This window comes from Thunnus albacares, chromosome 18, assembly GCF_914725855.1.
Source record: "Thunnus albacares chromosome 18, fThuAlb1.1, whole genome shotgun sequence".
Lineage (NCBI taxonomy): Eukaryota > Metazoa > Chordata > Actinopteri > Scombriformes > Scombridae > Thunnus > Thunnus albacares.
In genome coordinates this window covers 16478637-16534879 of record NC_058123.1, presented here as the reverse complement: position 1 = coordinate 16534879, position 56243 = coordinate 16478637, and the positions used below count along the sequence as shown (strand labels likewise).

The following is a 56243-nucleotide window of genomic DNA, read 5'->3' as shown; positions in this document are numbered from 1 at the left end:
CTCAAAATTCCTTTCCAAAGTCTTGATTTGAACAGTTGCTCACAATTTGTTCACACACACACACACACACACACACACACACACACACACACACACAGAAGTTGTGTGTGGCAGCTTTTTGTTGTTACAGGCACTTTCAATAAACAGAGGACAGTTGGCACCATGTTTGCATCACTAACACAAGTCTATGAAATCTGCTTAATCTTATCACTGCAGTGTACCACACGGCCCGGCTGAACGTTGCTGTTATGTAATTTCTTGCTCACATGTGTGCTCGTCTGTGCATCCATCTTTACCTGCCATGCTTAAATCAGCGCAGCTGAGCCTCTGAACCGGCTCGGTCCTGCTGCACATCACAGGGCTCCCATTTAGGCCTGAGGGAGGGAAGGATGCACAATGGAGAGGATAGAGGAGGGAATGAAAGGGCACTCTGTGCCCTGGTGAAGAGGATGATCTACTCTGAGACTCGCATAACCCAAGATCCGGAGTCTCCCAAAGCTTGGGCACTTCCGCTCCTTTTTGCTGTCGGAAACGACGTGTCCCCACTAACGATGGACGCCTTGTGTGAACGCCTTTGAAATGTCTGCCATCTCAGCAGAGACAGAGAAACAGTGAGGACAGAGGGTAAGGGAGACATCTGATTTGACACCTCAGGTGTTTCTGTCACATGTCTGCCACTATGCTTGAAGCTTTGTTGTCTTATTTCCGATAACTTTTATTTGCCACTCAATCTCAAGCATAATCTTTCACATAACATGGGTGTTTCCTTACATAAGCAATGCAGAAGAGTATCTCAAGTAAGCGCTCTTGCCCTCAAAGACCTCAAGAGGAGCACGCATCACCTTCAGATTGCCCTAAGAGCAGCAGGGAGATGCATCTGAAAGACAGGATATCCCTCATCAGGAACCCCTACTTGCCCACCTACTTTTTGTCTTTCCTGTCTGGCCTGCTGACTCCTATCCTGTCCTTGAGGTCTGTTATCCTCCTGGGACGGTGCAGGGAGGAGCGCTGCAAGACTTGAGTGGCAGGAAGCTTAGGGTCCTCCAAGACGCTCCAGGGGTCAGCTTCTCATCCTACCACTCTATGGCCATACCAGGCTCAAGGTCCGGTTTGCTGGCTGTGCTCCATTGTTAGGATGGAGGAGAAACGTGCGCTCACTTCCTCTGTCTATTTTCTGCATGACCTGGTTTATTGGGTTCTGATTTATGACAGTTAGACATGTGCTACTGAGATACAGTAGGCCTGGCTGCAAGCCTGATTTAAAACAAAACAATGGCACAGGCTGTTTGTCAGCTATTGATATGACAATGAATGAGTTAAGGTGGACACCCCTATAGAAACCCCTTTCTTTCAATCCTTCTTACCTTTGGTTTCTATGGATATACATCACCTAGTATCCAGTCTAGTGTGGGGTTTGGGTTTGACCTTTTCACAGTATGCATTGCACTGTGTTTATTGCATATTTGGGGGAGGATTTCCTCTAAAGACAGAGGTTTGTAGGTTTCATACCTTCCAGACTTAAAGGATAGGTGCACCATTTTTCAAGTCTGTCTTAAAACAGGTCAGGTGCCCATATGAACACTGACACACGCTTATCTTGTTGTAATCATCCCCCCTGTTCATACTGACTATTAGAAGATCCTCTACAAATGTGCTTACAATGTAAGTAATGGGGGATGAAATCCAAAAGCTTCGTTTTGAGCAAAAATTGTATTTAAAAGTTTATCTGAAGATAATATGAGACTTCAGCAGTCTGAGTTAGTCAAATAAAGTGGATATCTGCCAAAGTTAAAGTCTTTTTAGTATCAAATTCCCTCTTTGTGTCTCAACGGACAGTGTTTCCCTGTTCAGTTGCAGCGGAAGGAACATAACAACAAGAAAGAATTTGTTAAAAAAGACAGTAACTTTCAAAGATATGGACTTGATTTGACTAATTTGGATGGCTGATGCCTCATATTAGTATCAAATAAACATTAAAATACATTTTTGCACAGAAGGAGGCTTGTGGATTTTGTCCCCCATCACTTACATTGTAAGTGCATTATGAAGAGATCTTCTAATGGTCAGTATGGTCAGGAAGAATGATTACTGTAAGATTACTATAAGAAAAACATGTGTCAGTGTTCATTTGGGCACCTGGCTATTGTTTTAACCCTCCTAATGTGTTAGAAAAGGGTTTACACCTTTAGTGTTCATGAGTAGTGTTTGAATTCATTAACAAGCACTGAAAAAAAACCCAATAATTATCATCTAGTAAAATGTTTTACCCGCTAAGTGACTTATTATTCAACAGAGAGGAAATTTGGGGACAACAGCTATGTCCCCAAATGGGGAAAAAGCTGATTTTTGGGTCAGTGGTTAAGGTTATGGTTAGGTTTAGGGTAAGTCACCAGGAAATTAATGTAGGTCTACGTAATGTCCCCAAAAGTGACCTAGGTCAATATATGTGTCTGTGTGTGTGTGTCTGCATGTGCAAGTGTGTGTGTGTGTGTTGTGCCAGGTGTGTGGTGAGATGTGAGAAATAAAGTTCAAGAAAGCCGCAGCCTACATATTGCTATACAGATATATCCATATATAGCTGGGGGACAGGAGATGTGTGTGTGTGTGTGTGTGTGTGTGTGTGTGTGTGTGTGTGTGTGTGTGTGTGTGTGTGTGTGTATGTTTGTGTGTGTGTGTGTATGTTTGTGTGTGTGTGTGTCTATGAGGTGTGAGTGCAAGAGAGAGTGGGGGTGTGTACAGTGTGCAATTTACAGAACTCATAGTTTCATTGGGACTACTTTTAATGCAAACTGTTGACTGACCCTTTAACAGGTTTCCAAATTCCCACGAGAGAGATAAGAAAGGTTTTCCAGAAACTGACGTCAACAACAAAGTGTTTTAACGCCTCTGTGTTACACTTCATTCAAAGTGAAGCATATTTATGCTGTTTGATGTCATAAAAAAACATATTAGGTGTTAACTCAGGTGTTAATTTATGAGTATAATTAGTGGTATATGAGTTTGTTATCAGTTATTTTATGGAGCTTTTTATGTCTTTTCAGCAGTGTTTTCAGAAAACACCAGTGTGTCTTTGCACAGACAGAACTACTGTTGCCTCTTTGCAAGAGGCTGAAATGACCACAAAATAATCTTTAAATCTCATTATCAACACAGAGATTTTTATTATTTGACTGAAGCAAAGATTAAATTATAAATTATGCTTGTGAGTGACATTTCTGGAAAGCTGGGGTGAGCCTGTTTCCAGTGTAGACCCACTTAGTATTCACACTCTGTTATTATAGAGGAATGAAAACATGTGTGTAATAATTCCTGAACAGTTATCTCAGACAAACACCCAACACTAGTGGATCAAGGGGCGTAAATCTAGTTCTCTCGTAGCACTTTGTTTCTACGCAAAGTTCATGCCATGAAATCCTTGTAACATGATCATATTGGCTTCATAGAAGTTAAAAACCCATGAAAATAATCTATCCATATTATCTTTCACAGCCGACTTTTGGCTTTGATGCTGACAGGTGGAGGATAATATGACAAGTTGTCTTGTAAAAAATAGCTGCTGCGTGGAATCTTAAAATGTACTGTATGTTGTGTCGACAGTAAAACACACCGTTGTGTATTGATTGTGCCACAACGCTTATTTAATTTGCTGGATGTTTAAAATGAGCACGTTAGAGAATGCATCTGGATTTTAAGGTGTCTTCTATGTGCACATTTTCTAGACTAAATTCGAAGATCTATTTAACTCAAGATGTTGTTTGCGTGGATGAGATTAAGGAGCTGAGACGGTGATGAAGGAGGCAGAGTGAATGTCGTTGCAGCTGTTGGATTTCTTTTTCTTCACATGACAAAGAAGTTTTTGCAGATTTTCACCTGTCTAACATTGAAGTCACAGATGAGGTTTTCCCTCTATATGAGGAGTCACATTTATACAAATGGCAGACTGTAGTATGTGCTGTAATTGTAACTGATTTACACTAAGCCATCCTCCATCACAGGTATTACACAGAGACAGACTCCCACTAGAAATCAGTAACCCAGGATTAGTCCGATCCTTCTGTCTCCCTGCTGTTGCTGATTATATCCTGTAAAAAGCTCATTACAGTCAAATTTGATTAATCATTGAATTCTAATTTAAAGCTGAACAACCTGCTGTGGTGTTTGGTTGCTGAAAACAACACTTTTAACTATCACACAGCAGATTATAGACTAATTTGTGATGATATGCAAACTGAAAGATGGTTTAGATGCATTGGTATGAACTGATATAGAATAAGAATCTTAAATTTAAATAAAAAGTTGTGATGGTTAACACTTGGAAGACTTAAATATCTCTGGAACAAAGCCTAATGTCACGTGGTCAATCCAATTTAGAAACTTTTGTGCTCACTGATTGTTTATGCGAGAGAATTGTAAGAGGAGAAGAAACAAACATGCTGGAAGGGGGGAAACAGAAGTCCAACATGCATTTCCTGCAGACATATGCTTTGATTTCGGCCCTGTGAAACACAATGGGAGGGAAACTGCCTCCCCGAAGCAAGTCACCAACAGGAAGAAGCAGCACATTCACTGGATAGGAGAAAATACATTCCAGCGACACTTAACAAGCTATCACAAGTATCAGACCAGACAGAGAATCTTTGTTTTTTTGCTTTTTTCAAAGCACTTTTTTTTTATTACAAATCATAGACATGAATTCAAAATAATGTGTATTCACAAAATGCTTTCATGTTTTTGTCAGGAACAAATTTTGTCATTCTGACACTCAACTAACACACACACACACACACACACACACACACACAATCACAGACTGTCGAAGCAGTCACCTTTTAATTGGGCCTTCCGCCAGCCTGAAAACATTTGTCAGCTGCCATCTGTCTGTCTGTCTGGGACTCCCACCCCTCCCTCCACTATCCCCGTCTCTCCTTACAACCCTCTTATCGGACTCCAACACCTCTTGACGACTGGCACACCCTTCCTACACACACTCACGCAGACGGACACACACACACACACACACACACAGACGTAACACTGCTGGCTGTGGTGCAGACATTGCAGTTTGAGCACGGAGAGTGGGGCAGTCTGCTAGATATCACACCTCAAGTGCTTACGAATGAAAATAAAAAACAGCATGAGTAATACACACTTCACTGTGACTTGAGGAGAGCTTTTCAGAGTTCATAGCTCAGCGCATTGTCCGCCGGAGAACCAAGGGAAATACATTCCACAGTCTGCTTGGTCCCCTTGTATTAAGCTGTTCAGTTTCGCTCCGAACGTCACCTTCTTCTTAAAGTGAGGCCGGAGTTTGAGCATGGTTTGACGTAGAAACCACAAACCTGTGTTCTTCAGTCAAATGCCTACAGTGGTCCACAGAGTCAGATGGGGAGCAAAGGTGACACCCTGAAACTGACCGCAGACGATCTATGAGCGAGCGCCCAACGCTGCAATGTTTTGATTTACCTGCATTGTTCTGCATTGTTCACCTCTTCCCCAGGACGTCTCTGGGCCCTCAGCTTTCGTCACACCTTCGTGGCGAGAGACTGAGCCTCCGTCTTCTGGGAGGACAGGGAGCTGGCAGGGCTGGCGTGCAAGGACTTCTTCAGGTTGAGCAGGCACAGACACTGGGATCTGAAGCGCAGGTCAAAGAAGGCGTAGAGAAAAGGGTTGAGGCAGCTGTTGACGTAGGCCAGGCAGGTGGCGTAGGGGTGAGCCAGCAGCAGGAAGCGCAGGAAGTCACAGGTGGCGGGAAATAGGTCCAGGTAGGAGAGGGCGTCAGCGCTCTTCACCACATGGAAGGGTATCCAGCAGGCGGCAAACACCACTACCAGCGTGGTGATGATCTTCAGCAGCCTCCTCTTACGCTGGTCCTCTTTGCGCAGAGTGTTGAAGTGGCGGGTGACGGTGCAGCCGATGAAGCCGTAGCACACCATCATCGCCAGGAAAGGTAGAAGAAAACCCAGAGCTGAAGAGGAGATGCTGAGACCGGCGATCCACAGGCTCTCCTCCTCTTTACTTGACACCACCAGGCTGAAGTCCATTGCACAGGAGGTTTTGTTGCTGGTTGAATCATGTTTGGTGGTACGGAAGAGCAGAGTTGGGGCAGCCAGGAGACCTGACAGCAACCAGATGGCTGTCAGGGAGACTCGCATGTAGCCACGGGTGCGCAGCTGGGTGCTGGACAAGGAGTGGACGATGGCCAGGTAGCGGTCGAAGCTCATGCAGGTGAGGCAGAAGACGCTGGCGTACATGTTGAGCAGCACCACATAGCTGCTGATCTTACACAGGGCCACCCCGAATGGCCAGTGGTAACCCATGGCTGTGTAAACGGCCCACAGAGGCAGAGTGACCACGAAGGTGAGGTCAGCGAGGGCCAGGTTTCCAATGTAGACGTCAGCAGCTCGCCACTTGCCCTGGGCTCTCCATACGGTGAAGATGACCACCCCATTTCCAGAGAGGCCGAGGATGAAAATGAGCATGTAGAGCACCGGGATGACAGAGTAGGAGGGCGTCCACTCAGAATAGTCGCACATGGTGGAGTTTTCTGTCTCCTCATAGTCGTAGTACTCATACGGCTCAGTTGTTTCCATTCTCGCTGCTTCTCCTTTTCACAAGGAAGGAAAAAGTCTGTTTGTTGTAGATCCACAGTAGCTGACAGCACTCTTAAGTCTCTTGCTACATGAGATCTGCCCACCCTTATATACCCCCCCCCCACTTGTCCCTCCCACGACGCCTCCTCCTCCTCCTCCTCCCCTCCCACTGCCCTCCTCCTCCTCTCTGCTCTGAGGATCATACTCTTTCACTGCATACACACTCATCAATCTCTCCATTCATTTGATCTGTGGTTTATTATCTACTGCATGGTGGAGTCACATTAAAACATGTATAAGGGTTAAAATGCTTATACTTAATTTAACATTTAGAACTTTGTCCTCACTTTTCCTCCAGGGTCAAAATAAATATTTTCAAAGTATTAAGCATAATTTACCACACTTACCACACCCACAAATATAACTACAACTCTTTTTGTTTTAACCTAAGTGAATGAAAGTTCATTAGACATGTTTGGACAGCAGCCCAGGAATCAAGCCTGGGCATGACAAGTTTCACAAAGTAGTCAATTTTAATATCAATTGAGAGTCGTTCTGGCACCAGAGCACTCTCCTTGAAACCTGAATAGACAACACTTATTTCCATTTCTATGTCTGTTTCTTTCATGCCTGCACATGTTCAAACATGTAGAAACCACAAACTTAAGACAAAATAAACATGTTTAACTTGAATTAATTGTACGTTAGATAAACAAAACATTGACCACAGACTTTTAATTTAAGCAATATTGCCAACAATGACGGTAAAGCTCAACCCCGAGTGTAATATTGCGATTATACAAGAGTTACCTACAACAAAAAAAGATATAATTGAAATTTATTCATATTGTGAGGCAATTCACTCTAAAAAAATAAAAAAATTGCTAGTGTTATCTCCGTTTCCAAGGAAATACATGGGGCATGACTAATACCTGGAAAACAATCAGTCACGGTAGTAGACTCCTATGAAATGAAACCTAGTTTACTACTCCAGCAAGTAGACCGACCCTTAGTTACGACATAACAACACAAAATGATTTCTAGTCCCTGTTGAGGCAGCCAGGCAACTTCAGCTTCACTTTTTAGAGATCTTGGGATTTCCCAAACAGAACAAATACCACACATATGAACACGGAACTGCTTTGCTAGCTCAATCTTGTTGAAACTAAAATATCTGCTGATTTTTTTTATATGGACAGATTTAGCTACTACGTCCGCGAACTTCACAGGCTTTTTTGTAAGCTAGCTGCACCTGTCACCGACTCACCGGCATAGCTGATGGAGGATGCCAGAATGAAAGCTGAGATATACTCTCAAATAAAGGGAAAATGGTTAAGTCTGGTTGTATATGGGGGTGCCGGGTAACGATTAAGAGTGGAGAAGGGTTCGGGTTTTTTCATTGTGTGCGTGTGTAACTCGTCCCACAGTCTCAGAGTTCAATCCAGGAATCAATAAAGGATTCGTTTTGTTTTCCCCATGACCTCAAACCTGGGGCCTGTTTCAGAGAGCGGGTTTAATAAAAACTCTTCACCTTGAAATAAAGACTTTCAGTTACAGAAAGAGAGCTACATTAAACTTGCGGTCAATTATTGCATTTCCTCTTTCTGTGGAGCTAACCTGCTCGCTAGCAGATTCTTATCAACAAACCCCGAGGTTCTCACTGTCGCCTCTCTCTTACAGAGCCTGACATGCTGTTTCATTTCCTCATTCATTCAGATGGTATCAAAGCTTTAGTTTAAATTTAAACAATTGTGAAGTTTTAGACACGTGGGATCAATCCTGAGTGAGCAAGATTGTGGTGCAGCTGCAGAATATAGTTTGAGATTTTTAAATTGGGAGCATAATCTTAAGGTGTTTTAACAGCATTTCAGTGACAATAAATTTACTACATTTGTTGAAGTAGCTGAAATGAAGTCACTGAATGCTGTTGAGCTGAGATACAAATAAATGTCTAAAAATTTAAAATATTCTGTATTTTAACCTCGATACCTCTTCAAGTGCAAATCAGCAAACACATTATTACTGGATCAGACTGTGAGCTTACAGTCATGTCTCTATGTCTTTGATCTATTTATGTTTTAAATCTTTAATTATATTTTTAATCTTCAGTTGCTGCCTCCTGTGTTTTGTCCCTGTCAGATTAAAGCTGAACAAACATATTTAAAATGTAATGTAGCTGCAGCCTGATACACAGTCAGATTCCACTTTATCATGATTAAGGAAATATAAGTCTGATAAATGATGAATTAATAGACAACACTGAATAAAACTTCATTGTGTTAACTTATTGACACTTTTCTCGCTCTGACTCATGCTCTTTTTTTAAAAAGATAAATGTGCAGCGTCCTCATCACATACACATGTATTAATATCTCTACGTCCACTGGATTAAAATGGAGGCTCTGCCTTTTATTTACCTGTTGCTATGGTGACTCGTAGGCCCCAGTTCAGTTCAATCGAGTTTCATAAACATAAAAGAAACACAACTCAAAAGTCACACATAAAATTACCTATAAAACATGTCTTACAGCCCTGAGTTTAAGTAGGGGAGAACGGGTGACATGAGCCACTTTTACTTTTGATGATCTCACTGCAAAATAAAAGTGTATTTGTTTCAAATAATAGTTGCTATATATACCGCAGGTTGTTGTGTACCCATAGAAATTAAAATAATGTTATCAAATTATTATAGTTTTAGAATAGCGACCCATCAAAAAAAGTTTAGTCCTATTGCACAACTTGTTCCAGGGTAGAGGTAAAATGAGCACTTTAGGTATAAATACTGTATGTAGCCTATTTAAACATTTGGAGGTAAATTGAGCAAGTGACTCAACTTGCCCCAACTTCACTGACACGTTTTACCCCACAACCTCCATTTTGACAAAACTATTTCACACAGTGGCTCAGATATACAATTATGCTAAGTTTATGACCCTGTTGTAATTAAGACACAAGAGTGATAAATTTAGTAACATGATGAATTTGCTTGTCATGGTATGCTCTGTTTTGCTTACCACTTTTTCCATGCGCTTGAATCCAAGATGGATTGAGTAATGTGAATTACACTTCCTTAATTTCTGATCACATTATTACTTTTGTTTATGGTTACCTAGATACAGAGGTGGCTCATTTTATCCACTGGCTCGACTTACCCCGTTTTCCCCTACTAAATGTATATCACAACATTTACAGGACAAACTGATAAGATTTAATGTGAGTTGAGACAGATTTTATCATACTTTGTATGAATAATGTATTAATAATGTGTTTATATTAGCTGAAAAAGAAGATTAACATAATTCTCATTGTAAAGTTAGGCATCACTTTTCAAAGCGTGGAAAATTACTTGATAAACAACAAAACTGATCAATGAAAGCCTGTTTCACACACAATAAAATGTCAGATGGCATAAAAAAATACAAATATTACAAAATTAAAGGTCTGATATGTTTTTATTTAAGGATTCTGGCTAAGCCTTATTGGAAAATATCAAATCAATTTTAATACTTGTGTGAGGAGAAGCAAATTCAGGGAAATAATTGTCTTAATTACTTTAACTACTTTGGCATTTGTGCATGTTTTTGAGTCATGCTTCAACTTGTCGAGTAACAGGAGAACAAATATCACAAAGGCATTTATTGTAACAGAGAACAAAACAGATGTAAGAAAAAACAAAACAAAATCATAAATGCAGGATGAAACCAGAGTATAAATTAGTTTTCCAGGTCAAATATGATATAACTGACTTGATTGTAACTGACAGAAATACAAACCTAACCTACTCACAGGTTTGCAAGTCAATACAAATTCATCCTGTGCAGATAAACATAGTTAAAACTCACAAAGTTTTACTTTAAATTCTAGTAGTTTCCAAAGATACCAAATACATCATGTATTTTGGTAAAAAATATAAGTAAAATGATGCACAATACATGTATAATGTTTCTATGTGATTGAGTAGTGCAAAGATAGGTTTGAATATTTCACTCAGTGTTGACATCATAGCGTCAATGGAGAACTGTAACACGCTGATACAGATTATGATGATTATTTTTCTAACTTTACAGCTACTTAGGAAACAAGAGATAACCTCTATGTTAAAGGGTTAATCAAATAACATTCTTCCTCTGTCTTTCTCATCTTTGTTGTTTCATGGGTGTATTAGTTACTTAGCCCAGGTGGGACTGCTCATTCTGCAGCCTGCTCTGTCTCTCAGCAGAGTGGCAGCAGTGGCGCCGGGGCACCGACCTTTAGACACAACTACTGTATCACTCAACAATGTCTTCCTCCACTGATCCCTTCCTCCACCCCTCCATCTTCTTCCTTTCCCCTCCCCACTCATCTCTGCCTTCCTCTGATTATGAAGACGAGCATTGATTCCCGTCCACTCTGCTTTTACCAACGTCATTTTCTCCTAGAGAAGTCTTTGTTTTTGCCAATTAATTGTGATGCAAGCATGTGGTATTCAGTAATCAAACCGATGTGATTGTGTTTGTGTGTCTCCACCCGGGCCCCCTGTCCCTCTCTTGCTTTCTTAATTGTCCGTCCAGCTCTTTGTCTGTCCGGCTTTCTGCCGCAGGACGTTGGGCAGAACAGGAAAAAAGCAGAGTGAAGTAAATCAAAGCAAGCTTCCTATCTGAGCTCTGTTTTTAGCCGTGTTCACTGACAGGGATGTGAATATACAGCTAAATAAAAACATTAGGCCTTGATGAGCACATTAATCCACCCACTCACTTTTCCCAAAATCCCCTCATCAGCCGTCATGGAGCAGACTGAATTTTACAAAGATGTGAGTTGGGATAAGAAACTCAGAGTTTCCTTTTAAATACAAGAAACAGTGAACAAGAAAAACAGATTTTTGTGAATCTGATTGATGTTCGCATTTCTTGAGACTTTGAAGCATGACCATGGGTTACATTTCTTCATATTTTTAGCCTTTAGGAGTGACAAGTTCCAATTGGACTGAGTTTGAAGTCGTTAACTCCTTAAAGAGCATCTATCATTTCACTTAGCATACCACCAGCTTGTGTTTTTCCTTTTAATTGCCCACCTGTGTCCTAAATCGATTGTTGTTGTTGTTGTTGGTGCTGTCCTCTCATGTGTGGCCTTGTGTGTGCTGTAAACCACACACCATGTAGATGTTTCTCGTGTTTTGGACTCTCATTTAACCACACTGAGGAATTTCATCCTTCATCCTTCCCCTTTATTCGACCATCATCCGTCAGCATTGAGTCAATAACAGACAGCACATCCGGGGGACGTAGAAAAGGATGAGTAGTGGCTTCTCAGAAAATACACAAAGACGGTAAGACACACGCAAACACACTACAGTGACAGCCTGTCTGCAGGGCTGCAGATCATCCCTTTGATCTTTTATCGTGACCTTGTGAGTTTATGAGCCTGTTTTCAGTGATACTCGTAGTGCCAAGTGAGCATGAGGTGTGTGTTCTTGTTGTTTAGGTGTGTATGTGTGTGTTGGTGGGGGTCTGACAGTTGTTTGATGTGTGTGTTAAGCTGTCACAGACCACATGCACGGGGCCCCCCTGCGCTGAGACAGCTGGCTCCTCGAGGCTTTGTTTGCAATCTGATCAAACTCGGTTTGTTCATGATATCACACGTCTGACACAAACACCATATCGCAGTGTTGACAGCCCTGATGACAAACGGACCCTCGGGCAAATACTGAGCCATCAGCAGCACTTACATTACCAATCACACAAACAGTCTGATCTGTAGTTTTAATTAATCTGACTGGCTGTCAAAGCCAACACTTCCAGCACTGTTGGGGAGCTTGAACATTTGGGCGTCGTTACCACTCTGTCTGCCCTTTACTCTTTTCAGCAAAGACGATCAAGTGATTGACACCAGCTTGTTAGAAACAAAGGCCACCAAGATGGGAGAGGTTCACACCTTTTCTCACTTTTACGGTAAAGACTAATGTGGCCTCAGATAGTATTTTAGAGACGTTTGCATGGCTGAAACTTTTTCTGAACCAGTTGGTGAAGTGTGTTTAACTGACATACAGCAGAGTTGTTATTAATATCACGACTGCTGGTGCCTTGTTGGCCTGTCAGACTGTGAGAAAATGTTTTCTCCTTAAGCTGGTGCATGAAATAGGATTGGGACAAGACAGGGACAGGATAGAATAGAGTTGGGCAGAGCAGGACAGAGTATGATGAATTTCATTGTGTTTGTAGGAAAAACTGGTCTTGGACCCATGCCGGATAGTCCTTGGTCTGAAAACGGTGCTCCATTAAAGGGGTTTTTCAACTCTGGAAAGATCGCAGTGGCTATTATTTGATCCTGCGTTTGATGATTACCAGGTAAACAGTAGGAATGAGCTGTTCACGTCACAAAGTAATCTACCAGGAATGTGTGCTTGCACTTGGTTGATTTGCCATCGCAGTGCCTTGTCAGATGACGACATGTTGCAACAGTTGAGCCAGGTTCTTTTTTTTTTTTTTGCCGGACAACCCTGCGTTATTTTTTTGCCAGACGCTTCTGTGTTTGCACCCACTTTGCGTTGACAGTCTCATGCCAGATTGGAGAAATGGTGCAATATAATCATACCAAGTACACAAATTTGATTTCCAGATACTGAAACTGGCCTAAATCCTTGCCCCAGAAACATGGATAATTTTGCCACAACACAGCCAAGTGAGCTGAACTTTGCTGATGATTGATTACAGTTAGTGCAAAAGCATGAAAGCATAAATTGTTATCTACATTTCCCTCTCTTAAATCATTCATGAAATATAATATGTAGAGGGTTGGGAGGAAAAGAATGTCCTACAGTTTAATCCATCACACTTCAGATAGACCTTTCTTGACCTTTCATGTGCAGGAGGTTGCAAGATGTTTTCATGACCTTACACAGTTAAAGTGGGCCAGAATGACCCGGAACGGCATCATTCAGTTCAGTGGGTTCATGTGTACATCCATCCATCCATCCATTTATTTTCTGCAGCTTATCCGGGACCGGGTCGCGGTGGCATTAGCCTGAGTAAGGAAACCAGACATCCTTCTCCCCTACAACGCCCTCCAGCTCCTCCTGGAGGGTGTTGCATGCGGATGTCGATAAACCCGTGGTCACGGTACTTCATTGTCTAGCTATCAACAGAAGGGGAGCGAGCCTAAATGGAGTTGCTTTTTTCTGAAGTGGTTGATAATTTCAAATGCAACGTTTCAAACAGAGCTCAACAAATATCACCAAACACACAAGCTGTTTTATGTGCAGCTTGGCTATCTGTCTTGCTAGCTACCAGTACAGTAGCTGACAGCTCCTGCTAAGGGGGTTCCTATCTGACATCTCAAGCAGTGCTGGCCAGGGAGATAACCAGGGCACACTTATCGCCCTGACCAGCGTTGCTGGCGATGACTGTCCCCTACAAGGGCCCTCCTCCCCTGGTCTGTCTGTGCTTGCTGTGGGGGGTTTGATTTTAGCCCCACCACACTGGTCCTGCTGCTAGTATGAGAAGCATAAAGTGCCCTTAAATTGGGATGAGTATTTCCCAAATTAGAAAGTACATTATTTAAGTTAATGTGTGATAACAATAAAATTTAAGCTTGCATAAGTAATATCATTCATTTTAGATTTTTTTTATCAGAAAGTGGATAAGTACATGATATGTTGTTATTATCTGGTTAATTCAAATGCAATACAGCACAGAGCCACAGCAGGAAATGGGTGCTTAAAGGAAGGTCAGCTGATCACACAAAGACAGTCCACCAGAACTCACAGTACAATTTGGGATTTGGAGTTGAGGCTACACTGGATCTTACGGTTCCCCCTCCTGCCAAATCCCACTTTTACCCCTGACCTTATGACCCTGATGACCCCACTGCACCGCAGTCCTGCAGACATCCAGACATCCAGAGCAGCAGCAGCTATTCTGGATGAGAAGCTAACTTTCTGCAGATGCATGAATGTCCAATTTCTGTTTGCTATCTGTAGGTCAGTTGGCCGGGAGACTCTGTTGATAGAAATCTTCCTGCTTTCATGTTGTTGTCTTCTGAGCTGAACAAAAATATTTATAAGATATGGGAAATCCCAAACAGTTTTCTCGCAAAGTATTAATAGGTCAGACTTGCACTCAAGGTTGCCAGTGAAAATATAACTATTAGAGAAAGGAGGGGCACTGCATTGTCTTTTACGCAGGCCCGAGAAGAGTTTAAATCTGAGGGAACAAAAGGGAGAGGTTCATTTATCATTTATAGAAACAGTAAGGTAATGCTGCTGCAACTCTTGGCATCTGGGGTTTATTTACACTGACAAGTTGCCTCAGTGTTTGCAGTCAGTGTTCACTTCCTGTTTGACACAGGAAGAACCATAAGGAGGTGTTCGTGTATGTGTGTGTTAGGGTGGGGAGTGCAGTATATGGTAGCAAATTAGGAAAACAACATGCTTGACAACATGCTTGATGTAATCTTAAAGATAAAGAGAGAGAGAGATGTATTGTAAGTAGCATCACCTCGCTTTCTTTTTAAGGAGACCAAACTATGAACTGTGACTGTGTCATCTTCACCTCATTGTGGCCTAAATGACCAAATTTACTCTGTTATTTAAAAACTGGTCGTGTGTTTTTTCAAACTTTGCACCCCAACCCACTATAATTTCAGAAACTAAAGAGGCTGGACAATAAAATCAACACCTGTACAACAACACCAATACAAAAGCACTGCCACATATATAATTACATGCTTTAAAGGCCACTGTGGTTACAAGTCACATTTACAGGATATTTGATATAATACAGACTTTTCATTGTTTTTCCAAGATTCTCTTGCGGGTCAGTTGTACAGGTCCTTACAGGTACACTTGTGTTCTTTGTAACCTAGACATGACCAGGGATGCAAGAAGGACCAGGCCCAAATTATAGTCAGTCTAACTGGATTGCATAGAGTCCCTCAGGTCTGTGTGTCAAAATACCCAAGTACATATATTGTAAGTGGACTTTTTATCACAGTTTCTCTGAAGACATTGTGCACCATAATCATCATAGGAGAAAAAAATGTTTTTTGATGCAAGATTGAGAGTCTGAAGTGCAGTTGTTGTTGTCAGTCTTGGTATTCTCTCTCCATTTCAGTTGGTTTTGGATTCACATTTTAGATCAGGGCTATTTATCCTCACCCTTTTGGATCGAGTCTCTTTATATTTTAGAATTTGCATATGGGTTTTGGGTACATTTCGAATCAGGTCCGATTTTGGACTGGATCAAGACCTGTAGCTCATTTTTTTAAAGACATCATCCTAAGCCGACCTGACAGAGACGAGTGGAATGGGACCACTAGCTGGAAACAACACATCTACTGGTGAGGTTTACCTCTTGTTTTACTTTTGTGATATTAAAAGTAAATATTTGATATGTTTACGCGACTTGGCTAAAATAAGTATCGTGACAGTTGCACAAGTACAAAGAACACAAAAAGTCTCCAAACTCAGTTAAGTCAGATACAAAGAAATATAGATTGTGCTATTTATTCTTTCAAAAGCTACGTTGTCTGGCTGTAATGTGAAGCTGTCAGAGGAATTGATTCAACTTTATGGTAATTTTGAGGCCATTGTAAATGGCTGTGTTGTTTACATTGCATTACATTATAAAGTGTACATAATATTTTGTCCTACTTATCCCTCTCCCCTATATATGAACATGACAAAATACCACGTATTACCAATTAACCAATAACACAACCCCACAATGCTCAGAACATATTTTATATTTAAAAACTCAAATTTTCAAACTCTTGTTTAAATGCATGCCATACTCTTTGAAGCTGCTATATGATGGATATTTAATTTTCCTTCTGCTGCACATGTAAGACTGACATTATTCACAAAACCATGTGAAAAAGTGCAGAATCAGAGAAGAGGAGGTAGTCTAAAAACTGTGTGAATTATTGTAAAATGCACCGCAGGATTTAGAAAGCTTTTGAGTCCTTTATCCTTCACGTGTAACATGAACTGTTTTATAGATTTTTATGGCTGTCCGAACTTCACAGAGTTTTTGAAACACAAGTCGACAGTTCAGATATGCACATAAATACATACATACACACACGTGCACAAAACACACTCCACGATCCTGCATGTTCACACACTATGTAACACCCATGACTACTCAGGCTGCAATACAATAAGCTATTGTAACTTCAAACCAAAGGTCTTGACGCCCATATGCTTTTGTCATTAGTTTCAATTATAACAGGCTATGAGGTCACTATGTGGTGACACGTACATCCCTTACTCTCTCTCTCTCACACACACACACACACAAACACACACACACACACACACACACACACACACACACACACATACATAAAGCAGATGTGAGTATTAATGCAAAAATAAGGTTCTATGTGACTTTTTTGATCTATTCTGTGAGTTCTAATGTTTTTAAGATTTATTTTTGGTTATGCATTTTCAAAAACAAAAAGGCAGCATCTCCGTTTAAAGGTATATTTGGTTTATTACAATTTGAGTCTCATTTTCATAGTTTTGGCCATCATTTCTTTTAGCAATGATAACATGTTACTCAGCAAAGTCAATACTGATCTGGCAACATGGCGACATCACAACTAAACCCATTTATTTGAAGGTAAATTCAAAATGTCACTGATAACCTGTCATTTCACAGCAGAATTGTGTGCATGCACAAACATGCATAAATGCAGCAAATATGGTGGATCAAAGCTGAACCAGGATGTTGTCTGTAAACTTTGATGGATGTTTACAACCATAAGTTGGGGTGTTAATGTTAATGTTTGTCTTTATAAGTCTGGTTAACCTGCAGGTTTGTTAACTGATCATCTATCTGCTTGTGTGTCTTGCCACATCAGACTTTTGTTTGGCGATGTTGCAGTTTAACTCGGTGACTTCGCCACTAAACTCTTGCAATTCATTTGGTGATGAAAAATGTAATTATTACTGATAGAAGTGATGGCCAAACTACGAAATTAAGACCAAGAATTAATTAGAAAAAATTAATGAACCAGAATTAATGCAAAAAACTCTGAAGCTTGGAGGCAGAAGGCAGAAACAAGATCACAGCATGATTCCAAACTAAATATTTTCCAAAATGTGCAACTTATTTTCTCTCTTGCAAGAAAAAACTTCATTAATTTACTTTGTTAATGTTTGGATCTGGCTGATGTTTCTGTTAATGTTATCTACTCGTGCGTCTCCTGCTCACCATCAGCTGCCCTATCAGCCTGCCCTAGTTAAGTCTGGCTCAGGTTTATCAGGGCCAGAGCAGGACTCTCTCTCTTTTACACATATATGCTCACAGACCCACTCATAGCATTGCCCCCCCCTCTCCTTCTCCCTCCCTTTGTGTATCCTCTCTGAGCCCCCGGTTTCCTTGCCCGGGGAAAGAGGGGACTAGATGGACGGGAAGAGAGGAGACAGTAGGGATGTGACACAACAATGGCAGGAAGTGACTTCAGATCAATACAGATAAGTGCAAAACACACCGACAGAAGCCGCCAGCTAACAAACATCCCCGGTGAAGAGATAAACAGGGAAAACAAACACGTTGCCAAATAAATATTGCACGGCCCAAAACCCGCTAAGACCAAACCTAAAACAACTGTCCTTAAACAACTTCACTCAGTGCATTTAAGGACAACAAAATATAACATTTGCATGTTAAGACATGTACAAATTACTTTAAAAAAATATATATAAGCAGGTAAGAACTTCTACACGACCAACACATGAGCTGATGACAATGTTTTCTTAATTGTGTGAGCATATTCTTTATGCATCTAATTTACAAGATAATTACTGTACAGTATGTTGCACATTAAACTTCCACCACTGGATGACAACTCAGCTTTACCCAATAATCTTCTCAATCATGGTAATCATATGTTAAAACCAAAATGGTTACACACAAGTGCACAGGGAATAGTTATTTTAAAAAGTTATGAAGCTTGCCCAGTATTTAAAGTGCGCTGATTGATTATACTTCATGATTTGACGACTTAAATTGTTAAAAAACATACCAAACAATCCAATGCTTTGTCTACACTTATTACGCCTATTAGTCCACCTTCCTGTTTGTAACTGTAGAGTTGATGATTCATTCCTGGAAAGGGTGAGTAAGATGCTACACATAGCAAATAAATAACAACAAAAAAACACCCAAAACATGAAATATCAACATAATAAAATACCAACTGCCAGAAAACACACAAACGTTCAAATCAAGCAATTTGCAAGCAGGAAGTTGAAAGAGTCAACAGCGGGTGATTGCGAGAGGGGAAGGCTGTTCAACAGTTCAGAGGTCACAACAAGGTCTTCGAAACAGAAAACCTGATAGGTCTGGAGGTTGTATAATGTGTAAACAGGAGCCTGCCTGACTTCAAACACACTGAAATCAGTGGAAAGAGGCCAAAATAATTGGATGATGTGATTTTTACAGCCAGAAGCATATCTGCGGTAGACCGGCTGGCCCACACTAGATACAGAGACATGCGGTAATCAAAGATGGAGAAAATAACAAAATGTATGACTTTCATCTGGTGTCTGAATGAAAGGAAGGACTTGATTTTCGAAAATTTATTTAAGTGGAAAAAAACAAGATTTTACCAACAAGTCGGTCCAGAATAGGTTTGAGTACGTATAGTTTTAATTGAAAGATAAATATCACATTTAATAATATAATATACATAAGCAGCACAAGATTAACCATAAACCATTTAGATCTTGTAAAATTTTATTTGTAACTTTATACAAGGAGAATCCCTGACCTTGTTGTCTGATTCAAATGTTGTGTTTATGTGCTTTTTTTTTTTGGCAGAGGATGACCATTTCAAGGACCTGATATGAGAACAATAGGTTGGACAGTGACCTGAAGTTATTATGTGCCAAACAGTCTTATGATTCATTCACATTCAGCTGCTATAAAGGAGATCAGGGGGATCCCCGGGCACGATCAAACAGGTGTGCATTATTATCTCCTGTTACAAATGGTAACCCAGCGTCAAAAAAGCTGATGATCTGAGATCATTACGGCTAAACACGTCCAGCTACTGTTATCCTGAGAAGAACCATAAAAGGACATGCACACTTCCTGTCCACCGTCCATTGAAAGAGCATCTGTCTGACCCCTGACACCTTCCACTCCAACTCCGCTTCCTGTCCCACACGTGCAGCTCTGCTACTTGAAACTTTTTATCAAAGCCTTTTCCATTAAAACATGGAAAAATCCCCAAAAAAGGTCATCTCAGTTCACATGCACATACAGTATACTGTAAAGAGGAACCCCTTGCAGTACAACAAATAAACAAATTTTGTTAAATTAACCCAAAAACTAATGATTATAAGCTTCAGGGGAATAGCATTTATAGCAGGACAATACAATTAGATAGCTTTCCTCTTATCTTACATAAAATTATTGTCCAGCAACAATCTTATTTGACAAAAAAACAAACAAAAACAGTCTGCAGAAAAAGCATAAAAGCTAATTGAACTATTCAAACTATTATCAAACAGGTCACAGTTGTGTTTTTTGTCTTGTGCCCTTGACCTCTACCCCCTTCTAATCCACCCTTTGGGCAGAGGGCATGATGGGTGGGGAGGGGGGTTGGCAGTCAGGGGATAAAGGTACAGACCCCTCAACCAAAAAGCTTTAGAGAAGCTTTATAGCTCCTGAAGCCAGACAATAATCTCCCAGACACTTCACACATATGGCCCCATGAGATCATCCACCTCGCTATTCTCACCCACCCCCCATAAACAGCTCCAGTGTATAAACAGACATCATGTGTAAGAGATCTGTTTACACATACAGATATGCTGTACAATCAAAAATAGAGGTAACACTTTCTTGTACTAAAAAAGTAAAACTTCATTCTCGACCCGGGGAACACCTGTTTATGATAAAAAAAAGTCTGAAAAACACTGTCGAAAGCTCTTGAAAAACCTAGCAAGTGAACTGTGACTTAAAAATATTTTATAATAGAGCAGAAGTACAAGTAAATTTTTCACAGATTAAAAATAACAGGAATACACAGTAGCATCAGACATATTTGCACTAATTATACCTCAACTGTTGCTCCCTGGGAGCGACAGTTCGGCTTTGCACCATTGAATTCAGTTGGTACTGGTTCACCGGTGGGAAGTCGGTGAGGGATACTGTCATTATAGCAGCTCTAATTAGTGCTATATGTAAAAGTATAAATTGAGCTTTACTCCTACTGGCTGGTCTGTCTCCTTGTGTCCACTAAGAGACAAAAAGTGGACTAATAACATTTCTTCAGAAAACAATGCATCAGCAGGGGTTTGCAAAAAAAGAAAAACTGAGTCAACTTTTGCCACAATACACCACAAGGTCATCCGGCAACAGACTGCATTTGTCGGTCAAATATGTGCCCTTTCCTGTTAAAACAATTTGTAATGTGAACCTTGCCATCGTTGAGACTGAGGATAAAATGATTGTAGCCATGATGATTTTCCAGAGTAGTAAAATCCTGTCTGACGGTATTATAAACTGCTGTGTAATGTTTCCGAGCATGATGACTCTTAAAGCTCATGGGTGAACTTAAACTGGACCTCCTAGATCATATTTCATCTTCTCACCAGCACTCGTAGCAACACGTCCACACCAACATAGCCCCTAATGTTTTTTTTTTTTTTAAACACTGTCCTATTTTCAGTCTGAACGCGGCCTCGGCAGCAACATGGACTGGGAGAAAGGCCACTTCAAATTGGGCGGAAAAGGTTAAGTGCACAAAAAATACTCAATATGATAATACCATTTTTATACATTCTTTTTGGTCACTTGAGCATTATACTTTTGGCTGGAGTACAAAAACTGATTTGTGAGAGTGGGTACTATGATGTTCTTGTACACAACACTCCTCTCTGCAACAAGCTATTGTACAATTCTGCTCTGCTCTTTTCTGAGAGTGTGGTTATGGGGGCACGTCTGGGTCACATCTCCTCCTCCTCAGCAGATTAGCCATAAAGCCAGTCTCCTGTTACACCCTCTCTAGGCTCGGGTCTAGCGAATGTCACCGAGCACCAGCACAGAGAGAGACAGGCAGGTGGGGGGTCGGGTGGGGTGTGGGTTTAGATTGAGGTGAAGGGTGGAGTTAGGGTGAGAAGGGGCGGACAAGCTAGAATTGTTTACAGAGATTGAAAGACACAAAAGAGATGATGAGAGGCACCAAACAAATTTTATGACAGGCATCCTCAGACAAATAAGACAAAATGTGTCAGAAATAGAAAAAGCCGCTGTGACGACTGGGAGACATAGGAATGTGACAGGAGGAAGCTGGAAAATCTATCATCTCATGCACTTTGTGGAATAAAAGATGATTTTCTGTTGGGTGTCATAAATCAAAACGCTTTCTTTCATCTTTACCACCAAGTGTATTCTCAAAAGACAGAAAATGTCTCTCTTAAAAAGGAGCGGATGTGTGCCGATTTCTCAGTTTTAACCGTGAAACATGACAGCAGGAAGACCATAAGAATTCAAATGACAATAGCAACGCAATTATATCCAAGGGACCCATCTTGCGCTTAAGCAAATTGAAAGTGCGGTCGGGTAAATTAAAATGTAGCGGAGCGCATTCTTGGCTGTCATGTTCTTGGACTGCAGCTGAACCTTGTCGAGGAAGAAGAAGAAGAAGAAGAAGGCCTGTATACACGCAGAAGACTCCATTCAGACGCCAAAGGCTAATGGCTTGGTTAGGCACTCTGGACGGTGCTGTGGGAATTCGCCCCATTTGAGATGCAAATTCCTCAAAGAGCTGAAAGAGCCGGAGTAACAGGTGTCCGAGGAAGTGTGCTGCTACTGCGTGGGTGAGCGAGGGCGGGTGTGAGGGTGCTGAGTGATAACACAGGGTGTATTATTGAAATCCTACTTGTTCAGTCCGGTCTGTGTAGCATTTCTTCTCTTGTCTCATCTTCTTTGTTTAATATTTAAAGCAGGCAAAACGACAGGAGAGAGGTTTGTTGTCAGTATAGAACAGGAAAATATGACAGATCTGCAAAATTTAAGAGTTTAAAATTTTATTGATTTAAATATAATTTGGTAGAAAACCAGCCTGTAGACATGGGGAGTTGATTTTCATATGAACAAACAGATCAGAAATAAATCTTTATATACTGATGAAAACAGCAGGAGAAGTTTTCACATTTACAAGCTCCAAGCTTCATCAGTGTTCTCTCTAAATGTAACAGTTGCATGAGTACTAACGAGCGTCTCAACAACCTAATGGACTGTTTTGGTCCCTTGGTGGATATTGAAACATAATCCCTTAAAAAAAAAAAAAAGAAAAAAAAATCAACATCAAGTTTTTAAGTGACAAACCACATCCTGTATTTCTTTTATCCATCAGAATGACAGGGTGAGTTAGTCTCATCTAATCCCATGAATGAAGCTCAGTGGCGCCATCTACTGTACACAACACTATAGGACGCTTTCTGTAGAAACTCGACTGATGCACTGCATGTTGGTTGGATGTGTTTTTTTAAAGAAAATATTAGCTTCAATGTGCCTTTTTAAAAATATTCAGAGGATATGGAAGGTAAACAGTGCTGATTGAGAGAAAATAAACATGTAGCATGCATTTTTAAAAAAATCTCCATTGTGTTTACAATCAGCAAATACCTACAACCAATTTCCATTATAATAACATTGACAGAAAATACTCTGATGAGCAGCAACACATCACTGTTAATGAAGGAATTTCTTGGACAGTTAAATGACGATTGCATACAAATTCATTAAGACATTTAACATTTTGAAACAATTTCTTCATTTACAACATTTCAGATAAAATTAGTATCCACACACGTTTGGTCATTGTCAAAGGTTTATGGTTCCCGTGACTTTTAATATCTTTTATGGTTTTTTAATGGTTTAGTCTGACATCTACAAAAAGTCTCTTTGTTATCATGTTGGGGCATGAATTTCAAATAACAGAGCAACCTAATGTTTCATTTAATTTGAGCTAAATAATGCTATTAGAAAAAAAACTGCTGAAAATTATATTTATACATTACTTGGACCTCATATTTAACTTGTAGTTGTTGGATTTTTTTTTATTAAAACATATGCAAAGCTGTTTTGTCAACAACTTGGTACTTAGCACATTTCAGTGAGTGTTTTCCCACTGGAGTAAAATCAGATATATTTCAGTCTAAGGATCCACAAACCTCTGAGCATGATTGTACAAAAACAGCTTTGTATTAGCGTTCTTCAAAATGGCATTCTACCATATTTCACTCACAACATAAATATAAACCCTATACTCTCCCAAACTGATAACTAACAAATACTCCAAGACAATATGATTGAATAAACTGCTTTAACAACATACATCGTAAAAAATATGCCTTAAAAATCTTTGGCTTAGTGGCACAAATATCCCTGAACACTTTTTCCTTCATTGAGGAGTCACACAGCTGCTGTCACTTTCTCTTATAAACTCTTATAAACCTTCTGCTGGTCACTGCTGAAGCTGAAGGAGAATCTCTGGACTCCCTCAAGTGTTCAACAACAGCAAAGAAACTCACGGATGCAGCATAACAGTCAAAGGACTGTGCTTAACAGACACACTGATAAACTGTGTATCTGCAAATTAGTGCGAACGACTGAGGCTAGCAAAGCAGGATAAATATAAATCTCTGTGTTGGCAACGTAGTGACTAATACAAGCAAAGAGGAAGACTATAAAGGCAGAAGTGCTCCACAAAAGACTTCATCAATTAAGACAAAATCAGACTTCATTTATATAACAAAGGATATATCAGAGCACTGCCTTTAAGAGGTAAGTAGCAGCAGTAGCTTTTAACAGTGTGTTAGTGAGTGTGTCTCCCTGCATGTTCAGTCATATAAAGCTGATAGCTTCACACTCTCAGGGGTTAAAACCTCATAGACGTGTGTGTGTGTAATGTGCCCACAGTCGCCATCTGCTGTGGCTTCTTGGGAATTACATATTTCTTAATTTCCAAGAATTTTGCAAAAAATACTTTAATTTCCTGACTGTACTACTGTGTTTAAGTAAATAGCAACTTGTATAAAAGAAATCACATTGAAACTTTAAGTATTATAGCAACTTTGCTTGCTTTGCAATCTGAGCAACGTAGCTTTGTCTTCAAGACATTTAACTGATTGATCTTTTTTTTTAAATGGTCTACTAATTTCTTCTAAGTATGACAAACTATCATAACTGAAACTGATTTCTTCAACAAAACTTTAAAAACATTTTTATATTCTATAACTTTACCTGAAGTGTCATTTTACTAAAAGCTCTCAGTCACGACTGCGACAGACTCTTAAGGTTCGTCATGTCACTGACGACTGTAACTGACCGTTGTGATTAGTGTCACTGATAAGTTAGAAAAAGGCTTTATGGAATGATGTATGTGTGTAAACTGGTGACACTCACCCTGCTACAGGTAGGTGTCGTGCTCTGCACTGCTCAGACTCTCTTTGGACCCTTGTACGGTCATGTGTTTGAGGAGAGGTGAAGGGTCACCGGGAGGAGGGTAAGGATTAACAATCTCATGTGGTGGTAGGATTGTTTTCTTCTGCTTTTCCTCTTTAGTCTTTTTACTGTCCTTGGCATCCTCCGCTGTCTCCCCATCTGTCTTGACCGCCAGGGGAGACTCCACGATGATGGTGGGCCTCTGTCTCAGGTCCTGGCGGCTGGGTGGCTCGGCGGTCATGATGGCCTTGGCGCCGTGCATCCTGGGAGGGGACTTACAGTGCAGATCTCCATGAGACTCCTTCCAGCGCCGCAGCTGAGCGTTGTGTTCCTTCTCGATGTCTTTCTCAGACACGGGCAACTCTATGATCTGAAACACAGAGAGAGAACAAGCAAGAATGCCTCGGTTTATCACTGTCGACGTGAAGAATCAGAAAACATAAATATATATGGTCTGGGATGATGTTTTTGACAAAAACTTACCTGTTTTTATGGGCTGACTCAAGTTAAGCCAAGTTATGTATTTTTTATAATACTTTAATACACTTGAGTCTGATGAAGAGCAGTGGTGCTCGAAATGTCACGTTGGTGCAATAAATTATAAGTGGACATTGGAGCCCTGCAGTGTGCAAGCTGTTCTTCTGTTTATTTGGACATTCGCTCACTTTCAGCCCTAGCATATATTTTTTTATGGCCGTTACAGTAGCCACAGGAGGGCAAAGTCAAAGAGAAAACTCACATCCAGAGGGGCAGTTGAGCAGTAGGTGCAGGGTCAGAACAATAAAAAGGGTAACAGAGATTACAACAGTGACAGTATAACCGTACCTCGTGCACCAGGAAGCTTTCTTGCATGTACTGTGGCTGTATAGCTCGGAGAAGCTCCATCGTTTCATAGAGACCCTGACAGGCCTTCAGTTTCTCTTGGGATCCCAGCATGCATTTCAGGAGAACCAGACCCACTCGGAAGAGGATCTTCACTCCTGAGAAGAGGGTCACAACAAGAAACATGCAGTTGTATATTATAGTCTTATAATGGAATAAAGGGACAATCTGACAGCTGTTGAGGACCAGTTAATGTCTAAATCATGACAGTGAAAAGTGGATATTTACATGGATAACTAAGGTGTTGCCACCATGGATGCCAAAATCTTGCAGTGTGATGAACTACTTCAAGTCACATATTCCTTATTCCGACAAAAAAAACAACAACAGAAGTTTCATGTAGAGCTGCAATTAACAACTATTTTATTATCAATTAATCTGGAGATTATTTTCTCAATTAATCATTTTGTCTAAATAGTGTCTGTTATAATTTCTTAGAGCCCATCGTGACATCTTCAAACATCTTCTTTTGTCTGATCAAGTAAAAAAAACCCAAAAGATATTAAGTTTAGTATCATATATAACACAAAAAGCTTCAAATCATCACACTTGAAAACTGCTACCAGCAAATATTTGGCTTTTTATCTTGACAAAATGACCAAAAATGATTATTCGATTATAAAAATAGTTGCTGACTCATTTTCTGTCAATCAACTAATCGACTGCAGATCTAGCTTCACGTTTTCTACATTTGCCTTGTTACTTTAAAAGGTGTCTGTTCATGCTCTGGTGTTTTACAGGTAAAATTAAAGGTGAGGATGATAAACACATGACGAGGCCTGGTGGAATATTAAATACTTCTTTTGTGTATTTAACTACCTGTAAAAACACAAGAGTTAAGTACACAACCGCAGGTATTGATCATTTTAACAACAGAGATATCTACTGAAAATAATACTGGCCTTACTGGGGCTCTATCCATGTCCAATAATAAATGTCTGTTGTTCTGTCTTATATGATCACTTCTCACTTCATTCTGATCACTAAAAGGATTTGATACAGGTAGAGGACGTGTTTGCTTGGTGTGTGCCCAAATTCAATTTCAATCTAAGAAACCTGCTGTCTGGGAGCACAAGGCAACATTTTCACCTCTGTTTCTAGCCAAAACAAAATCAATAAATAAAATAAAATAAATAAAAATCAATTCATGACATAATGTCTTTAAGACTGACTTCTCAGGTTATCAGAGAAAAACAGTTTTTTACATCCGCCATATAACAATATGTCAGTGAATACTTTGCGAGTGCGGCGTCTCACCCTCACAAAGGAACATGTCCCAGACTCGTAGCACTGAGGCCCACGGCAGCGTCCGAGAGAAGGCGCACATGAACCACTCGGTCATGTACAGGATGGGCTCCAGCTTGTGCTTCTTCAGGTGACGGTGGGCCACAGGAGAGACCCGCCGCAGCAGAGCGTACAGGATCTCCCCATCCAGCTGGATCGCCTCCTGTGGACACAACGCGGAACAACAGTCAGTGGTGGGAGGGAGAGAGAGAGAGAACAGACTTGTTTCTCTTCGCTTAATCTGATTGTCTGATTATCTCACCCTCATTGTGTTATCGGGACAGTCACCACCTCGTGTTATTAGGTCGTTAGCATATCAGAGTCAAGCCAGAGACACACTAGCCTGAGAAATCCAACACCACCACCACCACCACTGCTCTGTGCTAGCTAACATTGAGCTAGATGTTGTCAGTAAACACTTTCAAAACATAGATGTCTGCTTATCAAACCATAATGCCTCGTTGTCTATTTCTACATGTGTTAAAGAAGAAGAAGATGTGATGTGTGGAGGCTCTGGAGTTTTGATAGAGCTGGGATGTAATGTTAGGACTAATGTAATCAATCACTTCTTCTGTTGAGTAGTCAGTTGTATGCAAATACTTTTTCAATAGTAATATGAAATGATTAATTGATTATATTTGCCTGAAACTGGTAAGGACTAAACAGAATCTAAATATACATAAGTACAAAGATTCAGACCTATAATATGGCAGAAAATCTAAAAAAGTGTTCTCACACATTGCTTGGACAATACTGTGGAGGTATTTTTGCTTACAGCAGACCTCGGATTTATTTCAGCAAGATATACAGGGCTCAGGTAGATAATAATTGACATGCTGAACACTGTGAATATGTAATCCTGTTACAGTCATGTTATACTCTGATGTTCTCGTGCTCCTCTTATATCCTTAATTTGCAAAACGACTGACTGTGTGTCTGTCAGGACCCTTACCAGCCCCGTACTGTAGTATCCAGGAAGATATTTCTCACAAATTTGGACAAGAACCCAGAATGCATCCTAGGACAAAGAAAGAAAGTGGTGGTAAGCTGATATGGTGCATTTCTATTATCACATTTAATTCTTTCACTCTCTTTCCCCTTTTATTCCCATCATTAGAGCATGAAGTATCTAGTATCAGCTTCATGTTATTGTATATTAGGAAAAAAGGGTTGCATCACTGCTGTGTGTGATCACCTCAGCTGGCATGTGCATCAGGAGTACAGCCGCGATGGGAGCCTGAGCCTGACAATATCCCTCCTCAGGACGATGCAGAGTGTAAGCCTTCAGCACGCGGAACAAGTCCTGCTGCCTACATGTATGACCATATGTAAAAGTATATTCACAAATGATATTCAGCTGAACAATAGGCTTCACAATAGGCCTTCAGAAGACAGCTCTTACCCATGACCTCCCCTCGCCGCAAACATTTCGTGGAAGGGGAACTGTCGATGGAGGTCCCTCTCAATAACATCTACCCATTTGGGATCCCCCGGCTGGCTGTCCAGTTCCTAAACACACACACACACACACACACACACACACACACACACACACACACACACACACACACACACACACACACACATACACACACACACACACACAATTTAGTAAGTTTTTTAACATTATACATGACATTTTTGAGTCATTTCCTTTCTGCCTTTTTATAATACAGGCAATTCTGAATCTTAAAGCCTCAGCGATGTTAGAAGCCTCATAGAAGCCAGACACACCACCAGCCTATCCATCCATCCATCGCCTGAATAATATACATATATCATGAATATATGTTTTTCAATTTGTATTTTTTTTTGCAAAATACTCCTCATTACTTTGAATGATTTATGTTTTGTCCCAAGCATGAAAAAGGCACATTTCTGAAGTTAATAACATAGACAAGATGTTAGCAGAGACCCAAAATATATGCGACAGACCTTGAACTTGCCCTGGTTTTGCTCCCTTTTCACTTTGCCCCCAGTAAGGTAGAGCCAGGTGCGACCACGCAGGGATGGAGGGATCCCCTTCTGACAGCGCTCCTTCACCTGTTCATCAACATGTGCATATTTATTTAAGAGCCAGCGGGAAGCAAGAGAAGGCAAGACAGAGCGAAAGGAAAACGGATCTCGGAAGACATTTGTCTATACGATAGTGCACATTCCACTGTTGCACAACTGATCATCAAAGATTAAAAAAAAATGTGGTGTGATGATGGAGTTATTACAGGTTCTCCAGGTCAGTTTTTGAAAGGAATTTGTGCTGTTTAGTCTGTCTCAAAACTGCTGCTATAATGACCATGTTCATCCACAACAGCAGCAAAGATTGAATAAACTCCTAGAAGTGCAAATTTCAATGACTAGAAATCTAAATTTGGGTGCACAGAGAGAAGTGACATCAGATATACTTTCAGATTTTATGCGCAGACCTTCTTGTGTTTTTTGGCCATCCACTTGTCCCAGCTGTTGAGCATCTCCAGCCATTTTGCCTCCCGCTGCCGCAGCACGTCAATGGGGATTAATTCAGCACTATGGAGACAGAGTAAATAATAAAAGCAAACACAGTATTGTTTGTTTTAGACAGTAAGGACTTCTACGGCAAGTTTCCTTCTTAATGACAAGCTACCCTTCATCAGCTATTTTCTTCAGCTAAGTTCATACAAACAATGGCTGTACTGTCCTCTGTCACGTCCCTGTACTAATGATAGAGGAATCCTGTCATCGAGGGGGCGGGACAGTGGTTCATCTCTTCCTTCTCCACACAGGAAACAACCCTCAGACAAAACAGTGGAACACTTGCCATCGGCAGCGAAGTACATGAAAACAGGAAGCTGTGGGAGAACTTTCCCCTAGTTCAGTTCCCTACAACCTCCTACACAAAACATACTCCAACATCTCACTCTTCGCCGCAGTCCCATTGAAAATCAGAGCTGTCAGTCTGACACGCACACATTTCCTGCACTGATCTACCAAACAGAGGCCTGGTCGTCTTGGTGAACAACTTTTAACAAACAAATTTAAAGACACAACTGACGTGCTTTTGCATAAGATAGTTTTAGAAAAATCACAAGCTGTCAGTCACTTATCTCTACATAAAGACATCACAGTGACTTGGCTAAACCAATAACCCTCAACACAAAACGCTCTTCGAAACAGAAGACAACCATGAAATATTTTATGGCACATGACCAGCTCAGGAAGTATTTCAGATTGGGAACCACTGGCCTTGACTGTGGAGCAGCCGACAGCTTTAAGTCAGCAGATCTCAGAGTCTTCGAGGAGAGTTGAGGGTTGAGAAGGTCAGATTTGTGAGAATAGGTCAGCTCATTGAGTGCCTTAACAACAAACATTAAGATTTTAAAGTCAGTTCTATACTGGATGAACAGAGGCCAACACAAGAGTAACAACGTGGTCTCTCTTTTTGTGTCAGAGGGAAGCTGAGCAAGGATGGTAGGAAGAATACCTACCTATACAAGCTGCAATCAGTCGACAGAAAATTAACCTGCAACTATTGTGATGATCAAATAATTGTTTTTTAAGCAAAAATACCAAATATTTGCTGGTTGCAGCCCCTGAAAGGTGAAGATTTTGGGGTTTTATTTGTCTTCTGTTATGATAAACTGAATATCTTTAGGCTTTAGACTGTTAGTTGGCTATAGGAAATTATAAAGGGCCCTGCAGCTCTACAACCTATAAGGTATTACAAAGGTCTAGGTCAGTGGTTCCCAACCTGGGAGCTTGTGAGTTAATTGACAAAAATAAGAACATTTTGTTTACTTTTTGCACTTTTCATCAGTTCTGTTCTTATTATGACATACTGCACAGTTCCCGTCTTCTTGCTACTAAAAAACATACAAATGAAACAATCTGAGAGGGAAACATCACTCTCAAACTGCTCACAACTCATAAGACACATGCGACCTGTGACGAAGCCAAGGGGTCATGGTCCAGCTAAAAAAAATAGGGAACTTCTGGTCCAGGTGACAAGAAGAAAAAAATAAAATAAAATAAAGTCAACAATTTGAAGTGTGGAGCTATCTGTAATTTCCTTTCCTCCTTTAACATACAAGGACTACTTACTGGGGTCCCTGGTGACACCAAGAATAAACTACTGTAAGAAACAATCATCATAGCAAAATGTTAACTTATTTCTCCAGAAAACATTATTAGCTATGTAATTGATGTCATCTTAAAAAGAAAAGATTATTATTATTTTAGGAAAGTTACAGTTTGCATATTGTGTAAAATTAAAATATATACTTTTCTTAAATACAAATTGCAGCTTTTATCCCAAGTACAATCTTTAAAATGACTGACCTCCACTGACAGTGTGTGATACTTTAAATAGTTCCATCTATTAAAACTGCATAATCATTCCTCCTGTTCATACTGACCATCAGAAGATCCCTTCATAATGCAATTACAATGTAAGTGATGGAGGACAAAATCACAGACCTCCCTCTGTGCAAAAATGTATTTAAAAGTTTATCTGAAGCTAATATGAAGCTTCAAATCAAATTAGTCTAATGAAGTAGATATCTTTCAATGTCACAGTCTTTTTAGTGCCAAAGCCTCTATTTTTACTTCCACCACAACTCAACAGGGAAACACTGTCCGAGGAAACAACAAGAAGGAATTTAATGCTAAAAAGACTGTAAATGTGGCAAATATCCACTTGATATGACTAACTCAGACTGCTGAGGCCTCATAAAAGCTTCAGATAAACTTTTAAATGCATATTATTTCAGTGGACACACTGTGGATTTTGCGTGGACACACTGTGGATTGTGGACACGCTGTGGATTTTGTCCCTCATCACTTGAAAGTGGATTATGAAGAGGATCTTTTAATAGCCAGTATGAACAGGAGGAATGATTACAGCGAGAAAAACCTCTTTTAGTGTTCATAAGGACTGTTGTTTTTAAGAAAGACTAGAGAAATTGTGAACCTACCCTTTAACATATAGAATTCATTCAATTAACAGCAGGTATCACTGTCTTTGCTCATGAATGAAATGGCAGCTTCTCCCTACAATTATCTGATGACTACAGTTGTCACACAAGTGTTTCTTGAAGGTGTTTATGTGTGCTCACCTTTACCTGTCTTCAGCTAAGTGCAAGAAAAAGACTACCAGTCAGTGGAAACATAAACAAACAAACAAACCAAATATTTTAGCAGAACTGAATATTATTAAACTCCACTTACGATTCTCCCGAGATCTGCTGAGCTCCACCGGTGAATCCGTACCTGTCCACCGGTGTGTTCCCGGGGCTAACATCGCCGTTTACTCCCGGGTCTGTCCCATTATCTGTCAGCTTCTCCGCGCTGCCCCGCAAATCGAGTCCATTGCCCTCCTCAGTTTTTGCCATTTAATCACAATCTGTTGACATAACTTACCCTGACGACCAGTCTTGAAAGCTCAGCTAAGCTCTCCATGAAGACGCCCGTCGGTGTTTCGGTTTATCTGGTGACCGTGTTAACTGGTGACTGCGTCCCTTGTTGCTCGTAGCGACCATGAAAACACGAACAGAACTTGTAGGTATCCTTTTAAAAGCCTTCAATTCTCTTAAACTGTATGTTCAACACAGTATATATATTCGTTTGGTCCTTTTTTAAATCATACCTTATAAAAATGGTGTTGCCAACAAGAAACGGTCACATTTCTACGTATTTTTCTGAAATCAATCTTTTTTAAATAGCCTAGGTATCTCGCTGCAGTATATCACACTGATGGGTCACAAGTCAAACCGGGTGCTTCTCGCTGAGCGCAGTTTATATAAATTGATAGCGTAGTTAAAAACACAGATGAGTGTTGCTTAAAGTAAAATTGATAAGGCTTTTTAGGAGGACACCTATGTGTGCTGTTTGTGTTTTTAAAGGTTATCGTCACTACTAGGACCCAAAACGCTGAAAGTCACTAGTTTACACGGTCGCTCGTTAAACCGAAACACCGGTTAGCTACAGTTGCTAAGATTTGTTTCCTTTGTTTCGTGGTTAAGAACTGAAACATCCTCGCTTTGTTCACATAATTAACATTCGGCTCACACTAAAAGACTTCCACCAAAAAACTATTAAAAGAGTCAAACGTAGCTCGTTAAATAAGTATAGTTTCAGCTTGGTAGCTCTGAAGCTAACATGCTAACTAGCATCACACAGCTGTCAGCTGACACAGAATCTCTGTTGTCAGCAGGAATGAAATTTAGCTGGTGGCTACAAGGAAGCAGATTAGTAAACAAGACACCCCTGGCATCCTGTGTGTCTCCACTGCCATCTACTGCTGAAAATCACACATGCAAGTGCATTATTTACCCTTCATCATACAGCTTGTGTACCCATATAGTTACAGCTAATCATTTCCAGTGTAAAATGTATTTTTCTACAAGCACTGTGTAATTTGGCTTTACTTTACATGTTACGAGTCTAAAATTTAAGGTAGTAAAGATCACATGCAGCAGGAATTCCTCACTAGAAAATAACTGCATGTTTTACTTAGTACATTTAAAAAAAGAAGCTATGTTCAGGCTACTTTCACTCACAAGTAGATTTTTTTCAAACTTACAAACAATTATAAGTAAGACGTGACATACAGGAGAGGTGAATACCTTTCAGATGTACTTACAAACCACAATACTTCTACTTTAGTGGGATATTATAGTAGTCTGTGGCCCCCAGTAGTGGAAGAGGTACTCAGATCTTTGACTTAAGTTTAGTAAAAGTGGTACAATGTAAAAAAAATTGCTATTGTTATTGAATTGTGGATTCTATTTTTTTTTTACACTTAATAACACAATTTGATAATAAATGTTATAAAATACTATTTCTTTGGACCAATTCAATATTTGCACTAGAGAATCATAGCAAACAAAATATTATAAAATATGCTAGAGTATATAAAATATATGATATAAAAAATGTCTTACAATTTATGGGGAAAGAGATGTCATCCATGTCCAACATCAAGTATTCAGTGATCAGACTGGAGTTACAGTATCTCTTATCTCTGAAAAAGAAACAATCTGTTCAAGCTTCGCAAAAATGGAAATGGATGTCTTTTGTGGAAAGCACTAGTGCTGCAACTGACAATTATTTTCATAATTGATAAATCTGTTGATTATTTTCTAATTTTATTGGTTATTTGGTCTATAAAATGTCAGAAAACTGTGAAAAATGTCCTTTCAGTTTTCCAAAGTCCAAAATGCAACCTTAAATGTCTTGTTTTGTCCCGTCCAACAGTCCACAACCCAAAGATATTTAGTGTACAATCATAAAAGACAAAATAAACCAGAAAATATTTGCATTTTAGAAGCTGAAACAAGAGAATTTGGGCATTTTTTTCTTAAAATAAAAAAAAAAAAAAAAAAAAAAAAAAAAAAAAAAAAGACTCAAAATGCTTAATCGGTTATCAAAATAGTTAATCGCCGCAGCTCTAGACATTACATCTGTTTCTGAGGATGAAACTCTTCACACATAAAAATGGCATCATGAAACCACTCAAACTGATTTTGTATAAATACTAGATTCTTTATTTAAATATTGTACATATTTTAAAACATATTTACATAAATTAGACCTGCATTGTTACACTGTAGACATAGGTGTATCTTTCACACGCACAAACATCGCTTGCTGGAAATAGGACAATCATACCATACAGACTGCAGAAGCACCTTTGAGAAATGCTTTACAGGAGAGAAAGATGGGGGCAGACTTGGTTTACATCAAACACTGGGCAACATGGACGAGACAAGCTTGCAATGACAGGAAAGGCCTCTTGATTACAGGTCTATCTATTTGTTAAGGCTGAAACTGTGCTCCACCCCCACACTGTAAGTTCACAGCACCATTACCTATCTCACCACCCCCCTCCTCCTGCATATGAGTTACATCTTTCTGTCAAATATAGGGCTATCTTTGAAGTAAATACAAGCTCAGAGCCTTTATACACAAACCATTCATAAACAGAAACAGACTACAACTGTGTGAAGTTAACTTTGTAAGATCGCCAATAGATAAGACAGAAATCATGCAAAAAAAGACAGTACAGACAGGACAGGTAATACCCAAATAATGGTCTCATCCATGTCGTAAAATTTGAATTAATGCAAAACGTGGTCGTTGCAGGAGACAAACTTTTTCAAGCGTTGTTCTCCTGCCATCACATATGAATTGTTTGTAGCATCCTGCTTTCTAATAAAAGAAACATGCAGGACTAGTGGATTCAATTATGGCAACAGTCGTACAATTTCTACCATGATTGTTAGATGAACAACAAAGTGACAATATTGGTCTCCACCAACACAATGTTATGTTTACATCAGGGCTTACAAAGCAGTGCCCTAATCATGTATTTATATATGGCTTTCCTTCTTTGGTTTCATAAACCTGTCTTATACTTTTGTTACAGATCAGTCACATACATCACAACTTTTGTTCTGATCAAACAACTATAGGCAAAACCCCCCCCAACATTTTAATGTTCTTCTGAACATTTCCACACACACTTCCTGCTATCACACAAAGATTCAGAGCACGAGGAATTTACAGTATTGCTGCATGATGTTTGTGACAAAAAAAAGTATAATGACATACACAAAGAAAATGTGTCTTTGGTGCACCTGCTTTTAAACTGTAAAGACACTTTCTGAACCACTGGAGCGAGATGTTAGACACTATCTTGAGCAGAACAGTATTATCAATGTCTTTGATTAATGTCGTTTGATTAAATCCAGCACACACATTTACATGCACCCTTTTACAATCATGGTGACCATGTTCATATAAATCATGTCAAGTCACACACACACACACACACACACACACACACACATTACAAAAGAGAAGCAGCAAACAAATGTAAAGGGGAAATAAGGAACTGAGAGACAGATAAAAATAAATCTGACACACACACGCACACACACCTGATTCTTGTTAAGATAGCTGGATCTTTTTGTCATCCATCACACACATTTCATGTCAGCAGACACTTCAAACTTCACCTTTAAAACCAAGTAACGTTAAAAAAATACATCTCTTCCTTTAAATTCACACCTGACCTATCATTGCAAATTGTAAGCATTACCAGATGCTAGCTTTAGCTTTGTGAGATAACAAATATTAACATTAAATACAACACATGTTCAAATTACAACTTCTCACATGTATACAACTCACACACGCACACATTTTTTTTTTAATGTCTTTCCTACCACACAACTGCTGCGGCCGTCTATCTTCAGCAAATGTCTTGTTCGTTTCAGCGAGTGGAAGTGTGGGATTGATAAAGCTCACTTCAAGATTGACATCTATACAAGAAAATATATTTATGAATGCATGTGTACATCTTCTGCGATAGTTAACGTTATATTTCTTTGCTTTAAACAACCAAAGCAAAGACAACAGAAAAAGGCCAGGACGTAGACCTAGAAAACAAATATATTTACAACTTATCTGGATGTGTGCACAGACAGATCCCTCAGCCAAGAGACAAAACCTGATTAACCTTCACATGTTGGCTCTAATAAGTGTTTCTCTACAGATTTCTCTAAGCAAATTACCAGTTAGTTCTTCCATCGTTCACATTCCCAAATCCAACTCTTACATCTCTTTCTCCAATAACACACGTCTATTCCTAACATCAGTTTCCTCAGCCCGTTTATATGCTTTCTTCAAAACACTTTTACAACATGATACAGATTAACAAGTGGAACAACAGAGACAGATAGCCGGGTTCAATAGTCAACTATCACTACGCTCAAGAGAATCCCAAACCATGGCTTACTCCTCTTACAATACTACCTTTTTATACACGAGAGAAACCAGATTTTAAAGGCCCTCAGCCTCATTCATGTTCAGTCAAACCAAACCGTCTCTTAGTCACACCTCCTAAGAAGCGTTGATGCCACGCAATGAGACATGGGAGACTGAAAGGCATTCCCCCAGCCCGCTGTACTCATCTCCTCCTGCGTCATGATCAACATGAAAAAATGTCCTAGCTGCCTGCTTCCCCTCAACCGTTCAAGCACCAAAACAAAAACAAGAGGAAGAAAACAAAATGTACACGGGTGAACGCCAGGCCCCGGCAGTGAGGAGTGTGTGTCGTGTTGGTGGGCTTCCCCTGTCAGCCCACAGGACGCAGTGCATTTCGGGAGGACTGCAGGTGGAAGACTCAGGCAGACGGAAAGGAAGGATCAGCCCCAGAGAAGCGCACACACACACACTCTCTCACACATGCTTTTTTTAGTCTGTATATTCAGCCACAATGGACAGCAGCACCGTGATATCGTCTGGCTTCCCTCCTGCAGGACAAGACAGAGAGAGTGTGAAGAACCATGTTAAACCTGATCACCAGTTCATGTAAAGTAGGCCTAGGTGAGACATTTTGGAGTCATAGGCAGTTCCTGTTTTATTTTGCTTTGGTCTGGACAAAGAGATAAACTAGGTGTAGGTAAATGCAGTCTAAGGCGATGAATATTTGCAATCAGTCCCTGTGTTATAGGTGGGCCCTGGGGATCAAAATCTGAGACCTCAAGAGGTGAATGTTTCTTGCTGAGCACAGTTTAGGTTACGTAAGCGGTTGGCATAGATAATAAACATTGATTGATTGACTTAAGTAAAATTGATAAGGCTTTTAGGAGCCAGCTGCTGTCACTACGAGCGACCACGACACACTCAGCTGAAAGTTGCCGGTAAACATGGTCACCGAAACAGGTGTGACCATGTTATGTTGTGACTTTCAGCTGAATGTGTCGTGGTTGTTGTGGTGGCGGACAACAACCACAAACAGAACATGTAGGTGTCCTTTTAAAAGTCTTAAATGTGGGTGTGGGTCCGCCCATAAAAACCAAATGCTTGGTCAGTTACTTTCCTGCCTGGACTGTTTGCAATGTGTGTCCTCTTAATTGTGTATTTTAAATTCCAATAAAGACATTTAATAACATTTGAATTGCATGTACTATAAAAAAGCATTGTGTGTTGAAAGGTACAAATCTGAAGAACCTACTCACCTCTTACATTCAGGCCATTGTCACAGGCAAACTGTGCAAAAGGGGACATATAGTTGGGATCATAGGCAAGGTCGTGAGCTTGCTTTGCAATGCTCTGTGCAGTCTGCAGGATGCTGTCATAGTTGGTAGTCTGAAATGAGCAAAAATAAAGCATTAAAATGTGAAAAACATAACATTTATCTAAATATATGTATGACGTATGGACACACGTGTGAGGATGTATGAATAAGCTGACATAAGAAGTGACACCTTGAGTTTTTTGAGCTCCTGAAGAATCATGTAGTCCGGCATGTTGTCAAAGAGGCCGTCGGTTGCAGTTAGGATGATGTCACCAAGCTGCACGTCAAAGGAGGAGCTGTCAGCTGCTTCAGGACTAGAGGAAAAAAGGGGGACATGGCAAGATCAGTCACATGTGAAACAGGAGCATGCTGCTTCTGGGTCGCTGTCAATAGTTTCCAGTATGGGGTAAAGCAGGTCAGATGTCACTCTGCCAAATCTCGAGGGTGGACGCAGTGTGGGCAGCTAATCTGAAAGCTGACTCGAAAGTAACCTGTCCTTTCCAGACACAGAGAGGCTTGCTGGCGTCATGCCTAAGACCTGAATTTATTTCCTGGGAGCCTTTAACCTTATGTTCCTGCTTCGTCTCGAGGGTTTTTATTTTTAAGTGATACACCACTGTGTCATAAAGGCACCTTGAAGAGGAATGTTTACCAGGTCAACAGGGTTTACGTGGGAAAAAAAAAAGAATTAAAGATTAGACCTCATTAATGGATTAGAAAAGGTTTAGCCTTTGTTAATCAGGCTGCCATTGTCACAGTCAAATTGTGGCATTTATCTGAATGGCCTGGAAAGCCTGTGTGCATGTTTGTGCCTTGTGTGTCTTGTGCTTGAAATATTAATCGGGAGACATTTTGTTCTGTGAGACACCTGAAATGCTACCTATCCTTCTGACAGACACCTTGCAAAGTGTGAGAAAGCCTGCCTAGCTGCGTTAACAAGCGCCGACGTCATGTGACAGAGAAGCAAATTCTTGACACTTTTGCGTTTGCCTACTGTTGGCCGAGAATGACTAGAATGTAAGTTCTTTAGGCTTGTTTAGAATTTAAGGTATTTTATCATTTTTGCTTTAATCGGCTCTTAAATACTCTTATGTTATTCTTGTATATATTGTTATTTCCCTTTTGTAGACCACACACACACACACATACTCAACCTTTTAAGTGTCCTACCATGGCATATGTACTGTATGTTGACTGCACTGTCTACAATAAATCCCCTGAGCTGAGGAGCCTCTCTCCTGTCCTGATTCTTTGACGGAAACCCTCTCCACATCTGCTCACCCAAACCAATTCAATTCCCAGCCTTTACTATACAAAGTCAGAGTTTAAATGATCAGCAAGGGCAAAATCATCCCCAACTCATGTAATTCCATGCATACCATGTTACTTTTAATTGGTGATGCAACTTCTTCAACTCACATCCAAAATTCATGATACTATGCAGTGCATATTTAGTCTCTGCAGCTGTCTGCATGCAGTAAAAACATAAAATTTGAGGGAAAAAACTGTAGTTTCTCTGTACAAAAATGATAAGATTAACATACATGATGAGACGGACATCATGCAACTTTCAAAGATTCTTTGAGAGGTGAACAGAAATTTACCATAATTTCTGTTACCATACAAATAAAAAAAACAAAATTTTCAATTATTGAAGTGATCCTGTAAATCCACCAGCTTCTTTTTCTGATGTTCATCACATGCTGATGAGTGAAATATTTTATTAGGTTCTGATGATAATAAAAAAAAAAAAAAAGATGACACAACCACCTTTAAAAATCACTGAAATATAAACAAAACAATGAACTGGAAATGAGATGATTTTCCATGCAAGTGATATAAGAATTGATCAAGTAGTTAAGGTGGCTGCAGAGGCATAGCCTAGTGTGGCCAGCAAACCTGTTTACACCTGCACATATTGTGAGGTGTGAAACCAAAGCAGGTCTTGTTTTATCTGCAAACACTGTCCGAAAGTTCCAACTGTAACTACATTTGCTGTTCACATGAGAGGATGAGGCAGGTTTTATATCCAGTGAGTTGATTTAATAGCTTAGCATTTGTCACTTTTATGGAATTAGAAATACAGGAAGGTGGGAGCACAAACCTGTCACTGAGCACCACCCCTTCAGCTCCTGGTGGAGCGATGGACAGCTGGAAGGGTGTGTTGAAATAATGCTGTTGCTCGTCTGAGCGATGAACCACCTCTCCTCCCCGAACCACCAGGAAGCCCGAGTCACCAAGGTTACACGTGTGTAACTGGTGACTCCGTCGATCCAGAACCACAATACAGGCTGTGCTGCTCCCTATAAACAGAGCAAGAAAACAATGAAGTTATATGTAAATATGTAGAGGGTAGAGTTTGATGAGAGGACAAAGTGGAAATGCAAACATATTGGGCTGCAACTAACAATTACTTTCATTATTGATTAATCTTTACTATTAATGTTGATTTCTCAAATATGGTAATCAACTAGTGGTTTGGTCTATAAAATGTCAGAAAATGGTGAAAAATGTCAATCACTGTGTCCCACAACTGAAGGTGACATACTCAAATGTCTTCTTTTGTCCCAACCAACAGTCCACAACCCAAAGATACTTAGTTTACCATCAGTGAAAACTAAAGAAACCAGAAAATATTCATATATATTATATCATAGTCATTTGAGAGACTGAAACCAGAGAATATTGGCATTTTTTTCTTATAAAATTACCAAAAACAATTAATCGACTATCAAAAGTAGATAGGAGTACAGTACTCCCGTACAGATAGGAGAAAAGGAGCACAGGCCGAGTTTGTGTTTAATTTCACTCAGTGGAGAGGCAGAATGCTGCCCGACCAGTACCACTACGTTTTTGTGCATCTTCCTTGTGGAATTTGATGCTTCCATTGTGAGTTAAACTGACATTATTATGTAATCCGCAATTGTCCTCGCACCAAGAGAGGGAAAAAAGCAAACACAAGGGTCATGTCCTAGATCCCCAGTGCTTGCAGCTTTGGGAGCCAGTCCAAGTAACCTTGAGCGGGGAAGGTCAAGCACATACCTTGTCACAGCTTTCTAAAATAAAAATAGACCATTTGACAAACGTGACATGGGGGGAGGAGGTAAACATTAAGTGTCTGCTCTGGCTGTGGGTGAGGGTTACCGAGTCTCAGAAGAAATGTGACCTTGGTCACATGTTTGACATGTCTTTGCTTTTAAAATCTCTTCAGCCATCCTGCAGTGTCAGTTACGGATGAATTCTTGACCTTTTGGAGCTCTGGTATGAAGCAAAACGTTCACCATGCGTAAAAGCAAAATTCGAGGTCACTGAGTCTCAACAGCCTGAACAAGATGGTTTGGTTACCTCACTTGTATTACATCACTCAGCCGGATCCAGGTCTAAGCCTTACTTAATCATAACCAACCTCTCTCGCTTTAATGAATCAATGTTTACAGTTTTACCGTGCAAGAAAAATTAAATGCAGAATTGTCACACATATTCTTTCATCCATTTGTGCACTTTTCTGCAAGTAGTTCACATTCTTCTGCATCTCCCTAAGCAAGGCCACAGCTCACAGTCTGACTCATCCTGCGGCTATGTTATTTATTCTAAGATTATGGCGGTTCACATAGGATGCATGACTCACTCCACCAGTGACTCTGTGTGTACCATTAAGTATCACCTGTGTGGGGGTTTTAAGTCAGCGTGTACTCACCTAGCAGGGGAACTTTGTTCTGTAAGAGCTCATAGTAGCCAGTGGTCAGGATTCCCACTGGATTACTGGGAGTGAAGCGTCCCTCCTTCACCAGTCGCTCACACGTTCTCATCAAGGTGGCGGAGAACTGAGACGGGTCGACGCCATAGTCACGCCAGCCGCCTACGCCATCTGCTACACCTGATAAACAAAAATGGGAGTACAAGTCCTAGTTTAGTTGTTGTTTTGGTATTGTCCATCCCCCAAACAAAAGAGATTACGCTGAACTGACATAAAAACAACCATTAAGTACTGAACATTTTTTCAGATGCATTGTTGAATTATTAATCAGCCTTGTTTCTGCCATCCCTTGAAACACTTTCTCTGCAATGGTCTGTTTCATTGTGTTTGGTTTCCTTTTGTTTTTGCTTTTTAAAAATATTAAATCAAATAATAGACTAAGTTGGAGCAAAATAAATGTAACTAGGTAGCTGATATGTCAGAATTCACCAGAATGATATTAGATTACTGGATATCTGCATAACATAAAGCTCAAAAGCAATAGAGAAAGTGGCAAGAGCATACAGTCCTCAGATTAATCATCATCCAACATCCAAAACCAAAACAAATGCTTTTGGACTTTAAAAAAAAAGTGGGGATGTCTAGAACTTCAGAGCTCTAGAATAAGGAGAAAATGTGTATAATGGTAATAACATTTATCTTCAAAGCACACAGTTATTTTATGGTAAATGACTGCATTTGTGGCTATGTACTCTGTCAGTGAGCTCACACGAATGTTTCTCCTCTAATTCACTGATCACTCATTTGACTGTCATTTCCTTTGAAAAACAGAAATAACAGAGCAGTGCATGGTTGGTGAAAACATTCATGTCAAACAGTGTTTCCATGCCCTGTTGCCCTGTGAGGAAAACAGGATTACACGCTCAGACTCATGTATTAGTTTCAGTTTTCCCTCTACCACAAACAAGACACTGAGAACACAAAACACACCCTGGAAATCACCAGAAATTCCGCCTCAGCATCCATTACTGTTAGTAAAAGTAAGAAGTTATGTTTCCATTAATTTGTTATGGCATCCACTATGAGGAGTTTACTACAGACTTCCTCTTGCCATGTGTAACACGTGAAGCCGTGGGGGGAAGGGGGATAATTACTTAGAACTGGCTTTTTTTTTTTTTTTTTTTTTTACTGCAGATCATTTCCATTAACATTCAAGACTGCACAAGGCTTGAAAAGCCATTTAAAAAACACAATGTGAATGTGTCGACCACGCCACGTGGTTTGTAAAAGCTTTAGCTGTGTTTACCCTCCTGTCAGCTGGGCGGCGAGGACAAAGCTCTGCGCTCAGCTAAGCTATTAGCAATATGGCTGCCTCCTTGCTCAACCATATTGACCTTTGCAAGACATTGCCGTGTTCACTCTGAGACGTTGTAATATGAGCGTTTTCAACACCTTACACCTTTAATTGAGCTCATCTATATCTCCTATTTTGATGCGTTTCATATCTTGCGGCGCCGCTGCGTATTCGCCAGCTGCAGCTCATGTAGGTGAAAGGTCATTTAGTGTTTCACCTCAAAACCACCCTCTGACATCACATAATGCACTGTATGCATAGCATGACGTGACTGCAGCTTCAGTGTATCCTCTGCAAGCATCTACGGGGCTTCAAGTTAGTTTAAGATAGCGGATATCACGGTTGCAAAAGGGGGGAAAGTTGGGGAAGAAGGGTGGGGGCTGCTGTGTTTTCATCCACACGTGTAAGGGCAGATCACTGAAGGTCACCCGGAGCACAGTTATACTGTTTTATATGCTAGAGAGAGCTTACCCAGTACATCCGCGCTCCTGTGCCGCGCTATGAAGCAAGCATCGTCCCCGTAGCACATCCCTTTCTTCAGGATCCCCTTGCGAAAATCTTTCCCGAAGCCATAACTGGCGGAGACCAGGCTGTAGTCACGACCGTCCGTCTGAGAGAGTCCGCCCAGGACAGCCCTGGCTACCAGTCTGCCATAAGACAGTACGGATAACATCCCCCAGCAAGGACCAGCCCCGTCTTGATTTAAGCCCCCGTCTCTCTCTCCCTCTTTACCCGACCCGGGTGCCTGCCTACTCGGCTACTTCTTCTTCAAGCCCCCGGCTGACTAGTTTCTACCCGTCCATTCAACCCCGCTTCCGTGAAATAGTAACGTAACTCCAGACGTTGCTCTAAACTCGAATAAAACGCCAACGTCTTGACAATGTAACGTCCGTCTATGTTCCAGCTGTGGGTTTCATGAACGCGGTTCCTCCGCTGGGCTCACGGCTTCCCGACATGTTTCCTCTCTGTATCGGACAGAAAGCTGGAAGTACATACGGGGCGTTTAACGGTTTACAATCCTGACGTCACGGGTAGCCAGCATCATCCAATGAGAGAGAGTCACAGCAGTTACGTCGCTGGGTACATTAAGACGTTGCGTAGGCGTCAGATGTGCACTTGTTTTAATAACCGGAGCATCCGACAGACAGCCGTTGGTAGTAAACGTGTGCTTAGAAATAATATGGTACATTTTTATTGTATTAATGTCATAGTCACTGGTGGGATCAGGATGACATGTCCTATAGAGTATCTCTATATGTGACAATCTGGAATGAGGAGTCCTCATGGTGTCCTTTCAGTGGAAGAAAATGTGATGTAAAGAACCCTCAAAAACAAGAAAATATGATGTGCCCTTTAAATGAAGAGGATGTAATGCAGTGCCCTATGATGTTGTGGTAATGGGGTGAGCTGGAGCTTCTGTATGGATGCTCTTCTAGTGAAAAAAAAGCATTCCCCTAAGTCTAACATACTGAAGTGCAGAATTGGGGGCCCTTTAAATGAAAAAAGGTGTCCTATAGGGTGCACTGTATGGGAGAAAAACATTGAGAAGTGGGGGCCTTTATATTTGAGTCCTCCACAAGTCATAGTTAAAAACCCACTAGAACTCATACAATAAGGCTCATCAGGCTAGTTCTAGTTCACCTAAGCTAAGTAAAAATCATTATATGTTGTCTGCTCATTAAGGGCAAACACGAAGGTTTTCTGAAAAAATATAACTCTTTTGTTTTTATTATTTTACGCCTTTTACGTAATGGCCAGCAGAATGCGGAGTCACTGCAGTTTCCCCACCTCTATTTCCCCTCAAGCGGGTACTTGCTGTGCATAAAAACGAGCACACCCCGTCCAGGCCAGACCCAGATCCCAAAGCCTAGAGACGGGGCTGTGAGGAAGCGACAGGACAACAACGCAATATTATCGAGTTAACGTCGAAGCGCACAGATAAACCGTCAATTCACGGTAAGAAATAATTCAGTTATACTTAATATTATGATTATAAAGTTGTTTGTCTGTAGCGTCATTGAGAGCGGCTTCATTCCCGTTATACGTGATTATCGTGGTGAACCATCTGGGCTAATGGCCAGCAAGGGTGACAGTGCTGCACTGGTTCGTTAACATTAACGTTACCCAATGTATTAACAAGAAAAACGTGTATTTTATCATTTGCTTACAGTCCTTAAGGCTTGAATATGTATTTGTTTTTTTCACTATCCAAATTATGAAATTATGCTCTGCTGGAATCATTGAAATTTAATTAAAATCAAATATTCAATGAGGTTATGTCCTGCTATATGCCCCATAGAATAATATAAATGGGTACATAATAATCCATTGTAGCTCATGTTGATCATTATGAAAAATAATTGACACAAGTGATCATCTGCCCGTCTCTGCAATCATACAGGGCTGCACTGTAAAAAAAAAAAATCGTAAAAAAATGGTAAAAAGTCTGGCAGCAAAAGTTGCCAAACACTTACCGTCAAATAACAGTAAAAAACTTTTAGTTATTCGACAGAGATTTATTTTAAAAATATGGATAATTACTTTGGACATTGTCTGCATTTTTACAGTTCAACCATTGTAAAATAAAAATAAAATCTAATTTTAAAACATTGCTAGAATGTTAAATGAATGGATAAATCTGCATTAAAAATGAAAAAGACTGCAGAAATACCTTAAAATTACCAAATTTAAATGAAGACTGTTTTCATACAGTAATCTTTGGTAAATTCATAGGATTATTCAATCCATCCACAAGAACTCCCCCTCAAAATACAGATTTCTGGATGTAAAACACAAAAAATACATTCAAATTACTCTCCTTTAACACCCATTAATGGTATCTTGAGAGCTTTAGGCTTTTATTTTATGTGATTATCCAATCTATTTACAGTAAATCCCTGGTAAATGTTGGTTTTACACTGTACAAAAAATAAGATCATGTGATAATAGTTTCAAAAAACATCATTTTAATAATCATTACTTTATATAAACATTATTTGACAGTAATTACAAGCAACTCTCCAGTATATTTACAGGCTTTTCCCATAAACGTATGGGGTATAGATTATATAAACATTATTTTACAGTAATTGCAAGCAACTCCCCAATATATCTACAGACATTTCACATTAATGTATGGGGTTCTGAATGTACAAAAACCAAAAGGTGTATGTAAAAGTACCATTATATCAACTTCTTTTACACTGAATCATTATATACATTTTTCTATTGCCATTTTACAATCCATTCAATGCAGATCCCCATTTGAGGTGTATGAGGTTTCAAGATGTTTAATAATGTATCATAAAATTACCTTTCACTACTTGCTTTACAAAGTAATTCACCATTTTTACAGTGTTATCCTTAAAGTTTCAGAATTAATGAACCAATAAACAGCCATATTGAATTATAATGTGGGTCTGAAGCTAATCAACCCAATAAGAGCTCAAACAGAATACTTTACCAGAATATATTTATTTTTTTCTCATTCAGATTATTTCAATAGACATCAATAGAAGCAAAAACAGTTTTGTACATTTTATCAGTACAATGTCTTACATGTTGCATTATGGCAAAAGGGAAACTACAGCCAATTTAGAAATTCATACATATTATTCCCATGCTCTAAGATGGTTCAAAATGTTAGTGAACATGAACAAATCTCTCCCAAATCCAAAAATTATTTTGCTAAAATTCAAATTTGTGATGTCATCTGATAATGTCTGGAGCTTTTCCAAAAACAATGAATTGAGAAAGATGTTATAGATGACACTGAGAACACCCAGGGGGATGTTCTGAGTATACGGTAGGGTTGGACTGATGGGCAATGCCATCGTCCATCATAAATGGCTGACAGTCATCAACCACTGAGCCTCTACCATCATAACATCGTGTTTTAAAAGCCCCCACATTGTCTGTCCATCTATTGCGTGGATGAAATTACTCTTATTGGCTTTTTTACTCACAGAGCTTTTATTGCACTTACAGTAACGCAACGACTGTAGTTGTCGTCACCTCAAGTACTTCACGTGGTTCACTGTCTCTCCTCTGCTCCACTCAGAGGACACACACTCACACATGCAAGGATCGCTCAGTGCCACTTGTGGTGAAACAGACGAGAGGAGAGAAACTTAGCGCAACCATAAATGACAGCAAAATGCAGTAATTTATCCCACCCGATATCATCGTCCATTATGATGTTTCACTGTGGACATCGTCATATGCCAATTCTGTAGACATCGCCCAACCCTAGTATACAGATACATTTTCTTTTTCAGATATGAAAGGTCACTATAGAATAAAGCTTACTTGGGTATTTAAATATTACTACAAAATTAGTTTCACATTCATTGTCTATGAAGCAGCCCCAGACTTAATTGCGGATGGCATCAGAAATTTGAGTCTCATGTCTCTGGTTTGTGGCTTTGGGAGGAAGTAGTTCACATTCACAAATATCAGAAATGGGAGTTACACATGTGCAAGTCACAAGCAAGTCTCAAGTCTTAACCTTAAAGGCTCAAGCAAGTCCTAAGTCACTGTGTTTAGACTCAAGTAAGCCAAGTCAAGTCACTGCTAAACGTCAAGCAAGACAAGTCAATTCAATCACAAATCAAGTCACCATGAAAGAAGCGCTTAAAACACTAGAGAAAGGGGTATAATGGCAATCCATGTCATGAGAAAACGGCAACACGAAACAGTATTCTATCTGATGATTACTTTTTTCTGCTGTGGATTGTGTAGACTAATACATCCATTAATTTGGAACACTGAAATTGTTCAAACGTCAAGCATCATCAAGGAAAAATACCATCTTGTTTGCCTGATCTTGAAGGATTGCATTTGTCACACAGTTGACTGGAGAGAAGGAGAGACCATTCTGCTGTGGTTGAGTTACATTGACTTTGAACTAGTGAGGGACCTCAAACAGAATAAAGGATTGTAAACAAAACTACTTATAGAGAACCAACAAATCCACTCTTTATTAAATTAAAAGCACTAAAATTCAATGATCTGGTTGACTTCAAAACTGCCCAAATCATATACAGAGTAAAAAAAATAAACAATTACCTAAAAGTGTCCAAGGGTTGTTTCAAATGAAAGGAAGTAAACATGACCTGAGAGGAAAAAGCATTAATTAAGGACAAAATATTATTGTGTCACAATCAAAGGAGTTAATATATGGAACAACTGCAGTGAAGAAATTAAAACATGTGGAACGCTAATCAAATTTAAAAGACTTTTTAAAGATAATATATTTGAACGGATACAGGATGGACTTGTTTTTTGTTTGATTTGATAGAGATGAGTATTATGGACACTGGTGGTGGATAGTTGAGTTTTCATATTAATCATGAAAGTGTATTGTTAAAGCAAAAAAAAAAAGGGGGGGGGGGGGGGGTAGGACTAGAAAAGTTTCTAACTTCTGTTTTTTGAACATGGAATGCCTTATCTGAATTATATATATGGTTTATTATATATATTTGCTGATGATTTTGAAAAAAAAAAAGAAAATTAAATGAAAATGTCATCCTATACAAAAAAGTAGGCCCACTGTGGAAACAGACGAGTGAAAGCAATGTTTGTTTTTGTGTTACTTGATTCTTTCATGATCATAACCTTTGAGCACTTGTCTTTAGGGCAGTCATGGGGAGGTTGTGTGAGACGGCTCTCGTGTCCCTTCTTATTATGTCTCTTCTGAATGCTGAATTGACATTGGCTAAAAGGGGAAGCAGCAGCAGCAGCGGCAAGAGGACTTCATCTTCCAGCAACAGAGGTGGGACACAATCAAAACCAGGAAGCACTTCCAACAGAAATACCAACCCTTATCCTTCTGGTGGAAGCTACCCTCATCCAGGAACAGGCAATACAAATCCAGGAGGATATCCCAGACAAAACCCAGCCTCCAATCCAGGAGTTGGTAGTAACCCCAACCAGAATCTTGGTAGAGGAAATCCTGCTCATCCAAACCAGAACCCTGCAGGTGGCTATCCAGCTGCAGGTGGCTATCCAGCTGCGGGTGGTTATCCAGCCGCTGGAGGGTATCCCAACCAAAATGCAGGAAGAGGCAATTATCCAAATCAATATCCACCTGCTGGAGGCTACCCAGCAGCAGGTGGCTACCCAGCAGCAGGTGGCTACCCAGCAGCAGGTGGCTACCCAGCTGCAGGACGATATCCTAACCAGTACCCAGCTGCAGGAGGATATCCTAACCAGTACCCAGCTGCAGGACGATATCCTAACCAGTACCCAGCTGCAGGAGGATATCCTAACCAGTACCCAGCTGCTGGAGGATATCCTAACCAGTACCCAGCTGCTGGAGGATATCCTAACAGGGGAGGTGTCAATCCAGGTGGGTACCCTAACCAGTATCCGGGAGGTGGTTATCCAGTCAGAGGGGGAAATACGGGAAATACAGGTTGGGGTGTGCCTGGTGCGAATCCAGCAGGAGGTTACCCGGGTGGTTACCCCAACTGGAACCCAAACAATAAGATCCTCAGTCCCCGCTATGGTGGAGGAGGCTATGGACATGGTGGTTATGGGATGGGAGGGTCTCCTTTCTCTCGTTCTGTGGAGAGTATGGGATACAAACCCAAGTCTTCCGGTTTTGCCAAGAAAGCCATGGTGGCAGCAGGAGTCGGTGCTGTGGCTGGAATGGCTGTCGGGTATGGATTAGGGCGCTTCCCTCGACCACATTTCACTTTCCGCAACCCTGAAGAGGAGTACTACTACAACAACTACATGTATCGTCGTTACGGCTCCCAGTCCACAGATGAAAAGGACTATGGCCGTGATTATGTTTACAAGCCACCACCACGGGCAGAGTCTTATGAAAAATTCATGGATCGCTGTATGAACAGTACTGACCTTTTGAAGGATCAGGGCAACAGCCAACAACAGGCAACAACCCCTACTCCTAACAGTCAGAGTGGAGGTGATAAAGAGGATGATGACACCGTCAGCATCGAGGAGATTGGATACCCAGCCCTAATTGAGCAAGTGAAGGCCCGGCGCTGTGTTGAGAAGTACATGGTCTACTCTGAGCGTTTTCTGCAGGAACGAAAAGCTGAGCAACAGTCCCAGCAGAATCGCAGCAGTCCTATGGGCTACGGGATGATTCAGTTTTTCTCCTCCCTCTTAATGCTTGTGTCCAGCATGCTCCTGCTCCAGTGAGAACAATCATCCCTCCTTTCACCTCACCCTGGATGTATTCTATGTCCTCTGTTATATCTGCACGTCTGCATAGCACTAACCTATATTATCTCCATAACACAAACAATAGATGTATACATACAAGATCTTTGGGTCATATTTGTTTAGACATTTAGTATCAGCAGAGAAAACTAGCTTGTGTACATAGTAAATGAAGGAATACATTTTAAGAGGCAGCATTTTAGATTTTACAGTTAAACCATCAGATTTATGTTGTATAAGCTGCACTACTTTTTTTCTGCGAAATTATTTTGCACCTCTGTTATTTGCACTTTTTCACTCCTCATCATTGAACACTGAATGCATAGAGACAGATTCAGGGTATTTTATTTCAGTTTTTGTGGCAATGTATTATGACAATATATATCTGCTACTGTGTAAAAGAGGAATGTTACACTAAGAGTTTTATATATGTCCAGAAACATCCAACTAACATAATAACATCATCCATCCACACTTCCATCAGTACAGAACAATCCAACAGGCTGATTTTCCAATTGGATGATCAAAAGGAGATTTAATTTTCAGTGTTTTTCAGCTTTCAAGGAAGCTGAACTGATTAAAAGTGGGCTTTTAAAGCAGATTTCTAGATTGTCAGAGCAATGTAATGTAATGTTTGGTAATGGGAACTAAATGAGACATAATTCCTTCAGCCGGTTTTCAGACACCTGTTATTTCTAAGGGCCTCTCACAAAGACACTTAAAGAGGAAAAGGGACTTTTCACCTCATTTTTAGATGAGCTATTAATGAGAAAGGAGAAATAAATTTGTGTATGGGCTTTGTCACTATGGTAATGGATCTGTGATTATGTGGGGAACCATCTATTGTGAGTGATTTGGTTTAATGTTTGGCTCTGGAAGGTGATTTAATGGCCACAAGATAAGGTATTTGCACATTGTGGTGCAAACATTTATCCCTAATGGTGTTTATTATTTGAAAGATGATATGACCCTGAAAGATTCCTTTATTAATGACCATTATTAATCACCTCATGACAACCAAATATGTAAACTTCTCTTCAACGATAGAGGGCTTCCCTCTGGACAAATAGTTTGCTATCCAACAATATACAGTTAAACACTTGTATGACAGAAATCGAAATGTGATTGAAGAAGTCCTCAAAGTAAAGAATTTCTCCTTCTCAGGTACATGACACTCACATGTCGTTTGTTGTTCAGCTGCCTGTAAAATCCTGGATTGCATGTAATAGCCCTCGACAGAATGGAGGCATCGATCAACACGTGTCCTTTGATGTGCAGGAAATGACGTTATTAGTGGTGTAATGGTGTTGCCCCTTTGCCTGCGGCCATTGAGAACAATAGATGCATTTGTTTTGGGTGAAATCTGGGATTTGATTTTGTTTTTTTTCAGCAGAGGAAGCCCACAACAATTCAACGCTTTAATCTTAAACTCTCTCTTCTTGGCTCTGAACTGTGAAACTGACTAACTGGAAACACTGGCTTAGAATTTCCTAGAAGTGGAAATTATAAATGGAATGGAATACAAAGGAGGGTTTATGACTTTTACTTCTTCTGCTGTCGCTGCACTGTCGTGTTTTACATTCAGACTCCTGTCTGGGTTTGGAGATTTGATTCCATAGCTTTTGCCAACTGTGGTTTTATATTTCCAGGCGTACTCTTTAAATTTGCAGAGACACTCTAATTTTCCAGACTGTCCAGGCTGCTTGGTCATGAGCTGGTCCATATATCTGCGTCTTCCTCTCATTTAATGCATCTCCCCATAACTCAATGAGATCTGCAGTCATAGGTGTTGGTGGGCTTGTAAATACCCGTATTTCCCAAACTCTAGCCTCCTCTGGCTGTCATGGTGTGTGCCTCTTGAGTAATGACGTAGAAAATTTGTTTGTAATGTTTTAACTCAGATGTTTTATTTGACGGCTGTATTTTTTTAGTTAGTATATATTGTATTTATTACTATAGTTCCTTTATTAGTTTGTGTTTGATATTATTTCAGCTGATTTTTCCTTTATCAGGCTGTATTAATTAATAAACACTGTATGCTCTCAATTATGCCATTTTTACAGGATTTTAACCTTGTTCGGTTTAAAGAAAAATGATTGTTCTTCATTTCAAACTGCTAGAGTACTGCTGCACTCCTCCTTAAAGTCTGTATTTTGTGAAGTTGTTGGCAAGTATATGTAAAATCAAAATGAGAAGTCAGTACTGTACTGTAGTACTGTCCAAATCCTTGCAATGTTCCCTTTTATAGTGATGGTCTTTTATTTTGTTTTTATCCAGCCACTTGTACTTCACATTTCTCTTTTAATCTTTTAATCTCCTTGTAAATCTGTTTTTAATGTTCCATCCAGGGTTCTGGCAAAATGTTTTTATTCCATTTCAAATTACAGTTTGACTTTTTCATACAAAATAGGCTGTAGAATATCTGTAAAGTGCACTTATTTCCCTTTAGGATTGGATATTCTGTAACTGTGTCATTGAGCTCATACTGAATGAATCTGTGTCAGTCTTCTGGTTCTGATTTGCAATTGTAAATGCTTTAGTACTCATCAACTGATATGACTAACATGGTTTAATATGGTTTGTCATGAATGTGTATGTGCTAAATAAAATATGTGAAAGAAATAACGGTTTCCCCTAAATTACATTATCCCACAAACACTATCACGCATTCTTGTTTATTATAGCCTTTAAACTAATTAAATATTAGAATAATACCAGAGTATAGCATGAAGAGAGTGAACCAAAGATTTACTTCCATTTCCTTACCAATGCAGTTACCTGCAGTTTATATGTCAGCCACCATTTTGATGGCAACTTTCTGTTATTCTGTCGCTACTGATAATGTCTTGAATGCTTGTTTTTCTGAGATGACATTTCTGAATCAGGAAATTTTAAACAGTATTTGAGGCAAAGCTTTTGATACACGCACTTGACACCAGCATGTTAGCATCGCCATTGCATGGCTGTAGACCATACTCTTGGTAAATGTAGAATGTAACCCTGAGGTTTCTAAATCCAACCAAGTCCCATAAAAAATACCAAGAACATGACTCATAATTGACAGTTAAAAATAAACGTGATCCCTGACAGTTTGGTCGGAGATTCGTGTGACCTCTGCTAGTAGCCTTGGGCAGCCTCAAGCAGAGATGAGGAGGAGCAAACCGCCAAATTCTTTCCTTTTCAAACTTATAATCATCAGCCCCAACCAACACACTTTGTTCAACTCTCTTGTGGGGCCACAATGCAACTTACCAAGACCATGTAGACAGACTCTGATGTGTAAAATTGGTGGAGTTCACCTTTAATAGCCTAATATATCCATTTTAAAGAAAATACTTGGACAAACTCACCCTACATTAGTCAATAAAGGGCAGAAGGATAATTAGTTTAAAGTGGCTTTTATTTGATTTGCATTTTCGCTAACAGCATCTGTAATTGATAGATTTCCCAGTGATGAGTGGTCAGATTAAATCGCTCTTATCCAGGCTGCTATGAGGAAAGGCACCACATGTCCAAGTGTGAGAAAGATGTTACTCGTGGGAGCAGGTGCAGCCGCTTTAACAAAGGCTCTCCAGCGAGACTGGTTGTGATATCGTTGGTTTTCCTGGTAGTAAAGCCGTTGATCTTCCTCAGAGGAGGTAGTCTTGTGGCCATGATGGTTCTTAGATCCGTGCTTTGGCCTACCAAGCAACCCCAGCCCGTACCCGGTGCCCGAGCCTCCCAGCACACCAGCTGCTGCTGCTCCTGCCCACTTCAGGCCATGCTTGGAGAAGCCACGACTCTGAGAGGGAGGTGCTTCTTTACCTTCTTTACCTTGTTTACTGTCACCTTTTTTTCCACCCCTGAAGAAACCTCCACGTTTACCGTATGTGTACTGTGCACCTGGGCACAGAGCGACCATAAGTAACAGCCAAATCCAGAGGGACAAAAGCTTCTGCCGGCCTGTCATTACTGGAGATCTGAGCCCTGCAAAAACACATCAACATCAAGGCTGAGGGTGAATAACCTGAACACTTTTACTTGAGTTACTAGAGTTGATAACATTAGATATAGAATAGAAATGGCTTTATTTTAGCACGGTATACTCATTTGACAGGCAGAGAGAGGTCTTTCAATTCTGTTGGCAGTCATTCAAACTGGCATTAAAGCTTTTGATTTTGCTCAATGCACATCCACATGCTCACCAGCACAAACACAACAGACATCTAGAACGATCCACATTCTCTGTCAACACTAGGATTAGCCAGGCATTATGTGTGATGCATATTTCGCCCTTTCATGATGCCGAGCTGTTTTCCCTGCCTCTGATACGCAGTGTACATTTCCATAGCTTTCTACAAAACATATCAATGATGTAGTATCAAAGGGTGTATATGCACATGTGTGGATGTCACTGCAATGCATTTGGAAATAGGTCATTTCAATTACACAGGTAAAAAGAGTTGATAAAAAGTTTTGATTGTTTATATGACACAAACCATCTTGCATTTAATAACATATAAAATTCACAAATATAGTTAAATGTAAGAGATTTTTTTTACCTTTTTGACTGGTCACACAGAGAGGTTATGATGCTGGAGCCGCAGTCCTTTCTCAAACCATTTACAGTACAGTGCAGCAGGGCAGCATGTTGGTTTTCAGTATCAATTCAATACCAACGTTCACTCAAAAGAGCCAGCAGAGCCCCTCCCCAAAACAAACCATGCTTTGCCATTGGTTCCAGATCAATAATATCGTACAGGTTGAATGATTTCTGCTGACGGTGGCATTTCACATACAGTTGTGACATCTAGTTTTCTCTCATTATCCAACAAATGCAAATGCAAGTGCAAAAACAAATAGATACTTGTTGACAAAATACTGCACTAGCTGGTTTTTGTCTATCACAGGTCTCTGCCAGATCCACCTGCATGTTTGTACTTGCAATTATTCATTAAAGCTCACAGTATGTATATATGATTATACAGTATATTTATATGATTATAATGCTCAAGCGTGGTTAAGGGAATTAGTGTTTTCTCCCCTCCTTTTTAGCCTTAATTATTTGAACTCACTACATGACATGATATGCACTCACTCCATGTAAAGCATGACATTATTTAAGGAAATTCCTAACATGACTGTTACCATTAAGTGGCCTTTTAAGTATAAAGTGGCCTTTAGAAAGAGGAAGACAGAGAGCAAGAAACTGAGTTATCATAAGAATTTGTGAAGCATTAATGCACATTTAATAGAAGATAACAGATTCATTTTTAGGATCAATTCACATTGTTGATTTATATCCCGGATTTTATGACCTTATTGTGCTAACTAAAAACATTTTATGTGGTTATCATATTGAGTGTTGCTTTGATAAAAAAAAAAAAAATCTTGATACTACATTTTGTTTTTTACTTTTATCCTGTTACTTTACGTATAATGCAATGTTAAGTATATTTGATACAGAGAAACAAGTGTATATTTATCAATATGAAGGACATGTCTGTGCTAATAAATGTAAAGATTCATCATGCAGATCAAAGAAAGAACAAGTAAATGAAAGCTTTATACACTGAATAGAACGAATGAGCATATCAACCATTAAGAATCCTAATCTTTTGTATGAAATAGAGAAATAGAATAAAGATGATTGTTCAGAAATATGAGACTGGCCTAATCCTAAAAATTGGGGGAAATAATATATCAGTCAGAGGGACCAAACCGCTACTTTTACTGCAATACTTTATTATTCTGTTTATACTTATGT

At 40.0% G+C, this 56243-nt stretch overlaps 4 protein-coding genes across 6 annotated transcripts; 1 reads left to right on the top strand and 3 right to left on the bottom strand.

The window, feature by feature from the left end:
* Positions 1-5270: 5270 nt before the first annotated feature.
* Positions 5271-8322, bottom strand: LOC122969040 (apelin receptor B-like). The gene is made up of 2 exons (XM_044334616.1): positions 7858-8322; positions 5271-6604 (listed from the first exon to the last, which is right to left on the bottom strand). The coding sequence occupies exon 2, from the start codon at positions 6588-6590 to the stop codon at positions 5523-5525; it is 1068 nt and encodes a 355-aa protein (XP_044190551.1). The 5' UTR covers positions 6591-6604; positions 7858-8322; the 3' UTR covers positions 5271-5522.
* Positions 8323-22594: 14272 nt separating this feature from the next.
* On the bottom strand, positions 22595-33416 carry LOC122968695 (TBC1 domain family member 10A-like). Its single transcript, XM_044334095.1, has 9 exons — positions 32399-33416; positions 29623-29722; positions 29135-29242; positions 28602-28708; positions 28395-28509; positions 28152-28217; positions 27173-27362; positions 25859-26013; positions 22595-25403 (listed from the first exon to the last, which is right to left on the bottom strand). The coding sequence occupies exons 1-9, from the start codon at positions 32560-32562 to the stop codon at positions 24999-25001; spliced, it is 1410 nt and encodes a 469-aa protein (XP_044190030.1). The 5' UTR covers positions 32563-33416; the 3' UTR covers positions 22595-24998.
* Positions 33417-34690: 1274 nt separating this feature from the next.
* LOC122968283 (protein phosphatase PTC7 homolog) lies at positions 34691-44298 on the bottom strand. The gene is made up of 6 exons (XM_044333385.1): positions 43778-44298; positions 41953-42132; positions 40360-40558; positions 38446-38569; positions 38197-38326; positions 34691-37488 (listed from the first exon to the last, which is right to left on the bottom strand). The coding sequence occupies exons 1-6, from the start codon at positions 43977-43979 to the stop codon at positions 37430-37432; spliced, it is 894 nt and encodes a 297-aa protein (XP_044189320.1). The 5' UTR covers positions 43980-44298; the 3' UTR covers positions 34691-37429.
* Positions 44299-45126: 828 nt separating this feature from the next.
* LOC122968019 (calcium-binding protein P-like) lies at positions 45127-53115 on the top strand. Of its 3 annotated transcripts, none has more exons than XM_044332904.1 (3): positions 45128-45262; positions 48943-49436; positions 49533-53115. In XM_044332904.1, exons 2-3 carry the CDS (start codon positions 48950-48952, stop codon positions 50474-50476), a joined length of 1431 nt encoding a protein of 476 aa, XP_044188839.1. In that variant the 5' UTR covers positions 45128-45262; positions 48943-48949; the 3' UTR covers positions 50477-53115. The 3 variants fall into 3 exon arrangements, with proteins under 3 accessions (XP_044188837.1, XP_044188839.1, XP_044188838.1); XM_044332903.1 differs by having other exon boundaries at positions 48943-49454; XM_044332902.1 differs by having other exon boundaries at positions 45127-45262; positions 48943-53115.
* Positions 53116-56243: the final 3128 nt, after the last annotated feature.

Coding starts and splice junctions, on each gene's coding strand:
- LOC122968283 (XM_044333385.1), bottom strand. CDS start 43,979: ATGTTATCCGTACTGTCTTATGGCAGACTGGTAGCCAGGGCTGTCCTG. Junction 40,559..41,952: donor GAACAAAGTTCCCCTGCTAG/GTGAGTACACGC, acceptor CTCTGTTTATAG/GGAGCAGCACAGCCTGTATT. Junction 38,570..40,359: donor GGGGTGGTGCTCAGTGACAG/GTTTGTGCTCCC, acceptor TTTTTCCTCTAG/TCCTGAAGCAGCTGACAGCT.
- LOC122968695 (XM_044334095.1), bottom strand. CDS start 32,562: ATGGCAAAAACTGAGGAGGGCAATGGACTCGATTTGCGGGGCAGCGCG. Junction 28,709..29,134: donor AAAACCAGGGCAAGTTCAAG/GTCTGTCGCATA, acceptor GTGTGTGTTTAG/GAACTGGACAGCCAGCCGGG. Junction 27,363..28,151: donor GATACTACAGTACGGGGCTG/GTAAGGGTCCTG, acceptor TTGTGTCCACAG/GAGGCGATCCAGCTGGATGG.
- LOC122968019 (XM_044332902.1), top strand. CDS start 48,950: ATGGGGAGGTTGTGTGAGACGGCTCTCGTGTCCCTTCTTATTATGTCT.
- LOC122969040 (XM_044334616.1), bottom strand. CDS start 6,590: ATGGAAACAACTGAGCCGTATGAGTACTACGACTATGAGGAGACAGAA.